At 38.7% G+C, this 72,089-nt stretch overlaps 4 protein-coding genes and 1 long non-coding RNA gene across 9 annotated transcripts in view; all 5 read left to right on the forward strand.

Annotated features, from left to right (window-relative positions):
• The window catches only part of LOC122331677 (interferon-induced protein 44-like), a 9,031-nt gene extending 2,823 nt beyond the window's left edge, over positions 1-6,208 (forward strand). The window contains exons 2-8 of the mRNA XM_043229182.1: positions 4,344-4,419; positions 4,509-4,542; positions 4,631-4,835; positions 4,944-5,090; positions 5,178-5,349; positions 5,621-5,720; positions 5,819-6,208. Coding sequence (XP_043085117.1) covers positions 4,395-4,419; positions 4,509-4,542; positions 4,631-4,835; positions 4,944-5,090; positions 5,178-5,349; positions 5,621-5,720; positions 5,819-5,822 — 687 coding nt within the window. The 5' untranslated portion in view covers positions 4,344-4,394 and the 3' untranslated portion in view covers positions 5,823-6,208. The remainder of the gene's footprint in view (positions 1-4,343; positions 4,420-4,508; positions 4,543-4,630; positions 4,836-4,943; positions 5,091-5,177; positions 5,350-5,620; positions 5,721-5,818) is intronic.
• A 14,895-nt stretch (positions 6,209-21,103) lies between these two features.
• On the forward strand, positions 21,104-47,240 carry LOC122331674 (serine/threonine-protein kinase dst3-like). 5 transcript variants are annotated; one of them, XM_043229174.1, is made up of 12 exons: positions 21,104-21,129; positions 21,237-21,334; positions 30,710-30,767; positions 34,827-34,911; positions 40,152-40,192; positions 40,327-40,417; positions 40,661-40,770; positions 42,483-42,572; positions 42,643-42,710; positions 44,569-44,652; positions 44,793-44,847; positions 45,152-47,240. In XM_043229174.1, exons 2-12 carry the CDS (start codon positions 21,330-21,332, stop codon positions 46,232-46,234), a joined length of 1,770 nt encoding a protein of 589 aa, XP_043085109.1. In that variant the 5' UTR covers positions 21,104-21,129; positions 21,237-21,329; the 3' UTR covers positions 46,235-47,240. The 5 variants fall into 5 exon arrangements, with proteins under 5 accessions (XP_043085109.1, XP_043085108.1, XP_043085110.1 ...); XM_043229173.1 differs by lacking the exons at positions 21,104-21,129; positions 21,237-21,334 and adding an exon at positions 26,465-26,824; XM_043229175.1 differs by lacking the exons at positions 21,104-21,129; positions 21,237-21,334 and adding an exon at positions 26,864-27,073.
• LOC122331688 lies at positions 38,880-39,393 on the forward strand. Its single transcript, XR_006248269.1, has 2 exons — positions 38,880-39,059; positions 39,154-39,393. It is a non-coding gene; the product is annotated as an uncharacterized LOC122331688 (long non-coding RNA).
• Positions 47,241-57,060: 9,820 nt separating the features above from the next.
• Positions 57,061-59,158, forward strand: LOC122331682 (leukocyte antigen CD37-like). The gene is made up of 3 exons (XM_043229186.1): positions 57,061-57,589; positions 58,662-58,764; positions 58,868-59,158. The coding sequence occupies exons 1-3, from the start codon at positions 57,530-57,532 to the stop codon at positions 59,023-59,025; spliced, it is 321 nt and encodes a 106-aa protein (XP_043085121.1). The 5' UTR covers positions 57,061-57,529; the 3' UTR covers positions 59,026-59,158.
• A 1,601-nt stretch (positions 59,159-60,759) lies between these two features.
• On the forward strand, positions 60,760-65,236 carry LOC122331680 (tetraspanin-2-like). The gene is made up of 4 exons (XM_043229185.1): positions 60,760-60,854; positions 62,391-62,471; positions 64,697-64,780; positions 64,913-65,236. Exons 1-4 carry the CDS (start codon positions 60,765-60,767, stop codon positions 65,057-65,059), a joined length of 402 nt encoding a protein of 133 aa, XP_043085120.1. The 5' UTR covers positions 60,760-60,764; the 3' UTR covers positions 65,060-65,236.
• Positions 65,237-72,089: the final 6,853 nt, after the last annotated feature.

Genomic DNA, 72,089 nt, shown 5'->3' on the forward strand with positions numbered 1-72,089 from the left:
CGCGTGCTCAAGGCGCCGCGCCGCCGGTCGGCTCCATGGGTTGATGACTGCTACTCTCTCCATGGCTCCTCCCTCCGTCGACTCCACCACGGACCATCATGGCTGGGCTCTGGATCGCCTTCCGCTCCGGACTCCTCCTGTCTTCTCCTGGCTCCTCCCTCCGTCTCTTCCTCCCTGGTCTCTGTTTGCTGACTCTCTCCCGGAACCCCTCCCAAGCTCCCAGTTATGTTTTGTTTTATTTGTTTTGTGGAGCGCCAGGAGTCGCTCCTAGGAGGGGGCTATGTCACCAGGCCAGCAGAGGGAGCCCTTACCTCTAGGTGATCTGCATTCACTCCCTCTGCTACAACTTCCTGTCTGAGGACTATAAATTCAGTAGCAGGTCACTCACCTGCAGGTTGCATTGTTCGCCTGTTTGATTGTATTAGTGTTGTTTCCGAGTTTCCTTGTGTTTTCCAAGTTGTAGATTCTTTGGTTTTGACCCTGCCTGTCTTTGGAAACTGTGATTGTTTGCTGCCTGACCTGACCACCGCCTGTTTTTGGATTTTGTAGTTGCCTTGCCTCTGATACACCTGTTTGCCCTGTTTGACGCCTGCCTGCTATGACCATGCCTTTCTTCAATAAAAGCCTGCACATTGATCCGCACGCCTCAGACCCCTCATTCGTGACAGCTCTAGTCTAAGTTTTCTAACTTAAGTAAAGATTAATGTAGTTTACAATTATATTTTTCAGAACTTATACTAAAACTAACCTGTACTAAATGTTAAAAAGGTTTTCAGTTGCACTGTAACATTAAATTGGTATAATAATTAATAGCTAAAATTAAAGGGAAAATGCACTTAAGAGACATTAGTAGTATTACATTAAAATACTGGCCATTGTTAATAATAAGATACTTAGTAAAAAGATGCTATTACACACATATTTAAAATATATCATCTTTACACTGTTACTACATTAATTTGGACGTTCATTGTGAAATTATGACCATATAAATACATTATAATATGCAGTTAATATTTTTTTATTTTAATCTATCAATTCACACACAACTCTGATGTTAACATTTTCTAGATGCTAGTGTTGATAATAGCAGTTAATTTTACTGCTGAATATGCTTTTTAATTTTATAGGCCACCAACCCCTTGGTCCTCTTTTTAAATTTTTATTCGATAATCCAGCCCTCAAATTCAACTAACTGAATAGCCCTGATTTAGAAGTTCTCCTTGAGTGGACTGCGTGGCTTTAGGCTTTGGAAGTTGAAGATACAAAGCTCAGATGCTGGAGAGATCTGGGAATCCTTTCGGTGGCCAATCAAGTTTGCAAATCAAATGCTTGTGTTTATTTGATTATTGATTTATGCTCTTCTGGGTTAACTGTTAGTGGTCTTGGACAACAAAAACGGTCTGAGACCAGGTGAAGGTGCGCAAGAGTGATTTTACAGCTCTTTGTGATGGCATTGCAAGACGCCTTTCATTTGCATTGTCACAACCTGAACCCATCACAACCCACAGCACTATTTCTATTGGCATACCTTACCAATTCTGTTTTTTTTCCATGATCAGCAAAATAAACAGACAATTAGTTTGTGTTCACAGCAGATCCCTTTCTGAGGATCCTAGGATCCTGTTCCAGCACACAGACAGCCTGTGGGTTGTAGGAACAACGCAGCAGCTAAGCACACGCTTCAGTCTGCCTGAGGGGGCCAGGCAGGCCCCACTTGGACCCCGACTAAGACCAGCTACTACTGCATAGTGATGTGCTGCAAGAGCAACCACACACATTTTCAGAGTGGAGGGTCACAACCTACGGTGCAGATTCTCTTGCAAGAAAGAAAGCACTACTGCATTCGAGCATCTTTGGGGTTCTCTCTAAAAAAAAAAAAAAATCAGTGAACAGTCTAGTGATGTTGAAAGTGATGCGTTTTCAGTTGTTGTTTGAAGATTGACAGGGATCCATCATCCCAGAATAGGGGTGGGGAAATCATTCCTCCAGCTAGGAACAGTGAATAATGATGTTCTGGAGAGAGATTTCGAGCCTCTCTGTCATTGCTCAGTTTCAGATCTCAGACTTCTCAAGGGGATGTAGTTTTGTAACAGTGAATAGAAAAAGGCAGGTGCTGAGCATGTGGCTGGTATATATGCAAGTATAAGTGTCTTGAACGTTATGAGAGCTGCAATTGGGAGCCAGTGCTCTTTTGGGCTCATTAAAGACTAATTGTACTGCTGCATTCAGAACCATTTGTAGAGGTTTGATTGTGCTTGCAGGAAGTCTAGTCAGAAGAGTATTGTCCAGCCTAGAGATGACAAGGGCTTGGAAAAGAAGTTGTGCAGGATGCTCTGTAAGAAAGGGCCAGGAGTCTCATTTATATACATTGCGCACGCAGAAAACAGGGCTAAAAAGATGTGTATGCCACTTCCTGCTTAACATACTTGACAGAAAAATTTGCGCACCTGCATGCAAACTCTGACCCATGCATACATACTTTTTTCCTGTAGTGATATGAAGGAATAATAAAGTAAAAACAATGATTTAAGCTCTGTTTTCATGTCAATGTACACATATTTACATTAAATATTACACTCTCGTTAATTACATAAAGTCATTACAGAGAAGTTAAATTTAGTGGAATGCCTTAAGCGAAGATCAATTTTTAGCTTGAACAATGATCAATGATATTTATTAATTAATTACATCAATATAATGGCACACTACTGGATTTGGTGGCCGAACTGTCCAGTATTTGGATTAAATAAGTTTTGAGCACAACTGTAATTCAAAAGTGTTTGTCAAAGGTTACACCAAGATTTCTGACCAAAGTTGTGTGTGCTTGTGTAAGGAGCTGAATCAAAAACCTGTAATACAATAAGACTAATCTGAGAAGGGATATCCAAAGGAACAAAAGGACTTCAAAAGAGAATAAGCAACACCACCCCCTGTTGTGTTTATGACACCCTCTGTGTTGTTTACTTTTTGAAGTCCTTTTGTTCCTTTGGATATCCCTCTCAGATTAGTATTAATACATATATTACAGAACCTATTCTTGCCTGGCAAAATAAATGTTAATCTTGGTTAACTTATAATATTGTCTGAAATAACTTTTCTAGTAGGTTAGTGACTTCTGAGGTTTTCCGCATTGTTGGTGTGCTAGGGTGAGTCAGATCAACGATCGATGGATGGAGCCGCCTGGAGATCTTGACTTCTGTCCACCAAACTGGCTTAGCATGCTATTACTTAGGAGCGCATAAAAATTAGTCTTTTTGAGTCTATCGAGGAGATGGCTGCATTAAGGTAAGCGATCTACGGGTAGCCTCTGACTAAGACCTGGACTAGCCCAGATGTGTCGTGAGTCTGTTCTGGCCAAACAAGGTCTCTAAGCGACCCAGACTCCTAACGGACGAAAAAGTCGAAACTAGGAAATATTATAGTTAATTAATGATCCAAATTTAATCACAACTAGAGGGATCAGTAGTTACATTTTAATAAATATAACTAAAATCACGAAAGATTGAGTCAGATAAAATTATGTATAAGGTTAGTGCTATAATTGGAAACGCAAAAGATTAATAAATATCAGTGATTTTTAAAGGATTTAAAGAAAAGACAGAACATTAACCTTCGACCAGGGCCTCGGAATTCTGTTCTTCAGGAAAAGGGGGACCCTTACAATTGTAGTGTTAAGGCATTTGAGGTCAAATGAAGAAAGGAGTGAATGGGAATCAGAAGCATGAGGTTTGTCTAGATGAATTTTGAAGAGTTTGTGTCCCATCGTTATTTGTTCAGTGACTCCCAAACTATTTGATTAACAAATATTTTTTCTCTATAGTGATTGGTTGATTTTATTAAAAGCTCACAAAACACTGCTTCAAACACTACAAAAGCGGCACCTAGTGGCAAAAATTTAATAAGCATTTTTTTCAGACCAACATGAAAAGATCAACGAGTGTGCAATATGCTAATGTTTACTTTTGACAACACAAAACAGCTTAGGACTGGTTTTGAAAACGACTTGTTTAAATGATTCAGAGGTTTGTCTTTTAAGGGACAATAACTTCATACACAGGGCACTTTTAGATTTAAAACTTCCTCTAACCCCATCTAACTGTAATACTCACAGGTTGCAATTTATTTTTTACATGTTGTCTTCAATTGTTTTCTAATATTCGTCTTATATTTACCTCTCATTTAGTATATGTTATCATTTTTAATTTTAGTTTTAATTTATTTTCTTATGTTCTGGTTTTGGTTAGCTAAAGTTCACAAACTGAATCATGTGTATCGTACGGTTTAAATCTGCTTCATGACTGCTTTGGCTCTACAATATTTCCCTCCATCTTTACTTGCAGTGAAAACTCTTCTAAAATTGTATTTTGAACAGTCTGCGTTATTCAGAAGAAATGGGCAACTCAAAATCCAAATTCGGTGAGTCTCTCATTTAAGAAAAATCAGATATAACTAATTAAACAGTTCTTCGAAAAATATAATAATGTGTTATAATTATTCTCTCACAGAATTTGATAATCCATGGAGAGATAATACTTTGGGGTTTGTGATTTTCTTTTTAAAATCATAGTCAGCTGACTTTATTGTTTTACATGTTCTAATACAGTTATTGTACTCGCCTTTTGTTTAGGAAGGAAAAGAAAGATGCCTTAATGAAAGGAATCAAAAATATTGAACCATACAACAGAGATTTGAAATTCTTGAGGATCTTGCTTGTAGGTCCCTGTGGTTCAGGAAAATCAAGTTTCATAAACTCAGTTAATAATGCCTTCAAAGGCCGCATAACCAGCTGTGCACAGTCTGATAGCATTGGTGGTACAAGTTTCACAGTTCATGTAAGTTTATGATGTGTGTACTTCTTTATTTAAATTATTTTAATAAATGGGTTTTTTTTTGCTTCAGCTAATAAATATTTTATTTGTCATACGTTTTTTTTAATGTAGTACCAACCGTTTGAAATCGAATGTGGAAATTCCACCTTGCATGTTGTCTTCAATGACGTTATGGGCCTGGAAACAGGATCTATGAGAGGATGCCCTGTGGAGGACATCATCAAAGCCATCCATGGCCACATTCGATCTGATTATGTGGTAAGCAAAGTGTTTGAAATACTTCCTAGATAAAAGTCTTCAAACATATTTTACAATCGACATCTTTGTGGTTTTTGTAAATCTTAGTTTAATCCAGGAAAACCTGTATCTTCGGGGGATGAACATTACATTGAAAACCCAACCATCTCTGATCAGGCCTTCTGTCTAGTGTACGTTTTGGCAGCTGATAGAATCCAATTTGAAAATGACAGTGTTTTAGAAAAGATGAGGGATATTCGAATGCAAGTCAGATCTTTAGGTAAGACTAATATGTTGCTCTTACTTTTAATGGATTCTACAAACTATTAATGTAACGTTCTGACATAGCAGTTTACCATTGATCATACAGTTTCATATAATAATACAATAATATATTATATTTTTAATATAACAATACATAATAAAAGTTAATATTACAATATTTAATTTAAGCTTATAACAAGCTTATGAGTGCTTAAAAATGAAATTAAAATGTATGTAGATGTGATGTCCAAATCGTGAATAAAATGTAACTCTTTATGATATTGCAGGTTTGCCACAGATCATTATCTTGTCAAATGTGGATGAAGCATGTCCATTGGTAAAAAGTGATTTAAAGAAGGTCTATACAAGCAAAAAATCAAAGAAAGGGTAGATATTAAGCATTCTTATAATTACAAGTCTCAGGCTGCATATTTTGTTTTATTTAAGTTTGAACTTGACCTTTTGATTCTTTGGTTCTTCTACAGATGATATGGTGCAAAAATAAACTGGGTATTTCAATGTGTCACATCTTTCCAGTGAAGAACTACAATGAGGAAATTGAAACCAATGATGACATGGATGTTCTGATTTTACAGGCATCAACTCAAATGATACAGCTGGCTAATGATAACATGAAGAAACGCTTGTCTCAACAGACATAGTTTTCAAGCACAAATCCTTGTTGTGCCTCATTCTTGCTGATTTAAACTATTTGGATGATTTTTATTAAAAACAACAGTCAAATATTTTTAAATACTACAGTTTTAAAATCATTAAAATATAGCCAAGAGACTTAGGTTTTATTAAAACTGTTAAAATGATTGTTGAAAATTATTTTTAAAGGCAATGATATGATTCAATAAACAATGTTATGCACAAAACCTGTCCTGAAAGAGTATTCTTTTCCTGTGGATTAGTATGTTCTAATGACAGAAGCCTGCTAAAGGTGCACAATATTAGATCTTTAAGCTAAACTGCACGCATTACGACAAAATATTTTAATGAGAACAGTGATCATGTGCACTTATTTTTGTTAGTTAGAAAAAGTTTATAGATTTTACGTTTGAAAGAGAGGCACATGTAGCAAATAAGCTAAAAAGGGAAATTTATATAAATAAAAAACCTTGACGATCGGACCAAGGTGAACTCAAACACACAGGACTTAAATATACAACGTAAATACTTAATAAATAAGACACAGCTGAACACAATGACAATTAACTAAAAGAGTCCACGTGTGACAACATTAAACTGAATATATATACAGTGGGTACAGAAAGTATTCAGACCCTCTTAAGTTTTTCACTCTTTGTTATATTGCAGCCATTTGCTAAAATCATTTAAGTTCATTTTCTTCCTCATTAATGTACACACAGCACCCCATATTGACAGACAAACACAGATTTGCTGACATTTTTGCAGATTAATTAAAAAATGTAAATATCACATGGTCTTAAGTATTCAGACCCTTTGGTGTGACACTCATCGTTGTTGTTGTTGTTATTAATATTATCAGACAACCCAAATCTGTTTCTTGATTAGAAGCCGTGTCACTTTATTTTAAAGGAAAATTAATGGTCAGGTTTCTACAACTTTCACTCTAGAGCTAAACTCTGTCTTCAAACAGAAATAAATAAATACATTTGATATATATCATGATAATTATCGATATGGACTGATTTGAAAAAAATTATTGTGATAATTTTTTGGCTATCTTGCCCAACCCTTAACACAGCATTAGAAACACCAAAGGAAATTTGTATGTGTGTGTGTGAGTAAACATATATGTATTTGTTTTTCAATTGTAATATAATGCCATATATGGAGTGTTAGTGCAAAGAGCCCACCTTGTTAGCAGTGGCTATTTATGTTAACTCTGCCCACCAACATGCAATTTGGATAGTCAGCATTACAAAAAGATAGTTACTTGTTATTAGTTCCAGTGGTGCAGATGGTGAAACTCATGGCTATTGTATTCTACCTTTTTAAATGTTAAAATCACATTGTAAAAGCATTTATTTTCAAGAATTATGAAGGAAAAAGTTGAAAATAAAATACTGGGTAGAATTAGGGTAGGTGTAGGGAGGGCTTTATTGTCCCAGTAATGGTGTCAACCATGGCATCTATTTAATAATTTGTAAATAGCATCAGGGTCCACCCATCGGCCAGAATCCAGTGGCTGGTTGAAGGCTGTATGCGTGTAGACTCTTTCTGGCGCTTCTGCAAAATCACTTATATTTATTAATCTTTTATTTCCCCAAGTTTAGTACTGACCTTATATAATTTGATCTGAGTCCAATTTCTGTGATTCTGACTATATTCATTTTAATGTTACTGCTGATCCCTTTAGTTGCGATTGAATTTGGATCATTAATTAACTATAATATTTCCTAGTTTCGACTTATTGTTTGTTAGGAGTCTGGGTCGCTTAGAGACCTTGTTTGGCCAGAACAGACTCACGACACATCTGGGCTAGTCCAGGTCTTAGTCAGAGGCTACCCGTGAGATCGCTTACCTTAATGCAGCCATCTCCTCGATAGACTCAAAAAGAGTAATTTTTGCGCTCCCTAAGTAATAGCATGCTAAGCCAGTTTGGTGGACAGAAGTCAAGATCTCAAAACTGTGCCTCTGCTCCATCCATTAATCATTGATCAATCAATCAATCAATCATTTTTATTTATATAGCACTTTTAACAACACAGGTTGCATCAAAGCACTGTACAGTATAATGTAGAAGAGTACAATGACAGGGATGTATAATGACGAGAGTGACCAATTTCTTATTAAATGAAGAGACGGTCTCTTTAATCAATTCAACGTTAAATCACTAGAAGTTAAGTGTCCCCAACCAAGCAAGCCAGAGGCGACAGCGTCAAGGAAACAAAACCCCATGCATACAGAATGGAGAAAAAAAAAACCTTGGGAGAAACCAGACTCAGTTGGGGTCAGTTCTCCTCTGACCGGACGCCCAGCACTTAACTTCCAGTTCAATTTTAAACACAGCTGTGTCGGATTGTGTAAATGACTTGATGTGTAAATGTGTAAATGTGTGTGTGTGCATCAGGATCTGGTGATCTGTCCACGGGCTCATCTAGGTTTTCTGGTTTCTAAATGAACATAATCTCTGGGTGCTGATCCACCATCTAGTCTGGATACAAACTGTGAAAACAGATTGAGAAAGAGACAGGACTAATATTAGCGTAGATGCCATTCTTTTTGCGATGTCGCAAGTACATCGTATTTTAGGAGTAGTGTTCCCAGTTCCAGCAAATCTAAGTAATGCAGCCTAAAAATCCTTTAACGGATTTGAATAATAAAAAGTGTGTTGGTGTGTTATGTGTAAAAAGATGGTCTTAAAAAAGATGTGTCTTTAATCTAGATTTAAACTGGCAGAGTGTGTTTGCTTCCCAAACAGAGTTAGGGAGATTGTTCCAGAGTTTAGGTGCTAGATAGGAAAAGGCTTTATAGGTAATTAATAGGATTTAAAAATCTATCCGATGATTGATCTGACTCACCCTAGCACGCCAACAATGCGGAAAACCTCAGAAGTCACTAACCTATTAGAAAAGTTATTCCAGACAATATTATAAGTTAATCAAGATTTACTTTTATTATGCCAGGCAGTACTGTTTTCCAATTCATGAAATTTCATTACATTTACACAACTGATCAGCAGTAAACACAAAAATAAAGAAAGCAAACAAAAAACAAACAAACAGATAAAACAAATTATAAAAAGCATCATTTAAAGGTCACCGTACCTGGCAATGAAGACACACAGAAGTTGTGCGGGAAGATCTGTTTACAGAAAGCTTCCTTGAGTGGTTTGCCCACTTTCTTTAAATACCCAGACTGATCAAAGAATCAAACATTTAGCACCCAAATGTGAAACTTCTCCCCAAACCATTCCCGTGCTCATCCTTGGAGCAAAGACAAATGGTTATCAAATGGTCTTTATTGGGGCACACGCTCACCAGGAGACCAGAAACCCTTTCACCAGTCACACCTCAACCATTTACATTAGCCTCCCATCTGCATCTGTCACACTCAAGGGGAAGGAGAGGTTTACCTAAACAGGAACCAAAAACATGAGGGGTAGAAAGGGGAGCAACCAAATTGAGCCACATATTGTTTTTACGCTTTCCCGCAGATCTTCTCGCAAGATGAAAGAGAGTTTGATTACTTTACTGTAGACTGGAACTCTTGCTTGGTGAAATCCATCCTTACAAATAACTGACGTGCCTCACTTTGAGCCAAGGAAGGTAGGGGGGTCTGGTAAGCCCTATATGGGAAAAACTGCTGCACCTAACTTTAAATTGTGTTCCTAAACAACCTCCCACATGTTACCTGTGTGGACAAGAAGGGCATACAAAGCCAAATTTAGGTTTAAAGGTATCAGCTCAGCTTACACAGGTATGCGTGAGTACCCAGAAGGGAGGCAACAAAGAGCCCAATTCCATTGAGAACCATAAATGTAGAGATAAATGGCGAGAAATTGACTGCTTTGATTGACACCGGCAGTGACAAGACTCTGGTGAGAAGAGAATTTATTCCGCCATCTTTAATTGGTTCAGGGGCAGACTACCTATTTGCTGTGTGCACGGGACAAGAAATTGTTACCTACCACCAGTGTTTATGTAAAGATAGGGGACCAGACCTATCTCGTGGAGGTGGGGGTGACTGATAACTTGTCTTTCCCTGTGATTCTGGGTCAGGATATACCAGTATTGTAGGGAGTTGTTGCGTACAGTACAGCAGTGACAGATGGTGGTAACTCGAGCAAAACTGAACCAGTCAGAGGAGATTGGGCACACACTTTGCCTTTTTCAATGAGGAGATTGAGGCTGGAGTGCCGAAGAGGAGAAAGACTAAAAGGGAAGTTACATCTAAGCCATTCGATACCTTGGGCTGGCCACCTGGGGAAGAACAAGACAATTGCAAGAATCAAAAAGTATTTTTTTCTGGCCTGGTTTGAAACTAGATGTGGCTCAGTTTTGTAAAAGCTGTCCTGTCTGTCAAAAGGTTTCCCTCAAGTATCCGTCAAAAGCACCATTATAACCGCTTCCCTTATTGGTACTCCATTTGAAAGACTTGTGTAAGGGTCCCCTTTTCCTGAAGAATGCAATCCAGAGGCCCTGGTCGAAGGTTAATGCGCATTCGGGTCTTTCTCGCGTTTATATTACTATACTTATTATATACTTATATTTATTAATCTTTTGCTATTCCAATTTTAATGTAACTGCTGATCCCTTTTTGATACACCCTTTCCCACAAAACACTGTTCTATCAAGTTCTTAATCTTTTCCATAATATAAGTGGTTACTGTGAAATTGAGACCCATTTACCAATCGCACTGATACCTTTCAAATGAGACTAAACATAAAATTGAGGTTCACAAGACACATAACATATAATACATTATTCTTAGTGAATCTTAAGCCAACTCTCTTTGGGCAGAAGGAGGGTAGTCAGTAAAAGCAGAGGTGAAGGGGGTGTCATAAAACAACAAAGAGAGAGAATGTTGATTGCTCTTTTTTAAGTCCTTTTGTTCCTTTTGTTGAGGAAAACGGGACGTTTTTCCCAATTTTGTAAGTTTGCCTTGTTTATTTGAGTGATACCTTGTATTGTAAACACATTGGGATGTGTTACTGATTTATCAAGAAGAAGAGACCACACAGAATATTGTATTCTTTTATTTGATAAGTATTAATAAGATACACAGTACACATGGTATTGTATTCACTTTATTGAATAGTAGAAAGAAAGACCACCACAGCATCATGTGTAAAAGTAGTTTATTGAGAAAAGACATTAGGTATGATATATGTAGCATTTAGTTGAAGTATAGTCAGATAAAATATGTATTAGTAAGAACTTTGAAGAATAGGAATGTTACCGTTGAGTGCTGAGTTCCCGACGCGGAGAGGAGGACATCTTAGAAAGATCTTCACAGAAGAGCAGACTGATAAGATGGCTGTGTTTTTATAGTGAGCTTCTTGAAAGGGAGGTCTCCAGCTGTCCGGGACTTTCCCAAAAAGTGTGGACTTGCACCTGTAGTCTATATAGGAGGGTTGCACTTAGAAGTGAACCAGAAGATAAAGCTGAACCTCGGCGACACACTTCTCCGATGCCAGACAGCCTTGCCACGATGCCTCAGAACGACGAGCTTGCAAATTATAGAACTTTGTTTTTATTTCTATTTTATATTAGTGTTTTATTTGTAATGTATTTAACCTATATATAATAAAACTATATCTTATTATAACCAATACGCTCGCCTGCCAAAGACTCTGATTTCAAGACCTGAGCAGAACAGACCACAGAGAAGTCTCCTGTGACCTGTCTTGTGAGTATGATTAAATGCTTATTAGAGATGGGACAGACTCGACTTACTTTACCTTATCTGAGGATAAACTGAATGAGGTAGAAGGTGCAGGAGATTTATGCACCATAAAACACTTTGGATATCCCTTCTCAGATTAGTCTTATTGCATTACAGGTTTTGATTTCACTCCTTACACTAGGATCCTTGTCCTTGTCCTCCTTCTCGGGTAAAAAAAAAGTATACTGTGAGGTACCCAATGAAAAGTGCTCCAAAAAAAGTCTACTAAAGTTTTTTGAATTTTACTCTAAAGCCTAATTGGCAGATCAACACAGGCCAAGCTAATCCACAAAGCTGAAGCCACCAGGTTAAATAACCAGGGCATACAACATTCCAGAAAGAGCACAACCTTGTCTAATACCTCTGTGGATTTTAAAAGGACCACCATTAATTTTCAGTATACTCTCAACGTCTCGATACAAAACCTTATCATGTGAATAAAACCAGAGCTAAACCCAAACTAGAAGAGTTTCTGGAGACATAAAATATCTAGAATTAGGTAAATATTATCAAATATTGTCATCTCTGCTCTGCTCTGAAAACGAGAAGGGATCAAAGCTCCCTCTACTCTGATGCCCAACAAACTATCTAACCCTTTTTTAGCCTTGTACATCTTAATATGTCCATAATCTCCTGTAGATTCTACTAGATTCTGAAGATGCAAAATTTCAATCTCCAAGGTTCTCATTGACTGGGAAATATCCATAGATACATTGAGCGTATACTGACGGCACAGTTGCTGTATCTCTTTTTTCCCATGGTCCCACCATTGCTGCAAAGAACTGAAATTGTTCTTCCTAGAACGGAACTGTTTCCAAAAAAAAAAAATAAGTTATCTTGTAACAAGGAAGTATTAAAATGCCAATAACCAGACTTTATATTACCCAAAAAAAACCCGAAATCACGAATTACAAGACTGGTCAGTAAAACCACAGGGCAGAATCAATCAATCATTTTTATTTATATAGTGCTTTTAACAACACAGGTTGCATCAAAGCACTGTACAGTATAATGTAGAAGAGTACAATGACAGGGATGTATAATGACAAGAGTGACCAATTTGTTATTTAATGCAGATATGGTCTCTGTAATCAATTCAACGATAATCACTAGAAGTTAAGTGTCCTCTGACCGGACTCCCAGCACTTAACTTCCAGTTCACTTTTAAACGCAGCTGTGTCAGGTAGTGTAAATGACTTAGTGTGTGTGCATGTGTGTGTGTGTGCATCAGGATCTGGTGATCTGTCCACAGAACGCATCTAGGTGTTCTGGTCTCTGATGAACATAATCTCTGTTTGCTGATCCACCATCTAGTCTGGATACAAACTGTGAAACAGATTAAGAAAGAGACAGGACTAATATTAGTGTAGATGCCATTCTTTTTATGATGTCACAAGTACATCGTATTTTAGGAGTAGTGTTCCCGGTTCCAGCAAATCTAAGTAGAGATAGTGGACAATATAAACTGAAGATGCTTCTGTAAGTATAGATTAAAAATTCATTAACTAAATTAATTTTAATAAAGTACTAATGGAAGTGGTAATGTTTATTACCACTTCTATTAGAAGTAGAAGATAAAAAATCATATTAAATCATACTTAATTTTAAAAAAGGCAAAGGTCAAATTAAAATGGACCCCAAAACTATTTTTACCCATCTATTTGGGTTGACACAATGTATCACAGGGATGTATCATATTGTATTATATTTCTAATTGCGACAATTGTTTATGTTGAAGTTGTTCTAAGATGGATACAGCAGCAATGTCACCAAGTGTCTGTTTTACCTACAGGTTTTAGATGTTAGTTTGATCTTCTCTGAAACAGCTGACGGTGATTAAAGTCCCACTACAGACAGACATCACATTCAACAGAATCAGCAAACACAAACTCATAGTGATCATCACATGCATGTGTTTTGTGTGAATTTCCATGATCCTTGATCCAAAGTCAAAGTTTGTGACAATCTGTGTATCTACTTTCCATACCATATTACAATAGATAGAATAGAATGCATATTGATATAAAAAAAATCCCAAAATGGTACGTTAATATCACAGACATCAGGTGATAAGAATCAAAACTCACACATACTAGAAAACTAGTCTTGTCCAAATAGAGCTATAGAATGTCCACCTTTTTAATGTTATGAAGGAGCTAGAGAACAAGATTTTAGGCAATATATTTTGTCTCTTTGTTAACACTGACAATCAGCTCATTAGAAGAGAGTTTTTTGCATGAACTGCGTTTTGATCGACATGGTGCCTACACAGTGTTCATTGCTCCCTACTCCCTGAGCAGGGTAAATGCACTTCAATGCACTTTGAATGGAACGTGCAAGTTTGCTTCTGGAATCATGGCGGAATATCCGGTGATGGGATTGAGAATCGCTTATATTTACATTGCAAAAAACTGACTTTCTAGTTTAGATTCTTTTTCTTGTTTTGAGCAAAAGAAAATCTAGAAATTCTTAAATTAAGGAATTGTCTTGTTTTCAGAAAATCTAGTCTTTCTGCCTAAAACAAGCAAAATAATCTGCCAATGGGGTAAGAAATTCAAACTTATTTAGCATACCCCATTGACAGATCATTTTGATCGTTTCAAGGAAAACTTTATTTTGACTTGCTTTTTCTGAAATTTTAATTTGGACTTTTGAAATTTAGGCTGAAATCAAAAGAAAAATGTCGAAGCTTTTTTTTTTTTGCAGTGTAGGCAATATTTCTAATTAAAGACTGATCACATATCAACTGTATACTAATTTGAGGACAAAAAGATACTTCCATTTCCTGTCAAACAAACGATGCAAACATACAGACATCTCAAGACACCCCACAGAGTGGAGGTGTAGGAAACTACCTTCCCATTTGGTTCTTAGTAAAAACATCTTTCCTTCTACTCAGCTTGCTACATGAAAACGCCAATGCGAGTGAACTAACAGTCATGTCTAGTATCATTTGAAATGACTGGTACAATGGTCTTATTTCTACAGAAGTAAAGTTAACAGTAACAAAGATTTGAATATTTCTTAGATATTTTACTCATTGCAATGGGTATGCTCCTCTCCAAAGGTCATTCCATGTAAATTACCTCATGTTCCCATTGAGTCTGACACCTGGGTTAATATAAATTCATTTGTGTGGATGTTTAATCTTGGTTTGGTATTTAAAGGAATGTAGCAAAAGGGTCGGGCAGATTCTGTAACCAGAATGCCGTAGTATGAAATGTTTCTCTACACTTCATACTATGTATTTCTCAAGGTTAGGTATGCACATTTTACTGTTAGTTTATTCTCTGAGAACTTGATGTTGTGTATAAATACGATGTGTTTGAATTGGCATAATACATATTTACCTGACTGATAATAAATTGTTACATTTGGTCTCATATTGTTTCACTCTGCAATTATTGACTCTAGTAAATTAGAATGTATCCCTGTTAGCAACATGTGCACCCTAATGAACGAGTGAATAATAAAGAGTTAACTAGAGTAACCAAATATCAAAATACTAATTAGAAATAGACAATTAACCAATTTGGATTTGAACCTACAACTCTAGGTCATAATGAAATGGAGTCAGATTAATCAATAAAATGGAGTCAAATTACACTGTAATCCCAAATAATGTGGAAAAAAAATCTAGTTACATAAAATTTTTTAAGTTTTGAAATTTCCAACTTTAAGTAAGCAGAAAGTTTGTTGTACTTGAAAAATACAAAATACTTAAAATACCCAAGTTGATAGCAAATAACTTTTTTTATTTCTACCAACTTTAAACATTGAAGTCACCCATACATTTTGATATAATTTTTTTTATTAACTTTTGCATTTTGAGTTTCACAAATGAAATTACCCAAATTGTATTACCCTATAAATGTGTGTTTTTTTTTTGTGTGTATCTGTAATTTCAAGCAAACAAACAATACAATTTCTGACATTTATTTTAAATGCCCAACAAGCATTTCAGCTTCAATTCAAATTCTATATCATCAATATCAAATACTACATCTATTAATAATACATATGAATAATATTAATAATACATTTTTGTAAAATGGTATCATGGTGGAAACATCCCCATAGATTTGTAGATACTGGTTTAAAGTAAATACTGATTTGATTTCATAGTTGCAGCAAAGATGGGTTTAAATTTGTTTTAGACTGCAGAAGCTGTTTTGACAGTGACTTCACAATCTTTTGTGGTTTCCTCTGATGCATTGGTTTGAGACTCTACAACTCTCTCTTGAAGTTTCTGAGGGGCCGTAGTAATAATAGTGTTTTTGACTTAAAAATAGTAATATTTGTATTAGTCCTATTTCATATGACTAAGTATATTTGAAACATTTAAAACTTTTATGCACTGAATTCTTAGCCTTTGACTTCATAGGTTTTTGTAAAACACACCACACAATTTTCTGTGTAAGCCTAACACAAAAATCAAACAAGAATAATATTATGACAAAGGTGTATACATGTTTGCTTTCGACACATCTTTTTTATATTTTGCATGCAGTGCTTCATTTTGCAATAAATGCTTTGTTTTAATCTTGCTTACAAAGAACGTGCTGATACAATATGTCATGAAATATGTCCCTGAATTGCATTAATAATCAGAAACTATGACAAAACAACATATCATTCCAGTGCATGATTCCAGTTTACATTTTAACTGCTTCTAATTAAGACTAACCTACAAACTAATTCAAAGAAATCTGCAAAGGTATGTGCATTTTTGTTCACAGTTAATTGGAAGTTAAGTATTAACTTTTAGATGTTCACAAGAGTAAATAAGTAGTCTGTGTCTATATGTGTGTGTGTGTGTGTGTGTGTGTGTTTTCAGCATATATATGACTGTAATGGAATTTATTATTTAATTTTTCTGGGTAAGTCTGTTTAACACATACATGTGCCAGTGCACCCACATCCTGTTTGCTGTTTCTGTGTTACAGGAAATAGGAATTAAGTGGTTAAATTGTCACGAAGCCCCCAGAACACACAACATGTGAGCATTTGTACACACTGCATTTCAGCGAAAACACTTATACCATTCATAAATGTTAGCAATAAATGTGAACTGGTTATTTTATTTTATTTTTCTAAACAATTTTGTTGGTAACACTTTAAAATAAAGGCCCGTTGCTAACAAGTAACTATGCAGGAAATAACAGGTAGTCCAACAGATCAAATACAACCGCAACACTTATGTGACTGGGGAAAAAACTATAGATTTACTTAGTAAGAAAGTCATAGGCCTGTACATGAAATATATTTTACTTAAATTAACGACAGATTAACAAAAAGAAAAAAAAAATGTGCTGAGTTTTAGTTTATTGTTATATAATAAAAGAAAAATGAGACAACAGAAAATAGTTTTCTTTATTTCGCGAAAGCATTGTGGTTTTATTATATTACAGTTGTATTTATTTTGCAAAGGATTGCCAGTTTTTATTATTATACAATAAATAACATTTTAGCATCCATATATGTCGCAAATAGATGGAAACATTTGGTTGCCCGACCCCAAAATGAAAATTGTGTTGTAAATCACTTAACAAACCCCTGAAAACTCAGTTCATTCTCAGAACGCAATTTCAGATATTTTGGATGAAAACCGCCATTTTGTAGAACTTTCGGTGGACTCTATCCTACATACGCAGAACTGTGTTAGACACAATAGTAAGATATGTTGTTTGTAAAAATTAAAGCGAAAATACACATACAAGACCACCCCCCGCTCAATGTCCTCCTGATAAGAAATATGTGCCTACCAGTCTCAGGCATCGAGTCATGCAATGGGTCCATTCCTCCATTAATGCTGGTAACCCCGGCATCTCCCGAACTGTACAACTCATCCAAAATGCCTTCTGGTGGCCCAACATGATGCCAATGATCACTTCCTTTATCAAATCCTGCTCTATCTGTGCCCAATCCAAAACCCCCAAGGAATTACCCTGTGGTCTGCTTCAACCCTTATCCATTCCTCAACGACCCTGGTCTCACCTGACTTTTTCACAGATCTCCCCAATTCCAATAACTTCACCACTATCCTTGTCATTATCGATCGTTTCTCAAAATCATGCCGCCTGACACCCACATCCTCCCTACGAACCAGGACAACGGGTCAGCTCCAATACCTTGTGGATTGGGAGGGATACGGACCCGATGAGAGATCCTGGGTAGCCGCCCGGGATATTTTGGACCCTTCACTGATCGAAGAATTCCACAGAGCCAGACCCGACCGACCAGCTCCTCGAACCACGGGGACGACCACGTGGAGCTCCAGGAGTCGCTTCTAGAGGGGGCGATTCTGTAACGCCTGACCAGCAGAGGGAACCTCAACGGAATACTAGCAGTACTCAACCATCCGGCTTCTTCTCCACTTACTTCCTGTTGGCTCAGCATAAAGCCAGAACACCTGGTCTAATCAGTGCGAAGTATTGCCAGTCTAACTCAATTCAAATTCAAATTTTATTTGTCACATACACATACATACATGGTACAACATGCAGTGAAATTTTTATACAACCGTCCAGCGTCGGAAAGAAAACAATATATCTATATATATATATAAATATAAAAATATAAATATATATATATATATATATATATATATATATATATATATATATGAAGAAATGTGCAAAGTATAAAAGGTAAAAATGAAATAAAGTATAAAATATAAAATATAAGTATAAAATATGGCGCCGTATTTAAAAGGTAAAAATGAAATAGTATAAAATATAAAATATAAAGTATAGAATATAAAATATAAAATATAAAGTGGCTGTGTGAATGTCCAATGTAAAGTGCAATTTTGTCCAGTGTAATTGCCCGATTGTAAGTGGGTATCTGGTGAAAGAGGGGTAGACATGGGAATACCGGTGATTAGGTGCTGGGTGTTCTCTGGTTCAGACTCCGAATGGCCTCATGGAAGAAGCTCCGCCTCATTCTCTCTGTGTTTGCCTTCAGGGCACGAAAGCGCTTTCCTGAATGCAGCAGAGAAAAGAGTCCATTGTTGGGATGGCTGAGGTCTTCCATGATCTTCCTGGCCCTGGTACAGCACCGCTTGTTGTAGATGTGCTGCAGCACAGGGAGCTCAGTGCAGATGGTGCGTTCAGCTGACCGCACCACCCTCTGAAGGGCTTGCCTGTCCTGCATGGTGCTGTTCCCGAACCTGGAGGTGATGTTTCCCGTCAGGACAGTCTCAATGGTGCAGGTGTAAAAGTTCCTGAGCACCTGAGATGGGAGTCTGAAGTCCCTTAAGCGCCTCAGATGGTATAGACGCTGCCGGGCCTTCTTCACCAGGGTGTTGATGTGACAGGACCAAGACAGGTCCTGCGTGATGTTAACACCCAGGTACCGAAAATTGTCCACTCTCTCCACTGGGGTCCCGTCGATCATGATGGGATGGTAAGAGCGCACCTGCTTCGTGCTGAAGTCTACTATTAGCTCCTTTGTTTTGCTGACGTTCAGGAGCAGATTGTTCTCCTGACACCATCTCTCCATCTCTCTTTTCTAAAATCCAGGTGGCTTGTGGTTGTGTGGAGGAGGTATGTGATGGCATCCTCCGTAAACCGCTTTTGGCGGTAGGCAAACTGTAGTGGGTCGAGTGTGTCCGGTAGTGATGCGGTGATGAAGTCTCTGACGAGTCTCTCAAAGCACTTCATCATTACCGACGTCAGAGCTACAGGGCGGTAATCATTCAGGCAAGATGCTTGAGGTTTCTTCAGCACAGGAACAATGATGGACTGTTTGAAACACGAGGGGACTGTAGACTGTTTCAGGGAGAGATTAAATATCTCAGCGAACACCGGTGCTAGCTGGTCAGCACAGGCTCTCAGTACCCGACCTGTGATGCCGTCAGGTCCTGCTGCCTTCCTAGTGTTCACTCTCGGCATGCATGCTGTTCATCATACCGCTAGCGGTGCTAGCATGATTAGCATGATTAGCTGCAGCCTCGAAATGAGCATAAAAGTTATTTAGCTCGTCTGCCAGAGAAGCATCCGCGCTCTCCACTCTGGAGGTTGGCGTTTTATAGTCCATGATGTTTCTCAGTCCCTGCCACAGGCTCCTAGAGTCACTGTGTTGAAACTGTGACTCTAGTTTCCTCCCGTAGCGCCTCTTTGCCTCCTTTACCGCTCTGCGCACGCTGTACGACGCAGCCTTGTATTCGGTCATATCCCTGGTGACTACCCCCGTGTTATAGGCTGCGGAGCGGGATCTCAGAGAGTCGCGGATAGTTTTGTCTACCCACGGCTTCTGGTTGGGAAACGTCCTGATGAAGGTTTTCTCCACCGTGTCATCCGCTAGTTTCCCAATGAATCCCACCACCGCTTCCGTGAACACGTTGACGTCCTCGGAGCTACACCTGAACATGGCCCAGTCTGCGTCATCCAAAGCGTCCTGCAGAGCGGCCACCGAATGGTCAGAGCAGCGTGACACCTCCCTCTGTACCGGGGCTTCCTGTTTCAGCCTCTGTTTGTAAACAGGCACGAGGAAGATGGCGGCATGGTCTGATTTACCAAACGGTGGGCATGATTTTGCCTTGTAGCTCTCTCTAACTGTCTTACCAAGCGTTTATACTACTACTGTTCTGATTTCCCTGTGTATGACCATAGCCTGTTCTGTTTTGACTACCGTTCCCTGGATTCTGCCTCTCTGTATTGTTTGCCTGATTGGACTGTTTACCCATTGCTTTCTGCCTTATGATTGACTCTGCTGTACTACTATCGCGAACCTGTTCGCTGATTGGATTGCCTGCCTGGTATTGACCTACGCTTGTGTTATGTTATTCTACTCTGTCTCTGGAGTCTGCCTTACATGAACGTTTTGTCTTGCTTGCACTTTTCTACTAAAGTTACGTCTCTGCATTAATTGCATTATACAGCGGTAGGAGTGATATTATTAAAATTTGTTTGCACCAATCACGATAACGATAAAAATGCAGTTCTTCAAATCATTTACAGTGTTAAAGAATAGTAGTGTCCACACCACAACTATCACGATAAAGGACAGAGAAACGATATCGTTGGGAATGATTATATCATCATATAATGATATCATATGAAAATAATTACTGATTGCAGGCTAACAAGATACTGTTCTTTCTTATTGCTTTTGGTCATTGATTTTTAATTTTAATGATTATTTCAAATTACCATTTCAAAACAAAATTATTAGATAAAATATACTAAAGTACTTAAATATTAAATTTGCATACTGCAGTTCAGTTGCGATACTGATGCTAAAATTGTATGTTTTGCAGTCCTGATTGTGATGATAATGATTGTGATGCACCGATGTGTTTCTTTCAGATCGTGGGTCTTGGACTAACCTGTCTGGGAATATGTATTCTTGTCATGGCTGCAATTTCGGGATTTTACCCAATCGGTTAGAAAATATCACCATTCAATATTGGTTCGTCTTTCTGTTGTTTCTCATTTTACATGCGTTACATGATAATTACACTTTACATTTTTTCAGTCTGTAAGCTTATCATCGATATTGTGTGTTTCGTCTGTCAGGTCTGATGCTGTTGATCATCACCGGTTTTCTGACAATGCTGCTCGCTGTTGTCAGCAATCATAGTGCATGCATGCACAAAACATCTGTTCTTAATGTGGTGAGGAAAATACTCATTACAGATGCATTGTACTTATTTGTATATACCACAATGATCTCTGAAGATTTGCATGTGATGACACTGAAACAAATCTGTAAAGTCAGTTCAGACGCGCACACAGACAGCACAGATGCAGACTACTCGTATTTACAGAACTGAAGTGTTTGCTGGTCCACTCAGAAATACGTAAACAGTAAACTAACTATTGGCCAAACTCAAATTATTGCAGACCCAGTCCTGTTTAATGGCTTTAAAGAGAAATTTAAATGTAATAGAAATAATTAATAATAGATAAAAAAGTATAATAATAATAATAATATAAAATTATATTATTATTATCATCATTAATATTATAATAATATTACATAATATTTGATAAATAAAAGTTTTCAGTTTAATTAAATATGGATCTATTTAATCGTGTTAGTGCGAGAGGCTTTAACATAGTGACATATCGTCTACCGCTGGGACTTCTGCTTGATCACTGGACCAGGGGAACAGAGGTGGCTGGAAACTTAGGACACAATGAAAGGGAGTTAGACCGGTTGTGCTTTGACGGAGGGAGTTTTGTGCATATTTTGCCCAGAGTAGGTACTGGCTCCAACTCTCTTTGTTTTGGTGGCAGTAGGCCCGGAGATATCAGCCGATTTCCTGAATTTTGCATTCATTTTGGCCGATGGTTTGAGGTTGATAGCCGGAGGATAGACTTACGGAGACCTCCAGGAGGTCAATGCTTAAGTCAATGCTTAAGTGAGACCAGGGTTGGCGTGGAATGGGTAATGGTAGGAGCTTTTCTTCTAGTAGATGACGGGGGGTGGAACTAATGGCGCAAACTGAAAATCCTTTCACATATCGACCGACATCCCGGGCCATGCGGGGCCACCAGTAGCGATCTTGGAGGAGTGAGAGGGTTCGGTAGCTACCTGGATTCCCCTATCCCGGAGAGGTCCAGAAGGGTCAAGCAGAGCGAGGATGGTACATACATCTTCCCTTCTGGACCTCCCAGCAGAGCAGGTTCAATGGTTGTGGGATACATTCGACCCTTGGGAAATTTTTACTCATATGGTTGAACTGGATCATCAAAGGTTAGCAGCAAATAACTGAATGGGAAAACAAAGTAACTGGTGTTATTTTTTTTGAAAACGCAACGTTCTTACTAATACATATTTTATCTCTGGCTGTACTTTAACTAAATGCTACCTATGTCATACCTAATGTCTTTTCTCAATAAACTACTTTTCATGAGTTAGCACTTACATATAATTAATCATATTAACGGTAAAAGTTAGTGTGTTTGGCGTACTGTCAGGGAGAGCGCTTTGACGCGATCCCTGAGTACCCCCCAAAAAGGCCAATTAAGACAGCCGCCAAAAACTAAAAAAGCATGGATATGTTGGTTGAAATTGGAATGATATTAGGATGATATTATGTAGGTGTGGGATAATGGGCATTGAATGTGTGTGACTGAAATATGAGTGAGGGAGGGGGATGTGAGTTAAGGTGAGCGTCTCTAGCGGGAGTGGTCCACGGCGGTGGGTGCAGTACTCCAGCTAGAACGATCCACTGTAATAGCAGCATGTGTGAACGACCATCTCTGGCAGGAGCTGTACACGGCGGTGGGTGCAGAGCTCCAGCTTTTGTTGGTCTGCTGCTAAAGGCAGTGGGTGCAAGTGAGCTTCTCTAGCAGGAGCGGTCCACGGCGGTGGGTCCAAAACTCCTGCTTGTGTTGGCCACTGTGGTGGCAGGTTTTGTATACGGTCATATACAGCAGGAGCGGTCCACGGCAGTGGGTGCAATGCTCCTGCTTGGGATGGCCACTGCGGTGGCATATCTTGTATAGGGCCGTCTATAGCAGGAGTGGTCCAGGGTGGTGGGTGCAATGCTCTAGCTTGGGATGGCCACTGCGGTGGCGGATTTTGTATGCGGTCGAGTGGAGTTTTTGTTTGGGATGCAGGGGTTCTGGTGGCCAGGCATTGGGGAGATAGACTTGGGCAGAGTACGGCTGGTATGGGTTCATTTGATCCAGTGAACAGAGTGGGTGCGGGCTAGGTTGATGGCTTATGGGGGCTGGAGCCGTGGTGCCTGCTGCATGGGTTGCCTGTTGGAAACTGGAGAGGGAGCTGCTGGTGTTTGGGTCCTGGGCTTTGCTGAGGCATATTATATTTGGCGAAGCTGCACCTATGTGATAAGCCGAGTACAGTGAGAGAATTATTAATTAGAATTTATTAGCATAGCGGAATGTTCGCGTTTGCGAGTGCTTGACGCAAAGCCAGAATTGTCCATTTTTCCACCGTTGGAACGGAAGAAAATGCTGAATGGTCAGAAGAAGCTGGAGAAACTTGAGTACATCTGGAAGGTGGAGGCGAACATGATCTTAATCGCATTGGCAAATGGATAGTCACTTGCGTTAGTTTCCTGCCTCTGGATGAAGCCGTGTGCTCACTTGAAGTTCCGGGCAGGGCATTAGCGCATTTGCTGGGCAGAGTCGTGGAGGATCGGCGTCCTCGATTTCGTAGGTTTTTGGCAATTGGTCTTGTTCAGACATGCTGAATGTCCTGCAATTTAATGAGAAAGGGTATATGACTTACAATGTTTTACAGAATGATGTTTAAAAATCAGGACACATGCAACATATGACTATTTAGTATATTCTTATATAAATTTACTAGACATCCATCATGTAACAAATAATAAAATATAATATATATTAGTATAATATAATATATTATAAATATAAATTCTGCTGCAATAGGTTACATGGTCACCTCTGTTTTTCTAATCAGAATTGGTCATACAAGGTAGCCAAAAAACAAAACAAAACTGTAAATACTTACTGTGCTTTGTTTCACACTTCATCTTCTAGTCATACCATACAGTTTCTAATCCAAGTTGCCTGAAGTAGAGAATTTAAAACAGCGACAATAATATGTTTATTGTGCAATATATGACCCATGTCATGGCAATTATACTGCTACACCTTAGATTAAAACACATTGTTTATTTTCTAATATAACATTACATAGACTTTATGGTTCTGTAATAAGCAATGAAACATGTCTCTGTTCCGAATTTTTGGCAGGTTTTCTGTAGAATTTTGCTACTTTGTGGTCCCTGTTGTGGACAGTTGTTGAAGAAGATGCGGCAAAACCTGTGCCCTACTTTTTTCAGTAGGGAGCTGTGTATGTAGCCTCTAGCTCTTTTTATTGCAGGACGGAGTGGAACCTGCAGATTTGGGGCATGATGGCACTTATTTGGAGTGCGATGGCAGATATACCTGGCAAGACTGCCTGTGTTTTAGGACAAAGTGGCTTTTAATATTTTAAGTTGAAGTATTGTAGCCACTACCCCAATTGCTGGAATAGACTGTGGTGAGCCTGCATAATCATAAAAACCTCTTTTTGTCGCACAACCTCGGCTTCGATTGTTTTAAAAGGAAGCGCAGCAGCTTCTACCCTGATTGTCCACCCCAGGATGAGATGGAATCCATTCAGAGGTTGTTTCTAGTCTTTTTTGAATGAGAACATGGCATTACCTTATCTTGATTTGTTTTGAGATGAGGTGATACAGCCTCTTTCCTGTTTTGTTTTAAAAGGAAGCAAAAAATTATCTGCTTGATTTGTTTAAGAGGAAGTGGTGCAGACTTCCTATGTAATTGCACAATACTATGTGTTTAACTTTTTAGCCACAGCAAACCTCTTCGTAGGTTGCAGCATCTTTGACCGCAGAAACAGTAGGACCACATATACTTAGAGACAGCAGTTTTCAGTTCTTAAAACCTGATAACACTGTAGGTATTCAAAAAGTACAAACGATACTTCACATGAAAATGTGTTTTACTAATATCAACATAAACGTAAACAAAAGAATAGGAAATAGCATGTACTGTTATAATCTCAGAATGTATTTTACCTCAACTCACAGACTTTTACCAGTGTAGTAAAATCATAAACTATGCATTTTACAAAGTTAATTTTATATATGTATCCTGTATATTCAAATACCTTTACAACTGTCAGGTATGCATGATCAATATACTCAAATGTAACATTACAATAATAAAATTTTTTTTTTTTTTTTTTTACAGATAAATATAACCCATTCAATAATCTTGTATAATTTACCAATACTACTCATTAGTAAGGAAACATTAACCAGCCACAATTTAAGACAATATAACAGAATATACTAACAGTGTTTGTTTCACTTTAAAATATAGCAAGCATCAATTTGTTAATATTTTGACAAAATATTTTAGCTTTTATTTTCAAAATAATCAGTGGTGTACTGCAAGGATGTGCATTTATTAAGTACAAAATTTTCTTAATTTTTGTTCTCACAGGAGTTTTACAACATTACACATTTTTGTAAATTAAACTCAACAGTTTATGAAGTAGGTAACTTTAAATTTAACAACCCTGAACATATTTTAGAAATAAAATGCAACATACACAGTAGTGCAGTAGTAATATTCATGCAAAACTATCTTGACATTCTTTGTGGGGTGTAATTACAAGTAACTGTCTGCTAAAATTTTGAATAAAAAACATTTAAACCATGAAAAATATTTAGACGTTGTTATCTTTGAAAATATACTGAACTTATTTAACCATTTGTACACATTTGTGCATAAGTAGAAAATATGACACAACAGGATATGCTTACACAATACTGAAGTGATCAAGTTTGCTTAAAACATTTGTGGAAATATCTTACATTACATATCTTTCACCAAACTGGAGCACAGGTATAGCTTGGGCAAGACACAAGAGCAGTCCAATGAACAAACAAAATAATGAGGACGAGGCAAACGGGCAATGGTATGACTCAGCTTGGCATGGCTTAGTACAGCAAGACTCAGCTTGGTTTGTGTTTCCAGTATAGTTTAGTACCGGTTCAGAGTGGGCAGAATATTCACGTGTTGTAATAGTTGTGCCTACTGATTTCTGAAAACGCACTTTCATTCTGAGTCTGTACTTCCTAACAGACCATGAATTATTTTTGGTTTATTAAAAGAAGGCGCACTTATTCAAAACAGTTAAAAGAACTTACAAACAAGTAATAAGGACAAGCAAGCAAGCTAAAATAGCCAAGCACAAATGACAAATGACGGCCTGAAGAAGGTGTGGCAGAGGTGCTCTCTGTTGTAGACAGCAATATGTGACTGTGAAGATGATCCGGGACAAAGACCACCTGGCCTGTTGGAGATTCAGTCTATGGGCAGATTTCCAATACTCTAGATTGTGGTGCTTGGTTAGTACAGTAAATGGGTGTTGGGCTCCCTCCAGCCAGTGTCTCCATTCCTCGAGCAAGAAAGCAATGGGGAACATCCTTGCAAGGTTACCTTGGCTTTGTGACAGAACAACTCCAAGACCGATATTAGACGCATCCACCTCAAATATGAACAGCAGATCAGGATCAGGGTGTCTGTTTAACAAAACTCGGTCTATAACTAATGTGTAACAGCCTATTTCATCGACGTAATTACACACTGTAAGTACAAACTGTTCCATAACTTAGTTACATGGTGTAACAGAATGGACTCAAGACAGAAGGTAAGTAAAAATGTTTATTGTTTGCGGAGGAGATCTCTGGAGTATGTGAAGACTGGTGTGAAACAGGTGATTATCTTGAGAGAGGTTTCACTGAGTAGGTCTGATTGCAAGTGCTCAGAACTCATAATCGTGATGGTGATCTCAGTGATTGGCTGGTGGATGAGCCTGGCCGTACATTTTGTTTTATGTAAGTTGCAACGGCTACTACTAAGTACTTACAAGGTTATGGACATCTTAAAATAAAATGTTTACCTTAGTGACTTTTAGAATGATGTAACTCTTCTATTTGTGAGAAGTAACTAGTAACTATAACTAATTACTTTTATGATAGGACAAATATTCTATAATAAGATAATTACAGTAGCCTTGGTACAAAAAAAAGGTCTATACCAAAGCCAAAGCCAGAATAAAATTGAATGTGCCAGATGGAATATGCAGGAAGTCGCTTCAGTTTAAGAGTGAAAGTAAAATTGTATAATTTAGACTGCTTACACGTTTGACTCTTCATACCTGTACAGGACAGTATACGGTGAGTACATTATTTTGAATGAGCCATTTCAGTGTATTGTTTTATGGTTGTTAATCTATTGTCTCATTTACATAAGATATGTGCTATTCAATTAATATATTTGGTAAAATGTTGTATTTTAATAACTTTACTGCATGGGAGAGCTCCCATTTAAAAACTGAATGCTTGTTTGGAAATGCTTATTACAACATTTTAACCGATTTTTTTCATCAAACATTTATTCTCTCATAACTTAAACTATACTTGAAAGCAGCTTCTTGATTCTTTCTAAGCAAGACTGCTTACGTATTTGAGTCTTCATACCTAGACAACACAGAATACGGTGAATATATTATCTGTAATGGGCCATTTCAATTTATTGCTATTGTTTTTAAGGATCTACGGTCTCATTTACGCAAGAGTGTTGCTCTTTAAGGAATTTATTTAGCAAAATGTTTATATTTTAATACATTTTCAGCATTTATATTAGAAACACATTCATGAAAAAAAAGCCTGCTTACTGTAATATAATTAATATGCTAATTTCTATAAAGTTATACTTATACCTATAAAGTTAACTTGAGGACTGTCAACTGGATACACAGAATAGGCTCAAGAGCTGATGAGCAGGATATTGAAAATGGTATAGGGCACTGGTGCCATCTGGAGGAGCAGAAAGACTTTTAAGAGAGAGCAGAGAGGGAACATGACACAAAGAGCCTAAGGAGAGTGACACCTGCAGGGCAGATTGAAAGCAATGCAGACATGATCTCATTAAAAAACCAGCCTGGACCAGCTGGGGATTCATGGTGGTTGATGCTTGACACTTCAGCAGGGATATTAAACAGACATACATCTTGCTGTGATGGAACCATGTTTCCATGAAACAAAATGGCTGATGAGTATTTGCCAGTCCTGGTACTAGATGACAGTGTGTGTGATTTGCTAGTGTGTATGCTTAGGGAGTGTCACATCTCTGGACTCTGTTTATTGTTTTTTTTCTCGTGCCATGTGCTCCCTGTGCCCTACCTTCCCTTCATGTTCAGTTCTAGTTAATTGTCTTCCAGCTGTGTCGTGTTAATTTAATTACCTTGTGTATTTAAGTCCTGTGTGTTTGTATTCAGTTTGTCCGAACGTCGATGTCGCTACCTGGTTTTTGCCTGCCTGTCTGTTCTGCCTGCCCTTTGTATGTTTATTTTTGCCCGTTTTGGATTAAATCCGTTTAAGCTTATTTTGAGTCGCTTGTGCTTAGTCTCGCGAAAGCGCAAACGTGACAGTACGTTCGGACCACAAAAGTAAATAGCGGCGTATTTTCCCTCTTTTGTTTTTTGTTTTGCCATGGATTCCCCTTACGACGACCCCAACTTCCTCATCCTCCTGCTGGAGCAGGAGGATCGCTCTCGAGGGTTACACAATGGACTTCCTCGCCCTCGCGAACGACTCACACTACCCGGACAGCTTCCTCTGCTCGCTTTATTACCGAGGACTCGGACTCGACTACTCCCCACGGCCCTCGAGAGAGCATCGCCACTTACATCGAGTGGGTGCTGGTGTCCTGCAATTCGCCAATGACGGTTGCGCTGGAGGACAATGACACCAGCCCCACTCCAGATCCAGAACCCAGCCCATCATCTCCCCGCGTCGCAGAGTTCAAGTCAGTGCCCACCGATGACACAGTCGCTGAGTCTGGGACGACCACGGAACCATCGCTGAGGAGAGCGTCAGGGCCGTGGAGCGCCACCGGACCCGAGCCGACTGTGACAGACCAGGTGCGTGAGCCGGCAACAGAGCTCGCCGCGGTGGAGACAGCCGTTGATAGCAAGAGCGTGGAGTGGAGCTCCGCCCACTGCACATCGGCTGAGGATGAGCTGATCATCCACCTGGGGCTGTTGGATCTACAAGAGGAGCTGGACGATGTGGACTTGGACTTAGACTGGGCACCTCCCCTGTATCCTGAGTTCCTGTTCCCGTTCAGCCGTCCTGCAAGCCCGCTGGTTCCGCCCAGGCGTCCCGCAAGTCGCTGGTTCCGCCCAGCCGTCCCGTTAGCCCGCTGGTTCCGCCCAGCCATCCTGTATGCCTGCCTCAAGGGCGCACCCAAGAGACTGTTCCCCGTGCACTCCGTCCTGTTCCAGTGCCCGCGCCACGTGCGCTCCGTCCCGTTCCTTTGCCCGCGCCATGTGCGCTCCCTCCATTGCCCGCGCCACGGGCGCTCCGTCCAGTGCCCGCGCCTAGTGCGCTTCCAGTTTTCCCACCCTCCCACTCTGGTCATACCACGTCGATGGATCCCAGCAGCCCCTACGCTCATCCTCAGTTCACCAACTGGAGCTCGCCACGGGTCTGCCGGTCTCCATCGACGTCGAGGGTGGAGGATCCCTCGCCTCACCGCCCCGCCTCCGAGCCCCGTACTCCTCCTCGGCTCGTGGACCCGTAGGCTCCCCCTGGGCTCCTAGCTCCCTCCTCTCCACCGTGGTCCGTCAGTCCACCAGCTCCACCAGGCTCCACCGTCCCTCTGGCTCCGCCTTGGTCTGTCGTCGACCATCCGTCGCCTCGGGATTCCTCTCCTCCGGCTTCGCCTTGTCCCTCCATCCCACCGGCTCAGTCAGGCTCCTCCTTCCCTCCGGCTTCACCTCAGCTCTCCGTCGCTCTGGCTCCCACAGCGCCCTCCTTCCCGTCCCCCGTCTCCGTGTCAGTCGCCGAAGCCTGCGGCGTCGCCTAGGACCTCCAGCGCCTCAATGTCACCTTGGCTCTTCAGCTCTCGCCTCCGCTTCAGTCTCCTCCGCCACCTACTCCGCGCCGTCGGCTGGCCCCATGGAGTCGATGGCGCTCCTCCTCCATGGCTCCTCCCTCCGTCGGCTCCACCGTGGACCAACATGGCTGGGCTCTGTCTGTTCTGCCTGCTTTGTATCTTTATTTTTGCCCGTTTTGGATTAAATCCGTTTAAGCTTATTTCGAGTCGCTTGTGCTTAGCCTCGCGAAAGCGCAGACGTGACAGGGAGAAGGGATATGTATTTATTTATTTTCATTTAATTTGCACTATATTCAAATGCCGAGTTAGTTTGTAATGCACATTTTTTAAAGGATGCACAAAAATAAACAGAGCTGTATTTTTTTGAGAAAACTTTAAGAAATTAAGAAATCTATCTTGAAATGTATGAAATTAACTTTAGTGGTTGTTTTATATTATTACAAGAATATGTTTTTTTTTTTTAATGTTTAGGAAAAACAATAATGCACATTCTTAGTCTTCCGAATCCAGGTTATAAATGACACTACCGTTGCACCTCACACTGGACTTAATGTCTCATGTCTTGTCAGGCGAAACAGCGCTGACGTTATCGCTGAGGTTAAGTTTGGCAGCACTTATACATTACAGGTAAGTTTCATTTACATTTCTGTGTGTCCATTACAGATTTGTGCAAAACTTTGGCATTATTTGATAAATCTTAAAAAAAAAAAAAAAAAAGGTGAAATAAAAAAAAAATTCTGCATTTCCATTAAACAGAACCGTAAACGTAACCTTTTTCCTCTTGGGATAAGTCATGACAATGGATTTTGGCTAGATTTGATGGATTTTAGATATAGTTATACAAATGAGGCATATGCATGCATCTTTACGGAGGCAACTGTCCAATCATTAATGGCAGAAAAAGACCTTATATTCTTAGATTAAGTATTTCTGGCAGATTAAAACACATTAAGGAATGATCGTATTACTTTTATTTGCAACATTTGGGAGTTTTTGGGTAATTGATGCATTTCCATTAGGTGTATTTTCAATTTGTGCATTTTTATTGACACTTTATTACAGGATAAACATAAAACATAAAACTTGTTCTAACTTGGTGTGCTATATATTTTCTAACTGATTGGACTCTGTTTAATACACAGTTTTAATTAATAGAATCTTTATTTTTCGATAAGTCCTTGTATGGGTTATGAACAAGAACCAAAATGTCTGCTCGCAAACTTCTTTTAAGTTTATATCCATACATTATATAGTTTCATTGCAAGGTGTGGTGTATCCAATGAAAATTATACACCTAATATGTTTTTAAGTTTTCACATTCACATTAAATAAACTAAAAGTATGTACAAGAAGTTCTGGACACATTAGGAAACCTTTTTTCCATCTCAATTATACATCTGGCCATTCTAAACCCAATAACCTGTAGTACTTCAAAACCCTCCACTATTTTAACATTTGAATTTATGTGGAAAAATGCATACATGCGCATGCACTTATAGAAGAGCAAAGATATCCAGAGAGAGAGAGAACATGGCAGGAGCGAGTGGGGAAAAACAAAAAGGAGTCAGAAGAGAGGAGGGTTTGCAAGGAAGCAATGGCAGAGAGCATAATATAATTTAACACTGACTTATCATTAGGTCTTTGGACTATTAATTTATTATTTATTTAGCATTATACTTTTGACTAAAAATATTAACACATCTGAATTTGAAAATAGAAGGAGACTGGTGCTTGTTGTCAAGTTGTATTACATTTTTTTTTAGACATCTTTGGGGCCACTACTTTTTTTTAAAGAAAGGCCTATGGGCATGTTTGGACATGAAATGGTATGCAGAATGCACAGCATTCATAAACTGGGCAGTTTATTATATACATAATTTCAGCAATAAAACATTTTATTTTTCTAAAAAGAAAAATAATTTTTAAGAAACCTGCCTTTTTTCTCTTGCATATTTAGGATTACTTTTTAAAAAATAAAATGTTTTTTTTTTTTTTATCCAATTACTGGATTAATTGGTGGAATTTTCAGTACAATACTTGATTACTAAAATATTCAATAGTTACAGCCCTAGTGTCACGTCTCTGGACTCTTTGTTTATTGTTTTTGTCTCGTGCCATGTGCTCTCTGTGCCCTGCCTTCCCTTCATGTTAATTGTACTATTGTCTTCAGCCATGTCTTGTTAATTAAGTTAATTACCTTGTGTATTTAAGTCCTGTGTGTTTGTATTCCGTTGGTCCGAACGTCAATGTCTCTACCCAATGTCCATTCAATGTCCTTACGTGGTTTTTTGTCCAGTCTGCCTGTTCTGCCTGCCTTTATACATTTATTTTGCCCATCTGGATTAAATCTGTTTAAGTCCATTTTACGTGCCGTGTGCTCAGTCTCGCGAAGCCGTAAACGTGACAGTACGCTCGGACCCCAAAAGTAAATAGCGGCGTATTTTCCCCTTTTTTGTTTTTTTGTCATGGATTCCCTTCATGACGACCCCAACTTCCTCATCCTCATGAGGGTTATACGATGGACTTCCTCGCCCTCCCGAATGACTCGCACTACCTGGACAGCTTCCTCTGCTCACTTTATTTCCGAGGACTCGACAACTCCCCACGAGTGAAGCTGTCAGGGGACGGCCCTCGAGAGAGCACCGCCGCATACATCGAGTGGGTGCTGGTGTCCTGCAAATCCATCCCCACTCCAGATCCAGAACCCAGCCCATCATCTCCCCGCGTCGCGGAACCCAAGTCTGTGCCCACCGATGGTGCAGTCTCTGAGTCTGGCACGACCATGGAACCATCGCCGAGGAGAGCGACAGAGCCGTGGAGTGCCACCGGACCCGAGCCGACTGCGACAGACCAGGTGCGTGAGCCGGCAACAGAGTTCTCCACGGTGGAGACAGCCGACTGCTACGAGAGTGCGGAGTGGAGCTCCGCCCACTGCACAATGGCTGAGGATGAGCTGATCATCCACCTGGGGCTGCTGGAAGAGGAGCTGGATGATGTGGATTTGGACATAGACTGGGCACCTCCCCTGTATCCAGAGTTCCTGTTCTCGTTCAGCCATCCTGTTAGCCTCTGTCCAGTGCCCGCGCCCCGTGCGCTCCCTCCAGTATCTGCGCAGCCAGCGCAACATGGATTCTGTTCAAATTCCCTATGAAATCTTAAATTAACATACATTGGTTAAAATTTCTCAATAGTAAAAAAATGGTCAAAATCAGCTTTGTTTTCATTAATCCAATCTAGTCCATGTTGTTTTAAATGCCAATGAGCTCTACTGAGCCTGCCCCTCTCTTCAGTAGAGTGACAAACATACTGGCTGGATTTTTAGCATTAGGCCTATATGATGGATGTGGGTAAACACTTCCAACAGACATTTCGTCGCCTTTGAATTTATAAGGTTCTATTAGATTTTTTTTTTATTATCACATTTGTAGTGTGGAATGAAGACAAAAGTAAGAACCACAAATCAACATTAATACCAGAAGATCAGACACTGAACAAACTGTAACTTATATAAGGGAGAAAGCAAAGATAATTAAAGACACACACCTGAACATAATGAGACAATTAACACAAGAAACTATGATATATATGGCACATGGTGGTTGAAAACACAAACAAACAGTCCACGAGTTGGCCTACTTTTGGAGGAGGAACTGGAGGCAGAGCCAGAGAGCCAGAGAGCCAATGAGCCAGGTCAACATGGCTGACCTCCAGTTCAGATTCCCTGTCTATTAGATCCATTTCTACCTCTTGCAGACCCAGAGGCACTGTCTGCTCACCTCACTCCACACTCTTGCCATGGCGAGCTCTGTAGCCAACTCTCGCACCTGGTCTGGCATGTGAGGCTTTGGCTCCTCTGCAATCCTCAGCTCTGTTGCTCTCGCTATGGGCTCCACCCCCTTGTCAGTCGTGGGGTGGGACACAAGGCCTGGAGTAGCACTCGTCAGTGTCCACTCCACAAAGGCGGCAAATTCCGCTTGAGGACCATCTTCAGATGACAGTGCTCTGCACACAGTGTTCATGCTTAAATTATAGAATGTGTTGTAGAATGAGCAGTGTGCATCGATTGGATAGATGGCATAGTTGTTGAATAAAGAAAATCTGCAGTACCGGTGCTTTAATGTATTATAGTCTTTTTTATTTTTGCTGAATAATACTGCATATTCATTGATGTTCCTTACATTTTTCATGAATATTATGTATATAATCTAATAATATAAAAATAAAATATATATATCTTGTATTATAAAACACTGATATAAAACATTGCAGTTCATGTAAATTAAACAGTATGCAAGACTATGTTTGTTTGTTTATTATATATATATATATATATATATATATATATATATATATATATATATATATATATATATATATATATATATATACTGTATATGTTTTGTATTTTTTCTCATTCCAAATTATAATATAGGACAAAGTACTAAATTATTACTACATTACTATACTATATAGTAGTAAAACAGTAGCCTAGGAGAAGAATTAATAAATAATTACACCAAAATGTGAGTATGTGCTTTTCTTCTAATTTCTAGTTGGTAACCTGAGTACTACAACCCTGACATCTCTTATGTCTCTTATTTTGACCATTAAAGGGTCTTTAATAATATTAAAACTGTCAATATGATAGATGCTTAATTAAGATTTATTACCTTCTCTTTCCTAAAGATGGCTGAGAATCGCAGACTTTCTAGTGCTAGTGTTGACAGCAGTGCCACTGATCACAGCATGGATCAACCATCTAGTTTGACCAGTGAGTATAAATTTCATATTGAATTTGAGCAACATTAGTTGGCATGTCAACAGAATGACATGACAATGACATGCCTGGTTAACTGTTGTTGACTTTCTGCATGTTAGACCATTCTCAATAAAGAGCTTGCTCATGGATCCAAACGTCTCTGACCCTTTGTAACAAGAATAAATCTAGGAATTGGATAATTCATTTCATAAAATGTAGTTTGAATAATATATGTAGTTGTTTAATTTTCCAATAAAGAGTCAGATTTTTATGTGTATTTGATTGTAATCTGATGATATTTAGAAAGTGTGAATGCCAAACTATTCTGATGAAATTGCTGAATGATGTTATAGACAGCAGCTTCTCCAGACTCTTTCATGTCTGTCACATGTGCACAGGATAAACCTGCCAATTCTGGTCTTCAATGGCAAATCCGAGTCGAGCTCTGTATGCCACCCCCATGAAGTTTTTTTTCAAATTGTTTTGTGAGAGAAATTCACACCCTTCTGGAAGTCATTTTGTAGGGCTGTGACAGATCCTGTTCCTTCTTGGAGAAATGAGCAGATAACGGTCCTGCTAAATGTTTGATGACCTTCTACAGTCATGTCCAGCTCTCCTGGTCTAACTGCCTGTCTCCTGGAATCTGCTTACATGCTCTTGAGACTCTGTGCTGGAGAAAATAAACATTTTGGTAATGGCACATATTCATGGAATAATCCAGAATAGTGCCTGTGACTGTGGTGTGCTGTCTATACTGTCATGAACTGGTTTACAAGGCAAACATGAGGATTCAATGAGTAGGTGAGTTTATTCAGAGAATATACTGTAGTCGGCTGTGTGGGTTCGACTTTGGGTGGAGAAGGGGGTACTTCGGGTTCTGTGGAGGAAGGAAGAAGATGGTCAGTAAATGGTTCAAGGAGGGATACATGGAAGGTCAGTAATATGTGGTACTGAGCAGGCAGATCCATTTCGTAGGTGACTTTGTTGATGCGTCTTGCACGACTGGGCAGCCGGAGACAGATATGCCGGGTGGACCACCAGACACGATCTCCACGTTGGTACTCGGGATTGGTAGATTGGTGGTTATCTACATACTTCTTGTGTCTTCGGACTGCCTGCTGCAGATGGATGTGAGTCCCATACCCTCTCGCTCTCCTGGAACCAGTAATCTACCACTGGGACTTCTGAGCATTTACTGTTCCAAGGAAACTGGGCAGGCTGATATCCTAGAATGCATTAAAAAGGAGTCAGTCACATGGTCTCTTGTCTTAAGGAGTTCTAAGCATATTCTGCCCAGGAAGATACTGGCTCCAGCTGTCCTGATGTTGGTGACAGTAGGCCGGAGATATCGACCGATCTCCTTTATCTTCCATTCGGTCAGGCCATTGGTTTGAGGGTGATACCTCAATGACAGGCTGACTGACACTCCTAATAAACTTAAGAATTCCCTCCAGACTCTTGACATGAACTGGGACCCTCTATCGGACACAATGTCCTCTGGCAAACTGAAATTTCTGAAGACATATTGGAAAAGAGTTCTTGCAATTTCGAAGGCTGTGGGTAACCCTCATAAGGGAATTAATTTGGACTTGGAGAAGCAGTCCACAATGACTAGTATGGTCGTATATCCCTTAGAAGGCGGAAGGTCAGTAGCAAAGTCAATCCCAAGGTGGGACCATGGTCAGCGAGGAATAGACAGTGACGGCCATGATGTCAGGATCCAGGTGAGGTGTGGATTGAGTTGAGCAGGGTGAATCTGAATGCGGATGGGAAATAGGTTTTGTCAGCGGGAGTTTCCAGCGGAACACGTTCAGTTAGAGTGGTGGCACAGATCTCACAGATCTGTAAGAGCACATTGAATGGGTGACATGAAGACTGGTAGGTGAAATGGATTCAGTCTCATCAGGTTTGGGACAGGGTTGATGTAATCGTGAAAGAGCGTCTGCTTTCTCATTTTTATTCCCAGGTCTGTAAAGTGGAATCTGGTGAAGAATAGGGCCCAGCGGGCCTGACGTGGTTTGACACAAATCCCTTCAGTCAGTGCCGCCATTCCTCCAACGTAAGCTTGATGGTCAGCAGTTCTTGATTTCCAAGTCATATAATTCTGTTTGGCAGCAGATAGTTTTTTTTAAAAAAAAGAAAGCACAAGGATTTAGCACTGGCGGACTCCCCTTATATTGGGACAGTGACTCAGACTGCTAACGTTACTGCATCGACCGCCACCACATAATTCAGGGTAATTATAGGTCCTGAACAGAATGAGTCTTTGATTTTAGCTGAAATAAGGAGGTGAGTGTAGCTGTTATTTGGCTATAGTGGGATATGAATCATTGGTAGAAATTTGCGAATCCTAGTAATATCTGAAGTTGGGCTAGTTACAGATGGCTTGCACCTTTTTGAGGTCCATCTTAATGCCGGTAGATGTGATGATATAACCGAGGAAGTGAATGGTGGTTCAATGGAATTCACACTTCTCCGCTTCAGGTAAATGGTGGTCCCAGAGTCTTTGGAGTACATGGCAGACATGTTGTTGATGTTCATTCAGGTCAGATAATTAGATAAAAATGTTGTCTATGTAGATTAAGACGAATTGGTTCAACATGGCGGGAAGATCTCGTTAGGAGTAAGAAAAACTGTTTTCCACTCACCACCAGATTGAATCCACATGAGATTATATGCACTCCTGAGATCAGTTTGCTGAATACTCAAGCTTGCTGTAATTCCTCCAACACCGCTGGTACTAGTGGAAGTGGGTAGGTGAACAGTCTGTTTATTGAAGGCTCGGTAGTCGATACAAGGTCGGAGACCGCCATCCATCTTGATCATAAAGAAGCTTGATGCAGCTAGTGATGTTCATGGCCGGAAGAAATCCTGTTCCAGTGCCTCCCTTTATATATTATTCCATCACCGCTCTCTCTGGAAGGGACAGGGGCTAAACTTGCCCCCTGCTGTGGCAGGACAGTTGCAGCCTTTTTGCTGATTACATCGGCAAAGGACTCATATTCAGGTGGGATCAACATAATCTTCTTGGTTACAGGACTCTCAACAGAGGTGGACCAGACAGATAATTTGGACAGGTTGGATCTAGGAATGGGAACCTGACTCAAGCATGTTTTCCAACAGGAAACCCTTATTTTAGGACCTCGCCAGACTGCCAGTCATTGTTAGATGAATGTTGGTTTAGCCAGGGACTGCCAAAGACAATATCTACCATCAAATCTTCCAAGATAAGAAAGGATATTATGTCCCGGTAAAGACATCCAATCTGCAACTCCACCTCTGGTGTGTGATGGTGCACTAGTCCTCTGCCCAGCAGGTTTCCCTGGATGTTGATGATTTGATAACTGAGGTTATTCCTTTGGCGAGGAATGTTGAAACTGTTGAAATGTTGAAGCCAGACTGCGAGAAGAGATTAAATTTTCTGAATCTCCAGAATCCACCAACACTTTGACTGGGAATTAATGATTGTTATGGATTAGAAGAGCTAGTTTGGTGGCAGTGGTCAGTGATCATGGGTTTGGGAGTGGTCAGTGCTGGAGATGGAGCAGGACAGACAGGATTAGCCTGGCATGCTGTTAGGTGCTGCGAAATCCTGGCTGCTTTACGCAGAAAATTCTCCAGAACCACTGTTTCCTCGTAGATGGACATTTGTTGGTGGATTTGTGAAGTCAAGTCAAGAAGAGTCGTATCATTCCAACCGCTACTCGTGGTGAGAGTACAGAAGCGGAAAATATAATTGTGGATAGGGGAATCCGTTTATCTCAGCTGGAGGAGCTCATCCTGGACGGTAAATTGAGTGTTGGATTGATTGAACACCATCTGGAACTGTTCCACGAAGCTGTCGAATAAACTGACTTGCAGACTGTTAGCATTCTAAAGGGCTTCAGCCCATTGCAGGGCTCTCACAGATGACAGAGAGATAATAAAGGCGATTTTGGAGAGTTTGGATGGAAATAGAATGGCCTGCATTTCCAAAAACTGCTGCACGTTGCTGCCTTGCCGGAGTAGTGGGTCTAGCCATGGGATTGGCAGCTGGTTGATTAGCTTATGGCATAGCGGCTCGCAGCACATGGACAAAGTCCTCAAAAGGTTGGGTTGAGGATCCGTATTGCTCATAACTGTACTGGTCTACAAGGCAGAAACAAGGATTCAATGGGCAGGTGAGTTTATTCACAGATTATATTAAACAGCATTCAAGAGGGAGAGAGTCCTCAAACTCGAAAGCAACAATCCTATTAGATATTGTTCCTATAGGTATGCAGGGAGATCGACAGGCAGGCAGATGAGACCAGTGTTAAGTAGGTAACCTTGAAACCAGCCAATGAGAGATTAAACAGTGTGAGTATTTGAAGGAAGAAGGTAAGTGGCGAAAGGTGATGGTGATTGTGATTTGGTGAATGAGGCTGGTTGGGCTGGTGAGGTAAGGGACTGCGTGTCACTTGTATAAATATCTATTACAAATGAGATTTAAATGCTGTTATGTTCTAAAGAAAAGAAAAAAACATAGAAGGATATAGAACTTGTTTTTTTTCTATTAAATTTCAGAGCTTTGTTTCTTTTATTTATGAAGTGTACAATTATTTTTCTGCATCTTGAAAAAAACATTTTTGTGTTCTGTATTCTTCCGTGTTTTGTTAGTTTACCTTTTTCATTTGGAAAAATAAAGAGCCTTTAAATCTCCTTTGTAAATGCTTTTACAAGGTGTTGCATCCAGTGGAGACATAATTACTGATTATCATGATTTAGTACTGCCTTTTTACGTGTCACATTGCATTTTTTCTTGTGTACATAAAACCATGCATACATTTGTGCAAGCACTGTGAAACAAATTAAACTACATTGTTTCATTTACCTTCTGTGGGTAATTGTAAATGTCTTTGGTAACTGCAATATTATTGCTCTTGACATTGATGCCACAAAGATGGAACAGTAATCCTCTCGTAGTAACGTTATCACAGGCAATGGGCAAGTTATTAATATTATTTTTATTATTATTTGTATTTATTTATAAATGAGAATTTTTCTTTGTGTTACGAATCTACTCTTTGCTAAATATATATTTTTTATAAAATCAAAAACATGAGAAGCCATTTACAAGTGCCCACAGAAGGTAAATAAACAATGCAGTTTAACTTGGTAATGGTTTATTTTGACTAATATTGATGACAGGAGTGTTAAAAAACATGGATACACCAAGCAGAAAGAACTTGGACAAGGGATTTCAGGAAAAGTGTTTCTGATTACTGACACAGATGGAGATTGCTATGTGGTCAAACAGATGAATTCAAGAGATGTAAGTACAATTAATCCTTAATTTTCTTAATCCTTGACCATATTAATCATTTTTTTTTTTGCTGTTAAAAAGCCATAAAAGTAGAATTTTTTTAGTTGTTATTAAATGTAGGTTATTTTTCTAATGTTCCTAAGAGGAAGGAGCTGGACAGAGTGCAACAGGAAGTCAATATCTTGAAGAAAATAAACTTTGGATATATTGTTTCTTATGTGGATTCTTTTGAAGGTGTGTTCCTTTAAATTTTAGAAGAAAGAAAAGTAATTTTCCTGCATTACAAAGTTGAAGTATTTATTTATTTCATAAAATTAAACAAATTAAAAAAAATCAACACATATTGTTTAGAGATTGAGAGACAACAAAATGAACAAAACAAAAGATGTGTAGTTGTTTCTTGTGAAATGGCGCTATTACATTAAAAATAGATTTATTATTAATAATAAATGTTTAACTGAATATTCCCTTATTTAGATAAAGAAGCTGAACTCTTTTATATTGTGATGGAGTATTGTGCAGGTGGAAATCTTAATGAAAGGATGAAATTACAGAAAGAGAGAGCTGTTGTTTTTGAAGAACAAGAGGTGAGTTTCATACATACTCCAAAGAAATGTACATTCATTCAAATTTTGCCATTAAATTTACTTTTAGGAATTAAATTGAAAAATTAGCGAAGAAAAAATATTTTGGGGATGATAATGTATTTGAATGTTTTTTTTTTACTTTCAAACAAAAAAAATATGGAAGGTGCAAGGTGATTTACTAAGGTTCGCGGTAGTCAGATAACTGGTATTTGCACCACTGTTAAACATTTAAAAGCATGTCCTTTGTTAGTAAAATAAACAAAATTATTATTGTCTTGTTTACAACCCAGTATTCATTTGTACTGCTATTTGTGGGTTCAGTGGTGGAGCAGGATATTTTCATACAGGTAGCCAGGCAGGTTCCAGAAATACAGAAATCATAAAAATAAGTTAGTATTAGAAAGTTTTAGTGCCCATCAATACAGGTAAGAATGTAGCATTTACATGTTAATGAGATTATAGCAAAATAATATAAGCGATAACACTGAGGTAAGTTTTGAATAATAATTCCTAACCTACAAGCATATTAATAGAGAAGCTTACACAGCAGCTTGTAATAAAGAGTCAGAGACGGTCGGATCCATTTGGTAGCTCTGTAATTAGAATAGTCTGACAGGCAGGAGATCGACAACAGCGATAGGGATATCAGAGGCAATGGCAGAATTGTGAACAGGGTCAAGCAATGGTTGAGGCAGGCAGCTGTGATCTAGGGTGAGGTACGCAGGCAAGGGGTCAGAAGGCAGGTAGCAAACAATCAGAGAGACAATAAAGAGTCCAAGATCAAACACAGGGAATTAGTGGAAAAGAACGCTCAGAATTACCAGCCAGTGCAAGGATAAGACTTTGCAATGCATGTGTGTCAGAGTACAGCTTATATATACACCTGGGCAGTAAACAGTCCTAGGTATGGAGCATGACGGGAAATGAAGTTCGAGACTATTAACACTCAGGAGAGCGTTCCCTCCAGTGGCCATCGGAGAGAGTCACAGAGGCGCAACAGATGACAGAGCCCCTCCTGAGACGAGGAACAGTTCTACGAAGGTCATTGACGTTCCTCTGGCCCACAACCTCCACAGTCCATAAGGTAGTGAAGGATCCACTCTCGGCATCGTGAATTGAGTATCTCTTTTACTCAGTAGGCTTCCTCACCGTTGATGATCAGGGGAGGGCTTCCGCTCTTTGCCGCCGCTCGTCCTAGTCTCTCTCCTCTCGGATGATCAGCGTGTTTGAGCAACAGCACTTGGAAGATAGAAGAAATGAGAGAATTAGGTGGCAGTGCTAAACGATATGAAACTGGGGTTATTTGTCTGACAATTTTAAATGGACCCACATACCTTGGATTTAATTTCTTGCACGGAAGGCGGAGGCACAGATAGCCGGGATAGGAGGATAGCCAGACACATTGGCCAGGTGTGTAGTCCAGAAATGCATTGGACCTGATTCATTAAAACTTCCGCCGTCTCCCAGGCAGTGGGTAGTTTGTGGACTGTAGCATTGGGCCATGATGTCTTCATTCCCTTTTTTAGAGAATGAGAGTTACACAAAGTAACCAAGATGTTCCCTTTCAGTTGGTCGCTTCTGATGTGACTGCAGCCCCTCCAGTGCCTTGTGGAATTCACTCATATAGACTAACCCCCATAGGACCTTACTTCATTTTTAAAGAGTATGAAGTGATGATTTCTTCTTTCTCCATGTGTATCTTCTGTGTACAGATTCTTGACTGGTTCGTTCAGATTTGTCTGGCACTGCAGTATATTCATGATGAGAGGAGGAATATTTTTCACAGAGATATCAGTCCTCAGGTAGACACTAATAAAATCCATTAGGAAATTTCAATGTGTACAATTGATGAGATTTCTGTTGTCATTGTAGAATATTTTTCTGACTGAAGATGGGTACATCAATCTAGGGGATTTTGGATACTCAAAAGTGCAGAAAAGGTAAAATAAACACAAAAAACTAGCAGTCATAAACATGAATTCACATCCTTGGACATTAAAATTCTGCACTTACTGGACTAAATTACTTGAAAAATATAGTTTCATTTTGTTTATAATAAATATTAATATTAATAATTTATTTAAAAAATATTTAAATATCAAAGTTCAAAATTCAAACTTCAAAATCTAATTATTACAATTATTATAAGTTCATAAGTGGCACGTTCCCTCAGTCCCGGTCACCATGACACGTCACCACCCGATTAATCAGAGACTCATTATATCCGTGAACCATCCCCCGAATACTAATCACCACCACCTGTACCAGCAATCATGTTCACACTACTTATACTCACCTCAGTCACTTCCTCGTCGGCTAGTATCAGTGTTACATGGACACGCTTACCCTAGCTCGTCTCCTTTAATAATCCACAGTGGTGACATCACTGAAGACAAACAAAAACCACACGTATGCATAGATGAGACCAGACGATTTGACATAGAGCAAACAGGAAGAAAATTACTTAATTCGACACAATTGAACACCAAAAGACAACGGCAACAGACAGTCCTAGCATGTGACTTTCCCATAAACTTTTCGAGAGCTTAAAACCTTTCTATCAAGTCCCAGCTGTACTGTACAATTCCACAGGCTACATCCATCCAGCTGATGTGTCTTTTACACAAAGGTCTTTGAGTAGCCAGTACTAACTCGGCATTCAGTGTCAATAAGTGCTTGGCCTCTTTCACAAGTTGGTAAACACAGGGCAGCTACTCTCACCCAGTGCGGCACTGACCAAAGAAATTGACAAAACAGACATTTTATGCCACAGTGAAAATGCAATAAGGTCACTTACTTAACTGTAATTTCTTTTAGCACAGATAGTAAAAGTATTGCTACTTAAGGATTAATTTGCTTGAGTACAAGTGAAAGTACTGAAAAATAATATGACTTCAATAAGAGTAAAAAATTTTCTGTTTCTATGTGAGCATTATGGAACAGTGTAAACCTTAACACTCATGTACAGTAAGGTCCGTTTCACAAGTAGGACCCAGGAAATCCTTTATGTGGACAAATGCATTGGATATCACTATAGCTAAATAAGGTGCAGACAGAGACGCTTTGACTGATGAAATGTGGAAGACAATAAACTGCAATGCAACGCTAATTGACATACTGTAGCTTGTATCAGAGTATACATTTTTAGTTAAAATTAGTTTAAATATTTTCTGTCACACAGTGTTAAGAAGTAACATGGAACCACAGACGCTAACTGCCTAATTATAGGCATTGTGGCGGGAGGAGCTAACGACAGACACAGTGGGTGTAGCGTCAGGCCTTTTTATTAATTAAAAATACAACACACCACGGAGGAAACGTTTAATGGGACACAACTCTCCATCGTTCTTTGGGACAATGAAGTGAACAAATCTGACACAGAGATGAAAAAGTGATATCATACTTATTTTAATTAATACTATTTATTTTAATTAATTCTCTCTCTCTCTCTCTCTCTCTCTCTCTCTCTCTCTCTCTCTCTCTCTCTCTCTCTCTCTCTCTCTCTGTGTGTGTGTGGGTTTATGTGTATTAATTAAAGCAGCGCATAAATATGGAACAGAGATTAAACTGACTCAGAACTAACTGTGCATTAAACAATTTTAATGCATACCCCTCAGTCAATCAGAATAGAGTATTCTATTATAATAAAACAATTATTTAATGAAACAATATAACTATTAGAAAATGTGCTGACACACATTCACTCATACAAACCCTCTCCAGAGAGAGAGAGAGATCTATAGAATCCCTTAGAAGTGGTTTCATCAGTTTGGGTTTACATTGATTTTTCTATTTTAGAGCACATTTTTATCAATGCTCAGTTAGAGGTGCAGAGCTCTATCAGAGCCCAGAAGTCGATGAGAACATGTATACTTCCAAAAGGTATGAAAGTTGAAATATTGAAATTCTTTACATTTTAAAGGCTTCTTATTGTAGCTTTCTAAACAGTGCACTTTAATTCATTTATGTGCATTTTGTATTTCATTTCCTTTTTTATTAATTTATTTTATTATATTTTGTAGTGAAATTTATTCACTGGGATGGGTGCTCCATGATCTCTGCATGTTGGATGTGTGGGTAAGTTTTAGTTTTTTATTTCCTTCTCAAAAAGCACTCCATTAAATAATGCAAATTACAAGACAATTGCAAATGCGTTCATTTAAAAAATAAATGTTATAATTTTAAAAATCAACAATTAATTTGGTCATTATATCTATTTAATTTAATTTATTTATTTTTATTTAATGCTTGATGAAAGTAGATTTTGTTAAAGGTAAAATATGTTTGACTTAAAACATGTGACTTCACGATCTTGTATCTCAGGGTTAACAGTGTTTTTCTTATGTTGTTTTTTTTCCCTTTCCTTAATTTTCCTGCACAGTCAGATGTTAAAAAACGTCGCTTTCAAAAAGCCTCCCACGATGTGGGACACCTCCTTCAGTTCTCAAATATATATTCTTCAGAGCTAAAGGAATTAATCGAAGACATGCTCAGTTGTGACCCTACAACCAGACCTTCAGTTGATGACATTTTAGCAAAACCATTCTTAAAAGGTGTTGTAAACAGACACAAGATGATTCCAGAAGCACTGAATAAAAGGTTCATGAAGTCCTTACAGATTTTTGATGAGGCCTACAAAGAGCACTACGATCAATTTACAGCTTTAGTTAAAGAGTGGGGAGAAAAAACCGATTCACTTGAGAAGGTGCATCATAAATGTACAGCAGGTGCTCTGTCCGGTTCAGTGATTGGAGCAGCTGGAGGAATCACCGCAGTGGTTGGTGCAGTTTTGGCGCCTTTCACTTTTGGAGCCTCTCTGATCGTCACGGGTGTTGGTGTTGGAGTTGGAGTTGCAGGTGGTGTAACAGGTGCTGCTTCCAGCATTACCAATACGGTCAAACAAAAGTCACTCCGTGAGAACATTGAAAAAATACAGCAGGGCTTTACAGATGTAACACCAGTTCTCGAATCACTGAATTCAGTGAGAAAGGTACTTAGAGTAATCCAACAATTCAAGGATTTTGTCAGTGACTCGTCGGACAATGTGCAAATGTCACACAGTGTAGAGAAAATAAAATCAGTGTGTGCCATTGAACTTATGAATCTACTTCTGCTAGCAAATGTCGGCAGGTTTGCTGCTCAAACTGCCAGAGTAGGACGAGCTGCAGCAGCAGCAACAGCTGCGGTGACAGGAGTGTTGAGTGGAATCCTAGTCATTGTTGACACCGTCTTCATAGTGAAAGACTCCATAGACATTCACCAGATGAGAAAGGGAAAAGTAGATGATCCAAAAAATGTTAAGTCGAGTTTACTTAAGTCCATTGCTGAAATGAGGAAAGCGCACAAAGATCTTTGCAATGTCTTAAAGGAAATTAAAGACACAAGAGACGAACTAAACGACTATATAGAAGTGGCCAGGCTTGAAAGAGATTTATACAGAGACTTTGAGAGTTTAAACATATAAATGTTATGATAGCAGACTTATGCAACATCCTAGATTTGTCTATAAGCCTTAGTGGAGAAAATGGTCTATCGCCCTGTTTGGACGGGACTTGTTTTACAGGGGGTCGTTAGCGAAATTTGTGTTTCACAAGCCCTATTCGGGATTAATATTATCTAGGGATGTTGTGCGATCTAGGCCCATGTGAATATAGCTCTAAATGCACTTGGTGATTTTTAATATTCCAAAGGAAAATCTACTGAAAATCAAACTAATCCCATTTGATTGCGATGTCTGTGATTTCTGGTGATTTTTAAATGTGTTTTTCACAACACATTTTTCCTTGTTTGTTTTGACCAATGTGAATTGGCCAAATTGGAATTGGAACGTGAGCACATGTTTGATCTAATAATGTAAAAAGGGGACATTAAAATCAAGAGGTTGATCACAACAACTCAGTCAGGTACAAATAGCAGTCAAACGATAGATGTATCACGTAGGGGGTCAGACTTTTGCAATGATTCTATACTGTAAATATTAGCTTATATATCAAAAGCTTTTAATATAAAAAGATGGTGCACTCCAGTTGAATAGTATGGGAATATATTGGACTTAATGTTTAATAGATGCCCACACAATAAATTTATGCATGTATCTTACTAACCACAAATGCCTTTTAATTTGATTCTGTGAATTTCTGTATTAAATGATTGAGCAGCATGTTTGCAAATAAAAATGTTCTGTTCTGCATTAAAATATCATAGATGATCATAGTGTGCATTAGTTTACATCACTTCTGAATCAATTCTGTTTGATTCAGTTAAATTTTGAGATTTTTGTTCCACCCTTTAAGCCTTGCCCAACAAGTATGTGCTTCACTCAAGCTATTTTAATTTACCACTGTATCTAGGTTCTATAGTGTATCTATATATTTGGTTGACTCTATTTTATTCTGATAATGGACAGGACGCAGTGTAGCGCACAAGGTGCCTGTGCAATGGAAAAGCGCAAATAAAATAAGCCATCATTTTACTGTTACTTTTATTTGTGTACACCTTACAATATCAACAAAACTTTGAAAACAGGCTCTGCTTTCTGCTCTCTTGGTCAAACTGCAGCGTGAAACAAAATGAAGAAAACTCAGCATATAGTTCCCAACTCTTTAAGGTAAGATAGCCTATTTGTAAAAAGCTTGAAATGTCAATTCAAATAAAAACCGAACTCTCTCATTCTACGGTAAGTGGTATGAAAGATGCATTTCTCTCCTACTTTGGAGATGGCAACTCAGTTTTAGCTGCAAAGATGAAATTGATGATGCTAACTATAATAAAATGTGATGTAGCTATTAGCCAGGAAGCTTAAAGCTCTTTAGTTTAATAGTACAGCCTGTCTTAACATTTGATTGGAACTTTATAACACGAGGACCCCAAAAAATACTAGAAGGAGGCCCAGGACAAGACAATGTTGTAAAATTATACCCTAGTGCCAGACAACATCTGAAGCAAGCATATCTATATAATTAATAGTAAATTAAATGTGTCATAATCATGTTGCATTGTGTTCTATGGAGGGCCTGGGTGTGCATAAACTCAAGAAATTGAGTGATCAAGAATCTGTCCATATCAAATTTCCTCATCAGTGTATTCTAGAGAATATCCAAAGTCTCATACACCATTACATTAACTAGAAGAAAAATAAGGAAAGAGAAGAAATGATCATGTGATACTGAAGGAGTCGTATTTAACCGCTTATTTAACCGGCCGTGTGGGCAGGTGCCAAGTCCTGCAGGAAAATTAAATCAGCATCTTCAAAAAGCTGGTCAGTAGAAGGAAGCATGAAGTGCTCCAAAATTTCTTTTTGTAACGTGAGCAGTGACATTGGTTTTCAAAGAACACAATGAACCAAAACCAGCAGATGACCCCAAATCATCACAGACTGTGGAAGCTTAACACTGGACTTCAAGCTTCTCCACCCTTCCTCCAGACTCTAGGACCTTGGTTTCCAAATGAAATTCAAAACTTGCTTTCATCTGAAAACAAGACTTTTGGAACACTGGGCAACAGTCCAGTTCTTTTCCTTAGCCAAGGTAAGACAACTCTGACATTGTCTATGGTTCAGGAGTGGCCTAACAACAGGAATATGTTGCGAAATTCCTTGATTAGAATTAGAATACACAAAAAGAAGAAAAAATAGTCATTGCAAAAAGTCATATTTCATTAAAACACAGTCCTCTAAGTGCTAAACGTTATCCTGTATAACTTATTTTATATTTCATGAGATGTTAACACATTTACTCATCTAAAAACATATGAAAGGTCCGCTTTCTTCAAGCTTCGACTTCAGAATGGGCCAGATTTCACAAGACAGTTATGACAAGTTTCATCAGGATGGTAAATTGTAATGATTTTTTTTTTTTTTTGTACAATTACAACACCATATATTGTATTGCAGTGGCTATTTGCAAATGTGTAATAAATTATATGCTATTTACACTCAAATTATTAAATCGATGCCATGGTTGACACCATTACTGGGACAATAAAGCCCTCCCTACACCTACCCTAATCCTACCCAGTATTTTATTTTCAACTTTTTCCTTCATTATTTTTGAAAATAAATGCTTTTATGATGTAATTTTAACAGGCCTGCCTGCCTGCCAGCCAGCCAGCGGCTGATTTGTGGATTTTTGTTTTTACATGCCAGTCATTACCTTCTGTACCATTCTGAAAAAGTAAATGATGATAATAATATTATTTGTCCTATTTAGTTTTGGTCAAATGAATCTCTGGGTTCCTAAAGATGCTGGCTTTTACAATTCAGATCTTCCACAGACCACTTCAAATTTAACATATCTCACAATAACCCATTTTTCCTCCAGGAACCTCTAGAGCACTTTATTGTCTCGGAGTAATGAAAGGGTGACTCCAGAACTTCAGATCTGGAATCAAAATACACTTAAAATACATTTAATCCTCTTATTAAGAAACCACATCTTGATTTCTAAAACTGAATTACAGACCAATCTCTAATCTCCCTTTTCTGTCAAAGATACTAGAAAGGTAGTATCCTCACAACTGTATTCCTTTTTTAAAAAAAAAATGGTGTCTGTGAGGATTTCAATCAGGTTTTAGACCGTACCATAGTACTGAGACTGCTCTCATTAGAGTTACTAATGACCTGCTTCTATCATCTGATCGTGGTTTTATCTCGTTATTAGTGCTATTAGATCTTAGCGCAGCATTCAATACTATCCTGACTGGAACCAGCTTCCTGAAGAGATCAGATGTGCTGAAACATTAGTCACTTTTAAATCCAGACTCAAAACTCATCTGTTTAGTTGTGCATTTACAGAATGAGCACTGTGCTGCGTCCAAACATTTTGCTTGTTTTATTTTAAACTGTTTTAAATCAATCTCTTTTTGCTTTAAATTCAATTTATCTTAAATCAGTGTTTTTATTTTATTTTAATTTCTTTTATTGTTATTTAAATCTTGTAATTATTTTATTTCTCTCTTGTAAAGCACTTTGAATTACCATTGTGTATGAAATGTGCTATATAAATAAACTTGCCTTGCCTTGCCTATCGATCACAACATTCTCTTGGATAGACTAAAAAACTATGTTGACATTAGAGGAAGCGCCTTAGCATGGTTTAAATCATATCTATCTGACCGCTATCAGTTTGTGGCATTAAATGAGGAGGTATCATATCGATCAAAAGTGAAATATGGAGTTCCTCAAGGCTCAGTGCTAGGACCGTTACTTTTCAACCTTTACATGTTACCTCTGGGAGATATTATCAGGAGTCATGGTGTTAGCTTTCACTGCTATGCTGATGATACTCAGCTCTATATTTCAGCGCAGCCTGGTGATACACACCAAATTGAGAATCTAACAGAATGCATAGTCAACATGAAAAACTGGATGATGAGTAACTTCTTAATGCTGTAAGGAGGTGAATCAAAAGACTTGGTTTAAAGTTCATTAAGAATAAGGAATTATATGTCATGCGTCTTATGAACCTATTGTTCTTCACTTTCATGTTTGGTCTCATTTGAAAAGTCTCAGTGCGATTGGTAAATTGGTCTCAATTTCACAGTAATCACTTATATTACAAGCGATCTACGGGGTAGCCTCTGACTAAGACCTGGACTAGCCCAGATGTGTCGTGAGTCTGTTCTGGCCAAACAAGGTCTCTAAGTGACCCAGACTCCTAACAAACGATAAGTCGAAACCAGGAAATATTATAGTTAATTAATGATCCAAATTTAATCACAACTAGAGGGATCAGCAGTCACATTTTAATAAATATAACTAAAATCACGAAAGATTGGAGTCAGATAAAATTATGTATACGGTCAGTACTACAATTGGAAACACAAAAGATTAATAAATATTAGTGATTTTTAACGAGACGCAAAGAAAAGACTGAACACGCATTGACCTTCGACCAGGGCCTCTGGATTTCCGTTATACAGGAAAAGGTGGACACTTATAAATGAAATAAAAACGAACTCCTGCTTTACCAAGAATTTCCTGGGGGTATTCCAGAAAGCTTGGTTAACTTACCATTTGATAAATCATAACCTCTGGGTTGATTTACCCCAAACAGGCATACCATGAGTATGTCGGTTCCAAAACACCTGAGAAGAGTTAGTTTAATCAACCTCTAACTGGTTACCCAGAGTTAGTGCGTGTGCACGGTGCATTTATAAAGACATCTTCAATGGAGCGCCCGATTTCACGAGTCACCATGGAAACTTAAAGCGAAAAAAAGAGAGCGGCGTATTTCACAGAGACGGAGTTGGAGGTTTTAATGCACGCTTATGAGGAGTTAAAGCCAATAATATTAGAAAGAAGCAATACAGCTGCATCAGCTAAAGCAAGAGAGTTGTCTTGGCAAAAAATAACCCACAGAGTAAATGCGTGAGTGTGTATTAAATTACATGGTATTGGCTCCCGTTTTATTATAATGCAAAAAAATGAAGTATGATTTATACATCCTTTTGAATGTTATATCATTATGAAAGCATTTACTTTTGCTGCCATTTATTTGTTTAGTTTAAAATAATAATGTATGTTTCTTATTTAATAAGGTGTAATCCTTCTGGAGCCACAAGAACTTTAAGCCAAGTCAAAATGAAACACAAAAACATTCTGCAAAAAGGTAATATTTGATCACACAGTTACTGAACTATTATTATAACAGGATTTAGTGTATTCATTCAGTCATGTAGCTAATAGAAAGAAGACTGAAGGCCCCGTCTGAGGAGCTGGCTCTGTCTCTTAATAAAGAGCATCCAGGGCAGTTCATCACACACAGCATGCACTACAAGTGATGAAATGTGAGTTTACCTCTATGATTTGTTTTCATTTTTGTCCTAATAATTGACTATCTCTGTCACTTAAAGGCTTTTTGAACAAGATAAATGTTTTATGTAGGCTTATTTTATTTAACTGCATATGATGTATAGGCTACTGTGATTTTAGACTGACATGTTACTCTTCATGTATTATTTTCTTTGATAATATTGAGAATTTTATGGGTTGTGTTCTTATAGACACTGATGGTCGGATTGTATTATTGGACTCTCCAGAAGAACACAGTCTGTCACAGACTTGTAAGTGATTTGTTGTCAGGTACCTGAAGTTGCTTTTTTTTTTTTTTTTTTTTTTTTGCCAGATAATGTATATTTGAATATTTTTCATGTAGGATGAAGATGACGATGAAGAGACCACATCTGCTGTGACAGAAGTGGACAATGCTGGTAGATCCACTGAGGTATTATGCATTCCATTATAATGTATTGCCCCTTTTTGCATTAAAGTAACAAACTGTCATTTTCCTTTCACAGTACATACCTAGGGGTTTGTCCACAGATGAGGGTCCTTCAACCTCAGCACACAATCTAAGCAGGGTAACAATTTGTGTCCAGATTTTAATTATATTGTCTGACCAAACAATCTCATTTCTTACATTTTTTTCCACCTTCCTAGTTGCCAGCAAAGGAGCTGTATAAGGTCCATCTTCAAAAACAAATAAGGAAAAGTGATGTGGAGATGGACCTTATACAGCTTCAAATGGAAGAGAAAAGCCTCACATATTACCTATGTAGTGGAAAAAGTAATGACTTTAATGATTTTAAGAAGGGAAAAAAAGTTCAGTTGTTACCTGCACATTGATACTATGAACAGATTTCCTATTAACATAGTCTCCCTCATTTATTGATGGAGCTTTAATAGGAAGTGAGTGCCATCAATGCTTCCAATTACATTTAGAAACCCTGAAACAGAAAGTTATGGAAGTATGAAGTGTGTGTGTGTGCATAATGAATACGTGTATAGATATCAATAATATGATTAAATATGCGTCATAGATTTTACTACAAAGGACAAACCTGCCACTCTGTGGAATTCGTCTTTAATAATAAACAGAGGTTTATGGCCAGGGAACTGAACAAACGTGAATAAGAACTGTTTAAGTGCCAGGCATACTGTACGAACGGCTCGACACACAGTGGCCTTTCCCACATGCTCCGAATCGCCCACATTGTACAAAAATGGCCAGACGCAAAAAACCGAAGTGCTATGCACAGAATGTTTTCTGTGCTAAACGCAGAACCTCAGTTTGTCACATTTGCGATATATGCGGTTTTAAAAGACGTGTTAAATAAACTAAGGAATCTTTCAAAAACGATAACGCTCTTTCAAATATTCATTGGGGTATGCAAACACGTCAATACGTGGTCTTATAACCCTCTCCTGATGAAAAAAAACTCGTATAAGTTGTGCTTCTACGTCCACAGGATCTTCCTCAAAAGGGCACGCCATGCTCACCAACCTTACTCTGAAACATAACCTGCTCCCGAGCAGGTTATCTTCAGAGAGTCAGTTGTTATGGTTACATACATACCCAGAAAGTTACCTCCGTTTTTGGAACTGAAAGTTGAGGTTATCCACGAACTTACCCTTAAACATACCCAGGTATGTCACATAACCTGCTTTCTGGAATACCCCAGGTCTCTTCTTATAAAGAAGCTAAAAAAAAGTTTCCAACACACCCCAACTCTTCAACATTCATCTAGACAAATCTCATGCTTCAGATTTCCATTCACTCCTTTCTTCATTTGACCTCAAATGCCTTACCACTACAAGCAAACACAACTTTATCAAGCTATAGTTGTAGACTTTACCTTTCAAATGGCAGTATTTTTCATAATTTTTAGAGATGCCTTCACACAACATCAACACCTCCATGTAAGCAGCTGCAGTTGAACAGTAAGCATTTAGCTATCATTAAACTTATTCAATCCAAAAATGGACAGTTCGGCCACCAAATCCAATAGTGTGCCATTATATCGAAGTAATTGATTAATATCATTGATCATTGTTCAAACTAAAAAATTATTTTCTCCTTAGCCATTCCACTAAGTTTAACTTCTTCGTAATGACTTTATGTAATTAATGAGAGTGTAATGTTTAATGTAAATATGTGCTGTACATTGACATGAAAACAGAGCTTAAAATCATTGTTTTTACTTTATTTGTCACACTCTAGTCAAGGAAGCAAACACAAAGTAAGATCCAATATAAGGTGTTTAATGAAAATTAGGTAGACATCCGCATTAAGCCTCAGATACGAACATAAGAGAAAACCTAAATAAGAATGCAATCAGGTAAGCAACAGTTCTTTCCTTTCTCAGGATCGGAATCGCAGGACAAGATACTCCTGGCAGGCAGGCAGACAGACAGACAGAGCGGGCGGACGACAACCAAAGTTCCAGGTTGGTAACCTTGAGAACAGCCATAGATGAAGTGGTTTGCGTGGGTTATAAAGGGTGGCAGACGAGTGGTTGCAGGTGTTGGTGATTAGTACTCAGGTGCCTGAGATCGTGTCCAGGTGGTGAGTTCGGTGGAAGGCGGAAGTGATGGTGTGACATTTTTCCCCCTCGACCAGTGTCTCCTGACACTCTGGCTCAACGGCAAAGCGGCCTCGCCTTCGGGAGTCGAGAATCTCTTTGACCCGGTAGATGGATTCTGTGTTCTCAACCTCGGGAGGAGGGGAGGTTCGGGTGTTCTTGTGAGAGGGAGGAAGAAGAAGGTCAGTATAGGGGTTAAGAAGGGACACATGGAAAGAAGAGGATATCCGGTATCTGTTGATAGGTGACATTGTTAATTTGCCGATTGATGGTAAAAGGACCTATATACCGGGGAGTTGGAGACGCATGTGATAGACAGGGGTATCGGATCTGCGGGAATCTGCTTGGCGTTGATGTCTCCAAACTGCCTGCTGGAGATGGACATGAGCTGAGTCCCATTCCCTCTCGCTCTCTCGGAACCAGTAATCTACCGCTGGGACTTCAGCTTGGTCACCGGTCCAAAACTTTATGAAAGGACTTATCATTAATTCTGCAATAGTTTATGAGAAGTATGTGCAAAGCAAAAACTAAAAGAAACAGGTGGTTCTAATACTTCTTAAGAATGCATTGGGGTTTTTCCTGTTTACACTGTCATTGAAAACCAGTTCCGATCTGTGCCGCATATGACCAAAAAAAAATCAGAATTGGGTCACTTTTGACTGACAAACGGAACCAAATGCTGCCTCACAGGCAGCACAATGCACTGGGTGTTTCTCTCTTGTTCCCAATGTTTCAACATGATACACAATCAAAATGAGGTTCATAATGTCTAATCTCACTGTAAAGTTTCTTTAAACAGGTATGTAGTTTCGGGTACCAATAAAATGTTCAAGAAATTAGTTTAAAAGATGTTTTAAGGCAACTCCTGTTAGATTATTTTGCAACACATATGACATATAACAGCAGTAAACTCTGTCCTTTGGTAAGAGCCGATCCAGAATACAGCAACTAATCACCGTTATGCGGCTCCTAAAACATTTAGATAAGATTTTGAGGCAGTTATTTTTCAATGTGTTTATATTCATATCTTGCTTCATGTTTGTTAATAATACATTTTTGTAAAATGGTCTCATGATGGAAACATCACTATAGATTTGTATTTTGACATTTTTAACAGGTTTTGGTAGATACTGGTTTAAAGTAAATACTGATTTGATTCCATTGTTGCAGCAAAGATGGGTTTAAATTTGTTTTAGACTGCAGAAGCTGTTTTGACAGTGACTTCACAATCTTTTGTGGTTTCCTCTGATGCACTGATTTGAGACTCTACAACTCTCTCTTGAAGTTTCTGAGGGACAGTAATAATAATAATAATAATAATAATAGTATTTTTGACTTAAAAATAGTGATATTTGTATTAGTCCTATTTCATATGACTAACTATATTTGAATCATTTAAAACTTTTATGCACTGAATTCTTAGCCTATGACTTCATAGGTTTTTGCAAAACAAGCCTAACACAAAAATCAAACAAGAATAATATTATGATATTATGTATACATATGATTGCTTTTGACGCATCTTTTTTATATTTTGCATGCAGTGCTTCATTTTGCAATAAATGCTTTGTCTTGCTTACAAAGAACGTGCAGATACGATATGTCACGAAATATGTCCCTGAATTGCATTAATAATCAGAAACTATGATAAAAACATGTCATTCCAGTGCATGGTATTTATATTTCAATTGCTTCTAATTAAGACTAACCTACAAACTAATCCAAAGAAATGTGCATTTTTGTTCACAATTGGATTGGAAGTTAAGTATTAACCTTTAGATGTTCACAAGACTAAATAAGTAGTATATATATATATATATATATGTGTGTATGTATATGTGTGTGTGTGTGTTTTCAGTATAGATACATGACTATAATGGAATTTATTATATAATTTTTCAGTTTTCAAGTTGTATGTTCAACACGTGTGTGTTTAACACATACATGTGCCAGTGCACCCACATCCTGTTTGCTGTTTCTGTGTTACAGGAAATAGGAATTAAGTGGTTAAATTGTCACGAAGCCCCAGAACCACGACATGTGAACATACGTACACACTGCATTTCAGCAAAAACACTTATACCATTCATAAATGTTAGCAATAAATGTAAACTGGTTACATCTATTACATTTTTTTTTAAACAATTTTGTTGGTAACACTTTAAAATAAAGGCCCGTTGCTAACAAGTAACTATGCAGGAAATAACAGGTAGTCCAACAGATCAAATACAACCGCAACACTTATGTGACTGGGGAAAAACTATAGATTTACTTAGTAAGAAAGTCATAGGCCTGTACATGAAATATATTTTACCTAAATTAACGACAGATTAACAAAAAGAAACAATGTGCTGAGTTTTAGTTTATTGTTACATAATAAAAGAAAAATGAGACAACAGAAAATTTTTTCTTTATTTCATGAATGCATTGCAGTTTTATTATATTACAGTTGTATTTATTTTGCAAAAGATTGCCAGTTTTTATTATTATACAATAAATAACATTTTAGCATCCATATACATCGCGAATACATGGAAAGATTTGGTTGCCCGACCCCAAAATGAAAATTCTGTCGTAAATCACTTAACAAACCCCTGAAAACTCAGTTCATCCTCGGAACAAAATTTCAGAATGAAAACTGCCATTTTGTAGATCATTCGGTGGACGCTATCCTACATACGCAGAACTGTGTTAGACACAATAGTAAGATACGCTGTTTGTACAAATTAAAGCGAAAATACACATACAAGATGTATCTTTCCAAAACTGCGTACATAATGTGCGCGCACCGGATGATCTACAAAATGGCGAATCACTCAATAATACAAGAAGTATTCGCGTAACTTTATAATTTTACGATTGAACCACTGATGGAAGATTCAGACGACGTCTTTAATAAGTTCCTGTGACTTTACAGTGGCAATTGGGACAGTCACATGCCTCTCGGTTTTCATCAAAAATATCATAAATTGTGAACGAACAACAATTATTGACGAGCATTTCATCCTACGTTATTTCTGAACGACATAATAAAATACAAGGTGAACCTATACGGCACTTTTCCCCTCTCAAAAGTCGAAATCACTCTAGCAGTTGATTTGTGTATGTTGTCTACCACTTCTTACGTGTCTGATTGACCTGGAGATAAGTGAACGTTTTGTCTTGCTTGCACTTTTCTACTCCTCCCCCCACCGCAGCAGCCTATTGATATATAAGTTTAGAAGAGACACGTCTCAAACAAGCCTAGCGAGTGAACACATCAGAGTCAATCACAGCACAACTTCTTATAGTTGAGGCAGGTTTATTTATATGCCACATTTAATAAACGGTTGCCACTCAAATAGCGCATCAAGCACTAATCTTGAAATCTTTTTCTTGCAGTGACATAAATTGGTTCACGATGAAGATGGGCATACAGATTTGTAAATTTTTCCTCTTCTTCTTCAACTTTCTGTTCCTTGTGAGTATGCCTCAGTTTTTATTCTCTGTTTATTACTTGGTCGAACGCCGCTTGCTTCGATAAAAACGTTTTCTCAGAAAGTTTTGGAAAAGCTGCAATGTCTGGTATTGATGTTGATCAAGACTGCTCTTGATTGAATAACTTCTTAGAATTCAATGTGTTTATGGTTTCTGTAAACTACGGGATCAGAAAGTATTGCAGACGTGGATAAATAATAACAAGCGTGAAAACAAAATGGAAAAACACCAGTAAAAATGCATTGCACAAGATTTAAAAATGAAAGCACAATCTGTTTTTCAATTCATTCTTGTTTCCGCTTTCTGTGTTTGCTTTTTCAATTGTTGCAATTTAATCACGTAAATCAGGGCTGGTTTAAACATCAACATTGGTCGACTAGTTCTAGATTGACAGCTTCTCCTCAGCCAATCAGTGGAATCAGAAATAAGCTGCAGATCACATAGTTGAAAGTGTGTTAAAAGTTCAGTCTTATAAAAATATCCCATAGATAAATGGTCTCAGAAAGGATCAAACTGAGATATCACTTGGATGGCAGGGTAGCAACACAATCTTCAAACTGGAATTAACGGAAAAGTTACGTCTCTGCATTAATTGCATTATACAGCGGTGAGAGTGATATTATTAAAATTTGTTCGCACCAATCACGATAACGATAAAAATACAGTTCTTCAAATCGTTTTCAGTGTTAAAGAATAGCGGTGTCCACACCATGACTATAATGATAAAGGATCAATTTAAAGCGGCAGGCACATTGAGCTTATATCAATAAACAGTATATCAATAAACAAAGGATGGTTTGCTAACATACAGATTTTCATCATGAAATAAAAAATAATTACTGATTGTTGGTTAACAATGCTGTTATTGCTTGGTGCTTTTGGTCATTGATTTTAAATTATTAGATAAAATATACTAAAATACTTAAATATTAAATTGCCCATCCTGCAGTGTTATACTGTGGATGCACTCATTGCGATATTGATGCTAAAATTGTATGTTTTGCAGTCTTGATTGTGATGATAATGATTGTGATGCACCGATGTGTTTCTTTCAGATCGTGGGTCTTGGGCTAACCTGTCTGGGAACATATGTTCAGGTCATGGCTACATTTTCGGGATTTTACCCAATCGGTCAGAAAACATCACCATTCAGTACTGGTTCGTCTTTCTGTCGTTTCTCATTTTACATCGTTACATGATAATTACACTCACTTTTTCAGTCTGTAAGCTTATCATCGATATTGTGTGTTTCGTCTGTCAGGTCTGACGATGTTGATCATCGCCGGTTTTCTGACAATGCTGCTCGCTGTTGTCAGCAATCACGGTGCATGCATGCACAAAACATCTGTTCTTAATGTGGTAAGGAAAATACTCATTACAGATGCATCATACTTATTCGTATACCACAATGATCTCTGAAGATTTGCATGTGATGACGTTGAAACAAAGCTGTAAAGTCAGTTCAGACAGCACAGATGCAGACTACATGTATTTATAGAACTGAAGTGTATGCTGGTCCACTCTGAAATATGTAAACAGCGAACTATTGGCCAAACTCTGGGCACTTTTCGTTAGGGAATTATTGCTGAACGGGTCCTGTTTAATAGCTTTAAAGAGAAATTTAAATGTAATAGAAAAGATTAATAATAATATAAAATCATATTATTATCACCATTAATATAATAATAATATTACATAATATTTAATAAATAAATAAAAGATTTCAGTTTAATTAAATATGGATCTATTTCAATGTGTTCGTATGAGAGGCTTTAACATAGTGACATAACGTGATGGAGCAAGCAACCGTGAAGACGGAAGATAGTTAAATCTGTTTATTATAAAAGCCTAAAAATATAACTACCGCAATACTACTTAAAACCTTGAGGACACGTTATAAACCTACAGAGATACCTGACCATCAACCTTCACAACGCAACAGAGCTATTTGGACATTTAAGCAGTAACGGTGCTAAGCCAAAGGTGATAAACACTGTAAACTTAATTTTCCCTTACTTCAAACTGTAATGTAATGCTGTTTAAAACACAACAAAAGAAAAATACAAATATATATATGTCATGATTGAGGGTCTGAGCCATGCTGATCCATTTGCAGGCTTTTATTGGACGAAGGCATGGTCAAAGCAGGCAGATGTCGAAACACAGCAAACAGGAGTATAAGAGGCAAGCCAACAACAGAATCCAAATAACAGGCAGAGGTCGGGTCAGGCAGCAAACAATCAAAGAATCAAAGACAGACAGGGTCAAAACGAAAGAATCTATGACAAGGGAAACACAAGGCTAGGCTAACTATAAACAAACAATGCAACATGCAGGTGAGGGGCCTGCTTTTAGTCTCAAAACAGGAAGTAGCAGAGGAAGTGATCACAGGTCATCCAGAGGTAAGGGCTCCCTCTGCTGGCTTGGTGACAATATAGGCCTATGTTTAAAATAAACAAACTTTAGTGCCATTACCAGTAGCTAATGGCACTAACCGCACTGACCTCTCACTGCTAGATGTTTTACTCTGTGACTGAGGGAACACTCTGCACGGATGTACTGGCTGCGGTGCCTTCACAAGCATGCATTTTGAGCCTTCTAGCACAGATGCTGTGCAAGGTCAGAGAGGACGAGGAGCTGGTCCTCTTAGTGGCACCCTATTGGCCCACCCAGACCTGGTTCCAGAACTTGTTCTCCTTGTGACAGCCCCTCCTTCGCCATTTCCTCTGAGGAAGGACTTTCTGACTCAGAGATGGGGCACTCTTTGGCACCTGCGTTGACCTACCCAATTGTCCACCAGACATGCCTACGCTTTTAAGTGGAACCTGTTCAAGGTTGAATCTTCCACGGACCCCTACTATACCCTCTTGGGACAACCCAAACTGATAGCTTATATGGTTGACCTTGTACTGAAAAAAAGAAATGTGTTACCTGAACTAGACAAACTATATTTATGTACCTGAACAAACATTTCTATTTTTTTCTGATGTTTAGGTTTCTGTCCTGCTGTCCATTCTGATCATCGTAAGTTTTTCAGTAGGTGTGACGGCCTACGCGTGGAGTGGACAAGTAAGTAAACAGAGATCTTAAGTGCATCTGTATAATAGTGGAGATTTGAAAGCATTTGAGAGATTGTTGTGTTGTAGATGGCAGACAACATGAAAAATTTCTACATTGAGATCTACACTCAGTATCCAAGCACCATGAGAAAAAATGAAACCACGATTCTTAAAATATTCCACAACTCTGTAAGTCTCTCTCTCACACACACATAAAAATAAAAATGTGCAGTTTTGTTGATTTTTGCATCATGGGGACGTGCATTATCATGCTGCAACATGAACTGATGGTCACGGATGAATGGCACAACAATGCTTGCATGAGCATGCAGATGAGCTTCACTGAGAAGATTTCTGACAGTTTTACAGGAATTCTTTGGTTATACAAAACAATTGTTGCAGCAGCTGTCCGGGAGGCTGGTCTCAGATGATCTTTGGGTGAAAGATGCTAGATGTGGAGGTCCTGGGCTGGTGTGGTTACATGTGGTCCTTGGTTGTGAGGCTGGTTGGCCATACTGTCAAATTTTCTGAAACGCCTTTGGAAATGGCTTATGTTGAGAAATGAATTGAAAGTTTAAATTACGGCACTAGTGGACATTCCTGCAGTCAGCATGCCAATTGCACCTATTAAGTGCTCAGTAACACAGATTTAGACAGATTTGCAAACAATATTTAAGAGAAATAGGCCTTTTGTGTACATAGAAAAAGTCTTAGATCTTTGAGTTCCACTCATGAAAAATGGCTGCAAAAACAAAATTGTTCATAATTATGTTCCCTGTATATATCACTGTGCTCATAAGTTTACATGCCCCTTGCAGAATATGCTAAATGTTATTAAATTTACCATAATAAAAGGTCATGAAAAGGGATAAATTCTCCAAAAGATAAAATAATAACTGAATGTATAAAAATGACCCAGTTCATAAGTTCACATAAACTTGAATCTTAATGCTGTGTGTCATTTCCTGCATGATGGTCTTTCTGTTTTGTCATAGTTGTTCATGAGTCTCTCGTTAGTACTGAGCACTTCACCGTCTGCTGTTCTTCAGAAAAATCCTCCAGCTCCTGCACACTCCTTGGTTTTCCTGCATCTTCTACATATTTTAACCTTTTCCAACACTGACTGTGTGATTTTGAGATCAATCTTTTCAAAACACATAACAGTTATTTTTGTAAATCATATATAAAATGGTGTTATGCTGATATATTTAAATATTTGTTTAACCATAATCTCTAAGCTTAATCATACTTGCTAAAGCAGAAGTTACTCTTTATCGCAAACTTGTGTGTGCATCGCTGTAGTGATCAAGAAGTCTTCAAGAAATATGACTAAGGCCCAGCATAGTGGAGTATATAAGTTTCAAGGGGAGGAGAACATAGAGGTGGAGACCATTTAAACAAAGAATGCATATACAGAACAGTAACTTAAGCCAGGAACTTCTTCCAGCCTTGATTTGTTTAGCATACAAGTCTCAGGTCCTAGACTTCCTACTCTTAGAATGTAAATCACAATAAACAACTTTTTCAGTTCATACTGTTATATTGGAACCTATATTTAACCTTTTATAAATTTGTAATACCACAGAATTATGAGGACATCTGTATGTTGGGGACATGGCCTGAACTCTGAATACACACCACATTATGAGGACATTGGGTTAATGCGCATTATGAAGGTAAACCAGTGAAAACATAATCTAACAGCTGTGTGTTTCTGCGTGACAGTTTGACTGCTGTGGCACTGGTGAAGAAACTGGATTTTCTGTGCTTCATACCTGTCCAGAAGACCAGAAGATCCAATTATCTGTGAGTTAATTCCTGTTTGTCTTAAACCCTGTTCCTTCTCTGTCAGTCACTTTGAGTTATGTCGGGGATGTTGGCATGTTGCTTGGAGATGCACCTTCTGCTGCCATCCATCCTGGTTTGTCTGCTACAAGCTGCTGGGAGACACTTTGGGGGTTTTGAGGGTTATTGTGAGAGCTTCTCTGCCGGTCTTGTCCCCACAGACTTCTCACTCCTCCTGCACACCGGGACAGCTGTCCTGTATTGAAGATGATTGCGCACCCTTAGGGCTGCGGCCTCTGCCAAGTCAGATCCACAGTTCATGGCCATGCTTTCGGACCTCACCGCCCAGCCATGAGCACTCAGAACTGGTTCTTGAGTGCTGACCCTGACAGCAGATCATGGCCCACCCAATTCCCTATTGTCAGTGGCCACCTCAGCCAGTTGAGTTTTCGGATCAACTGGGAAAAGAGCAAGCTCTCTGTTGTCACAACAAATGCCTCCAGGCTGGGCTTGGGCACCACATTCAATGGGCAGTCAGCCTCAGGGCTCTGGACAGGGCCTCATCAGCATTGGCATATCAGTTGCCTAGAGATATTGACAGTGCATTTGGCCTTGTGGCTGTTCTGTGACTACTGAAGGGCAAGCACGTATTTGTCCACTTAGACATGTAAGATGTCAGCATTAAGGGGAATTTATATAAGGCTCATATTTCATATCTCCAGTAGTGATATACTTACCTGTGGGCAATGGGAATGTTACGACCGTCTCAGGTTACAAATGTAACCATGGTTCCTCTAAGGAATGAGACGCTGCATCACAAATGCTTTGGGAACGCCTTCAGCGTGAGCCGCTCCGAACCACGTGGGAAATCTGTCCAATGGAGGGGAGTGACGTCATGGACGAGTGACGTTTGTGACGCAGCTCGCGTTCCTGAAGAGGAACTTTGCATAGCATTTATCTGACATGTTTACTTGCCAACATTTGCAGCGCCATTAGGTTGTGGTTTAGGTTATGGTTTTTCCATTGGACCCCAGTCTATTGTCACAACATAAAACATAGAGACTGACAGACAGGGAACGTCTTGGTTACATATATAACCTTCATCCCCTGATGAAGAAAACAGAGATGTTATGTCCTCTGCCAAAACCTCAAACCATCACTGAAGGCCAGGGACCAGTTCTCGGCTCCTCAACAAAACCTGATGAGTGGTTACAGCTGTTGCCTATTGATACCCATATGATGGGGAGTGGCTCAGGATTAGTTAACCACTTGACAAATTTTATTGGCCCTTTTACTTAATCAGAGTGAATCAGGGCTCCAAGCAAAAAGGGTCCATAGACCCTGTGCTTTACTGACATGTTGTAAATACTTAAAAGTGTTTTTGGGGGGGAATTGTGTATTTCTGACACAGCTGACCAAAAGAAAGTAGAACTCATTTTTCATATGTGACCTTATCCAGTAAAATATATCACAGTGACCCAAATTTCAAAATTGAGATAGTATCAATGGAAAGAGGAGACCATAAATATGCCCTAGTCAAAGTTATACATTTATTTGGTTTTAAAGATATGTACATATAGACATACAAATTTGTAATTAGTTTTTTGCCCATTTTTGTTGATATCTTTTAAAATCCACTGCATTTAAAGGATAAACTATTTTTAGTAGCTTAAAATGCTCTCGCTTGACAGTAAATACCTTTTAATAATAATTTTTGCATAAATAATTTTTGATTGATTTTTTTTTTTATTGTATTATTTGTCATAGTTTTATATTTTTTCTATATAAGTATTTCTATATAAGTCTTATTTAAAGTTTCCTTTGATTTCATTAGGTCCCAGCTAACAGGTGAAAAAAAAGTATTTTTTTATGTCATTTTTATTTTTAAAGTAATTGAAATGTATTAGAAGGAAAGCGACATGTCCTCTAGAGGTCTCCAATCTGTGAGTTCAGGCATACCTACATTTAAAATAGTCTCAGTAAAAATTTTGGTCTGTTCACAGAACTAAATTTCATTGTCATTCCTGTTTTTTGTTGGGGTTTTTTCACCATGAGATACCATTAAAATGAATATTCAATTATTTAGTTTTCACCTCTGATTTTGACACTTATTAAGAATTAAACTCACGTATTAACAAAAGTACGTCTTTTAGCCGTGCATTTGTTGAATGACCACTGTCCTACTTATCTTCCCATTCTAAAATGCCCTTCAGCGTTGCTTGTATGTGTGTGTGTTTGTCTGTTAGAGCTGTCCCAATAAGATCGAGGACATGTTCAGCTCCTACGCGCCTCTGATGCTGGCTGGCTTTCTAGTCTTGTCTGGAATCATGGTGAGTCCATCAGAACACACTCTGGAGTTTATATACGTTCACATCCGCACACTGGAGGTGCGTGAAGTGCTACACGCATGCTGATCTTTGCTCTTTGTGTGTTTGTCTGCATGCGTTCCCGCTCATCTTCAGACTGTGGCAGTGGTGTGCAGTGTCGTACTCAGCAGACACCTCTCACGGTTTCCCGAACCTCCTCCTGAATATGCGATCGTTTGGGAGGAAAGAAATAAGAAATGTTTGACTGATTTATTGCTGGGTTGTTTTTCAAAATGCAAATAATGCATTGTTACCCTGCATTTTTGGTCCTGGACAGTTTTTAATAGAAATCTGTATCACGTTGTTGTTCAGCCATGCTTCATGATGGATATGTTGAGCACCATAAAATATAGGATAATACTCTTTTTTTCGTCAAGCATATTAAGTACAAAATTAGTGCTTGAAAACAGGGCACTTTAATTACATCATGGAAGTGTACTTGTTTTTACCCGGGAGCAAAGAGGAAGTGCACTGAGGAGACAGTAGAGGAACGCTGCCCTGCTCAAAAAATTAAGAGAAGCTTCTGCTTAATAACTTTGCTTTTGCCAATAGTTACTAAAATGTTATTCTTATGTAAGCATATACTCTTGCATATCTAATAAGAGAAGTTCTGCTGAATCATGTAGTTAGGAGAAATCGTGTAATCCTTGATGCTTGCGTTAGGCTATTTGCTGTAACTGAGGTGAAGACTTATTCAAGCCTATTTTTGAGTTATTGTTTGATAAAATGAAACCATCTTGGTGATGCATTAAACCTTTTAAATAAGACTTGCAGTGGTTTATTATTAATAATCTATTGGGACTGAGATATTGTTTCAGCGGACGGACATCACTTGGATATTCTGGTGTTTGCTGGTATTACTGAGGTAAGGAGAAATCTGTGTAATTAGAGGCTGATCTTTTGGATAGAGATGTGCATCAGTTATTTATTGGTTTATCAGGTGAACCTGCAATATTTTCTGCCCGAATCATTTGTGTCTGTCTTACTCTGTTACTCTACTCACGCATAGGAGTTAATGGCCACCACTTAATTGGTCACCAATAATTGGTTGTGCACAGCAGTGGAGATTTAAGCAGCACTTCCACCACAGAAGGTGTGATTGTTTGTGTTATGTGTTCATGTCGTGCCGTGTGGTTTTTTTTTTCCTCTATCTGTTCTTTTGCACTTTAACTTCTTAGTTACCGGTCATTGGTTCCTGCAACCCGTCAATCTTCATCAGTGTCAACGTCACACAAGACCACCTCAAATAAAATAGCTCGCCAGTGAGTGTAGTTAGGCGTCTCAGACGCTGAAGACATTTCCTTTTCATATATTTCTGTTGATAAATAGCTTAGGGGAAATTAAGTAGCTGGATTTATTTTCTTTGCTTTAGTACCGCCCTTGTCCCTTCTTCCCTTTCCCTCCGTCTCGTGTATTGTTCATATGTAAATAGTGTATATGTATATACATTTTCTTTTTGTTCTGTGACCTCTAAATTCTTAGTATTTAATAATCACCAACAAAAATAAAAGCATTCTCTTGCACTTTAGGTTGCTGTGTTTTTTTGCGCACACTGTATGCACGTTTTTTACTGTCTGTCTGTCTTTTACAGTCGTAACATTTTTGGGGGCCCAAGACGTTCTGAGAAGCTGTGCGTGCAGGTTGTGCTGTGTCAAAGTAAGCACTTTTTCGTATAGGCCTGGAAACCATGATGCGTGTAGTGTGTAGTGTTGCGCTCTCTGTGTTTGGTACTGGCAGTAAACATGGATTATTAATAAATGATTGTAAATCAAATGAGGTTATCAATCGAACAATTTGACAATTGTAGGAAAGAAGATTTGTTAAAAATTGCAGACTACTATAACATTTCTGTGGTAAGGAAAGCTCTTAAGAAAAAATATTTTAAAAACGATATTCGAGAAGTTGGCTGAGTTGAGGATTTTTGTGATGCCTGGCATTGATATTGCAGAGACCGAGCGGTGCTGACGTGCAACCGCCTAGTACCTGTTCCTCGGAGGAAAGGCAGAGCGAGACAGATGCCAAGGTTGAGGGCTCAGGCAAAGGCCATCTTGTTGCCTTTTTACCCGTTTTCCCCTACTTCTGCTGGGTCCAAGGAGGATGGACAATTGAAAGTCCGCTTGGCCCGTTTACAGTTTGAGGCACAGGAAAGGCTCGAAATCCGCAGGCTTGAATTGGATTCCAATAATTCTTTTAGAGTTACTGTGCAGCCTTCTGATGCTTCAGCTGTTGATCCACCTCAACCACTTTCGATGTTAGCAAAAATATTTCTTTAGTGCTCTCTGTTTAGGGAGACTGAGGTAGATACATATTTCAGCGCTTTCGAGCGTATTGCATCCTCCATGTTTGTCCTTAGAGGAGAGTCTGCAATATGAGACAGTAAAATCTGCCATCCTCCGTGCTTACAAGCTTGTACCTGAAGCATACAGACAGTGATTTAGAGATCATAAAAAACATACCAGTCAGACTTTTGTTGAGTTTGGGCATGAGAAAGGCATTCTCTTTGATAAATGGTGTAACGCGAGTAAGGTAGCAGACTTTAATTCGCAAGCAGCGGTGTTTGCGGATGAATTTGTGCTTATGCAAACTTGACTGTTTCACTGCAAACTTCCGTGTGTTCAGATAAAAATCAGTCCCAGCCTTCCCGTGTAAAGCCGGTGTCTCCGTGATCTAGAGAGACAAGGGAATGTTTTTACTGCCATAAACAAGGGCATGTAATTGCAGATTGTGTCACATTAAAGCGCTAAAGCAGCAACCACCGCCTAAAAGTGTGGGGTTTGTAAATTCTGTCCCTGGTTTTAGTAGCGTGTCACCCGCTGAGGATTGTGCTGACCCTAGTTATAGGCCTAAGCTATATTCTGGCAAACGAAAAGCAGAGTCAAGAAGTTTCAAATTAGACAGTGATTCTCTAAATTTATCTGTGTCTCATTCTCAGATTATGACTGCACAGAAAGAAGACGGGTCTTTGGTGAAATGTTTGTCTCTCCAAAGGCTAGCAAGGGAAAGGTTGCTTATTCTGTGGAGAACAATGGCTTGTTAATGCGCAAATGGTACTCCAATACTGAAACTGACGCTGACTGGAGTATAGTGTATCAGATTGTTATTCCTTCTGCTTATCGTCAGCATGTCTTGTGTCTAGCACATGATCATGTATTGTCAGGACATCTGGGCGTCACAAAAACATACAATAGACTCCTTAGACATTTTTTCTGGCCTGGTTTAAAGAAAGCCAAACTTGCCATACTTGTCAGCACGTGGGGGAATCGAATCAGGATATTCCTCCAGCTCCCCTCTCTCCTATTCCAGTTCTCTGAGAAGCCTTTGAACATGTCATTATTGACTGTGTCGGCCCACTCGCTAAAACAAAATCAGTTTCTGTTAACAATCATGTGCAATCATGTACAAGATTCCCAGAGGCAATTCCACTTCGCAAAAATTACTGCTCCTGTGATTATCAAAGCCTTGGTAAAGTTTTTCTACATTTGGCTTACAAAACTGTACAAACTGACCAGGGAACCAATTTCATGTCTAAGATCAATCAAGTTTTAAAATCACTTTCCATCACCCATAGAATATCCAGTGCGTATCATCCGGAGAGTCAAGGCGCACTTGAAAGGTTTCACCAGACTCTTAAGTCTATGTTAAGGAAGTACTGTGCAGACACAAATAGGGATTGGGATGAAGGCGTCCCATTGGTGTTGTTTGCAGTCCTTGAAACGGTGCAGGAGTCACTCTGGTTCAGTCCCGCTGAGCTTGTTTTCGATCATACGGTTCGAGGACCACTCAAACTTCTAAAAAGAAAACATACTGAAATTGAGACAAGCCATAAGACTAATGTGCTAAATTATGTTAGTCATTTTAGAGAACGTTTACATAAGGCTTGTGAGTTGGCAAAAGAGTCGCTTTCAGTCGCAATAAAAAAGTGATGAAAGCTACGGTATGACTCTAAAGCTGTCCTGCGTTCTTTTCAAGCATGTGACATGGTTCTTGTGTTGTTACTCATCCCAGGGTCTGCCATGTCTGCCTGCTTTTCTGGTCCTTATGCTGTCTCACTCAATTTTTCTTGCACTACATATGTAATTTGTACTCCTGAAAGGAAACGCCAGTCAAGAGTGTGTCACATAAACATGTTGAAGGCGTATCATCAGAGAGTCTCCACAAGTAAAAGCTGATGAGATGGCAGTTATACCTGTTGTTTCTTCCATTGCTGTAGTTGAAATGCTCCTCAACAGTAAGCCTGGCTAAGCAATTCAGAAATGCTGGGAAGTTGCCTTAATTTCTCTCTCACTTGTCTGAGTCACAACAACATTATACAGTTAATTCACGATTTTCCCACTCTCTTTAATGACACCCCTACGCAGACCTCAGTGTTACAACATGATATAAATGTCAATAATTCTACCCCTATTAAACAACACGCTTACCGCATTAACCCAGAAAAGCAAGCTGTTATGAGAAAAGAAGTAAAATACCTTGTTGAAAATAATCTAGCCACTCACAGTTGTAGTCCGTGGAGTTCTCTGTGTGTTCTTGTACATAAACTTACCGTAAGGTTAACGCTGTGACAGTACCTGATTACTTTCCCCTTCCCCGTATGGATGATTGTATTGACAACCTCGGGCTGCCCATTTTGACACTAAATTAGATTTGCTGAAAGGTTACTGGCAGGTGCCATTGACTCCACAAGCTTCAGAGATTTCTGCCTTTGTAACACCAGATCTGTTGCTGTTTGTACTCGCTACTTGCTATCATTGTGTATTGTATTTGTTTAGATTGTGTTACTTGCCACCGTGTGTATTGTTTTTCGTTCCCTTTTCCCCTTCATACTGTAAACCATCATGCGTTATGTGTTATGAGGCCGGGGAGAAGTGGACAGGTAAGAATGTCACTTGACATACAATACAACACGTAGGAATCTGCCATTGTATAGTACATTAGGTTAGGGGCGCGTACACCCTATGTACTCTTGTTTTGGCTAAACGAGTATAGTTAGTTAGGCGTCTCGGACGCTGAAAACATTTTTTCATATATTTCTGTTGACAGATAGCTTATGGGAAATTAAGTAGCTGAAGGCTGTTTTTGATTTATTTTCTTTGCTTTAGCACCGCTTTAGCACTTTAGGTTTCTGTGTTTTCTTTGTCTGGCACACTGTACACGCGTTCTGTCTGTCTTTTTAAATGTTATACCCCAGTACCCCTAGACCTACGTGGGGTCGTAACAGTTTGTATTCAGGCTCTTTTTGTGCAGTTTCTTCTCTGATAGTTTCTAAAGGTTCCTTTTTTTGTTTAATAGGTACTACATTGTGTTGAAACTTGATTTGTGTTTCAATCCTTTTGATGTTATTAATATATATATATATATATATATATATATATATATATATATAGTGACGAGCGTCCCGAACCGACATCAGCGTCGCCCTGGAAACCAACGAGGAGCACCTGGCCACACTCATCACAGGCTGATCGGACCCAGCTGCTCCCCATTAGCAGTGTGGCATAAGAACCAGGAATATAACAAAGAAACACTGTGAGTTAACTACTTGTCTGTTCACACCGAAAAATATAACCATTCACACCAGGGAACAATAACTATGATGATAACTATTTTAGCATTCACACCAGTTGACGAAAACTATGAAAATAACTATATTAGTGTTCACAACAGTGACTAGCTATTGGGGCAGTAACCTAATGGTTAGAGAGTCCAGATTATAGCTGGTGGGAGTGAATGACCAGCACTCACTTGCGCCCTCAATACCACGACTGAGGTGAAACCCCACCTGTTCCACGGGTGAAGCATCAAAAAAACGATCTGTGCGTGCTTGTTCACTACACTGCAAAAACATTCTTTACTAGCCTAGATTTTCTTGTTTCCAGTCAAAATATCTAAACATCTAATCAAGATTTTAACTTTTCTACTGAAAATCATCTTTATGTGGACATTTCACTTGAAACGAGCTAAGTAATCTCTAACACTTTATTTGATGGTCCTTATGAACATTCTGTTGACAATAACTAACTTTCTTTTCAGTATAAGTAGATTGTCTGATTATAGTGCTATAAACTTAGAAAAAGATTTATATGGCATACTTATGGGCAAAACAAGGTTATCTATGCGTGAAGGGACCTTTACTTTTATTTGTGAATGTGTGATGTGTAAGGGATCAGTGCTGATAAAACACACCAAAGCCTCATGAACTTAAACTGCTCGGTTTATGTGTGTGAATATGCAACACAAATATGGGTGAAATGCAATACAAATCTAGAAAGCAAAGGAGGAGAGAGCAAATATTAGCACAAGCCACAGACTTGTAAATGTCCACATCTCCTCTGTAAAAAAAGTTTAAAAGATGAATCAAATTCATCTCAATCAATCAATTTTTTATATAGCACTTTTCACAATACAGACTGCATAAAAGGGCTAAACGGTATCAGAAAGGTGAATAGAATGATAGGGATGTATAATGATGAAATTAAACAATTCGTTGTTAAATGCAGAGATGGTCTCTCTCATCAAATCAATGATGATTGCTAGAAATTAAGTGTCCCAGATTAAGCAAGCCAGAGGCAACAGAAGCAAGGAAGCAAAACCACATCCATACAGAATTGTGAAAACAAAACCTTGGGAGAAACCAGGCTCAGTTGGGGTCAGTTCTCTTCTGGCCAGATGCTCAGCCTTTAATTTCCAGTTCAATTTTAAACACCGTTATGTCAGAGTTTAGCTCCAACCTCATAAAAACTCACCTACCTGTGATTTTTCTGATGATCCTGAAGACACTGATTAGCATGCTCCGGTGTGTTTGATTAGGCTTAGCTAAACTCTTCAGGAAAATGGATCTCAACGTCCGGATTTAAGGATCATTGCTCTAAAGCAAAAAAATCCCCAAAATAGCGTGGTTGGTGGAGACCGAGGTGATTCCCTGACAGTACTGTGTACTTTCACTTTTAATTTGTTAACTGCAGAAAGTCCTGTTTCACTTTAGCAAAGAAACTGTATTGTTGTTTCTTTTGATCATGCCAGTGAAATACATAAAACACATAACAACTTTGAGTTTAAGGGCTATTTTTGGGAGGATAAAACTATTAACAAATAAATTTTTTTTAAATTATGCTTTTGGTTTCAGTTTATTGTAATGTAATCAGTATAATTCTGCTGAATGGTTTATACAAGAAATTACAACGTTCATCCAAATAAATTGGTTCCCAACCACAAAGCCCTCAACACTGCATGTTTATTATGTCTCCTTAATCGGACACCTGATTGGCTCATCAGC

The sequence above is a fragment of the Puntigrus tetrazona genome, unplaced genomic scaffold (genome assembly GCF_018831695.1).
Source record: "Puntigrus tetrazona isolate hp1 unplaced genomic scaffold, ASM1883169v1 S000000001, whole genome shotgun sequence".
Lineage (NCBI taxonomy): Eukaryota > Metazoa > Chordata > Actinopteri > Cypriniformes > Cyprinidae > Puntigrus > Puntigrus tetrazona.

Excerpts from the sequence above, each read along its gene's own strand:
- LOC122331674 (XM_043229173.1), top strand. The coding sequence starts at position 26,787 with ATGTGTAACAGCCTATTTCATCGACGTAATTACACACT. Across the intron at positions 40,418-40,660 it reads TTATGTGGATTCTTTTGAAG|ATAAAGAAGCTGAACTCTTT; the intron begins GTGTGTTCCTTT and ends TCCCTTATTTAG. Across the intron at positions 40,771-42,482 it reads TTGTTTTTGAAGAACAAGAG|ATTCTTGACTGGTTCGTTCA; the intron begins GTGAGTTTCATA and ends TTCTGTGTACAG.
- LOC122331682 (XM_043229186.1), top strand. The coding sequence starts at position 57,530 with ATGAAGATGGGCATACAGATTTGTAAATTTTTCCTCTTCTTCTTCAAC. Across the intron at positions 57,590-58,661 it reads TCTTCAACTTTCTGTTCCTT|ATCGTGGGTCTTGGGCTAAC; the intron begins GTGAGTATGCCT and ends TGTTTCTTTCAG. Across the intron at positions 58,765-58,867 it reads AACATCACCATTCAGTACTG|GTCTGACGATGTTGATCATC; the intron begins GTTCGTCTTTCT and ends TTCGTCTGTCAG.
- LOC122331680 (XM_043229185.1), top strand. The coding sequence starts at position 60,765 with ATGAAAAATTTCTACATTGAGATCTACACTCAGTATCCAAGCACCATG. Across the intron at positions 60,855-62,390 it reads TTAAAATATTCCACAACTCT|TTTGACTGCTGTGGCACTGG; the intron begins GTAAGTCTCTCT and ends TCTGCGTGACAG. Across the intron at positions 62,472-64,696 it reads ACCAGAAGATCCAATTATCT|AGCTGTCCCAATAAGATCGA; the intron begins GTGAGTTAATTC and ends TTTGTCTGTTAG.